General features: G+C 38.5%; 2 protein-coding genes across 2 annotated transcripts; both read right to left on the bottom strand.

The window, feature by feature from the left end:
* Positions 1-13879: 13879 nt before the first annotated feature.
* On the bottom strand, positions 13880-39731 carry COPB1 (COPI coat complex subunit beta 1). Its single transcript, XM_063289419.1, has 22 exons — positions 39581-39731; positions 35479-35628; positions 34244-34473; positions 32563-32732; positions 31400-31514; positions 30853-30945; positions 29454-29591; positions 28516-28635; positions 27365-27472; positions 27091-27237; positions 25587-25732; positions 24260-24356; positions 22286-22446; positions 19388-19508; positions 18580-18807; positions 18244-18423; positions 17574-17718; positions 17332-17451; positions 16922-17067; positions 15653-15742; positions 15057-15212; positions 13880-14201 (listed from the first exon to the last, which is right to left on the bottom strand). The coding sequence occupies exons 2-22, from the start codon at positions 35567-35569 to the stop codon at positions 14142-14144; spliced, it is 2862 nt and encodes a 953-aa protein (XP_063145489.1). The 5' UTR covers positions 35570-35628; positions 39581-39731; the 3' UTR covers positions 13880-14141.
* A 4062-nt stretch (positions 39732-43793) lies between these two features.
* PSMA1 (proteasome 20S subunit alpha 1) lies at positions 43794-53505 on the bottom strand. Its single transcript, XM_063289418.1, has 10 exons — positions 53317-53505; positions 51403-51447; positions 50034-50135; positions 48670-48773; positions 48029-48117; positions 47150-47220; positions 46424-46553; positions 46147-46226; positions 44933-45037; positions 43794-44143 (listed from the first exon to the last, which is right to left on the bottom strand). The coding sequence occupies exons 1-10, from the start codon at positions 53485-53487 to the stop codon at positions 44087-44089; spliced, it is 954 nt and encodes a 317-aa protein (XP_063145488.1). The 5' UTR covers positions 53488-53505; the 3' UTR covers positions 43794-44086.
* Between the last annotated feature and the right edge of the window lie 263 nt (positions 53506-53768).

Genomic DNA, 53768 nt, shown 5'->3' with positions numbered 1-53768 from the left:
TGAGGCTAAAAACTTGACCTACCAACAATTACTCAAAATTGAGCTGCAGTTTAATTTGAACTGACTGCCCAGATTTTTTGTGTTATCAAAGAGGCATGGCTCCCTATATTTACTCCCTGACTTATTCAAACTACAGCTGCACTTCTGTCGGGGCCCACTATAATGCCCTTCCTTCAGCACTGCTATCATAAACTCCCCATGGCTCACTGTCTTTGCCCCTCTGGCACCCAAGAGGTAGAAGTGATAACACATGTTATTTTATATTGCAGGTTTTATATGACATTACATCAAAATCTTTTTCCCCCCCTCTCTTCCAGCAGTAATCCCCAGGCAATCAGCCAGTTTCTATATTGATTTCCTGCTTGCTGGTAAGATTTTTATATAACCTATAATGTTGCAAAGTTTCATTATTTAGCATCAAGGCTTCAGCAGGGGATCCACAGTAGGAATTAAGATGAGTTGTTGTATATTCTTATTTGTGTTTCTTTTGATTCTTCCCCCAACCCTTTTTATCTCTGTTTTATTTGTTGGCTAAAGGCCATAAAAATGTTTTATTTATTATGGCTAAAGGCCATAATAAAATTGATGTAATGGTTAAGATTTCAGCAGGGAAAATACTGAGTGATTTTGATGGAAATTTTAAAAAATGTTTGGAAAATTGGTAAAAGAGACTAAGCAAAAAGCCTCCAGCAGTGAGTGAGTGATTGATTGATTGATTGATTGATTGATTATGTGCTATCAAGTTGCAGTTGAGTCTTTGTGATCACATAGATAGATTTTCTCCATGACAATCTGTCCCTAACCTGGTCTTTCAGGTCTTCTAATGGTGTATCAATGGCCATTGTAACTGAGTCTATCCACCTTGCTTCTGGTCATCCTCTTCTCTCTTTCCTTCCACTCCAGCAGTGAACAGAAAAAAAAAGTAATTAAATTTGGAATTAAATAGAAATGAGGCAATGCTGGAAAAAGTATTTTAGAGATTTGTATGGGAATAATAGTTATATGGCAAGAATAGAATTGGAATTAATGCTATAAATATTAATGCCCAATGAAAAGGAATGAAAAGTAAGCCATAAATGTTGTAAGAATGGCAAGCACGATAAGGCTGCAGATATAGGCAGTGTAACCTGAGAAATGTTAAAATATGAATGTGGTTTCTTACCAAACGGTTGTGTTAAATGTGTGTGTGAGAATAGGATTTGTGCTAGATGATGGAAAGAATGTTTTTATTGTTCCAGAGAAAAGGTAGCAAGAGTGAATGCAAAACTACATGGAGATTTATTTGTTAAGTGTGCCTGGAAAGGGGTTTGGCAGAACATTAACTGAAAGAGGTGACAGTGATCAAAATTTAGGAAGTGCAGCGCAGCTGAATATGGGGCCAGAAGTGTGCAGAACAGATGTTTGCTCATCAGCTGGTGGCTGAGAAACGTATGAATGTGAACATGTTTATTGTATATCTGCTGGTATAGCAAAAGCTTATCATAAAATGAATAGGCTTGAATTATGGGATGTTTCACATAATATTGTCAGGCTCCCTGGCTAGAACACAGCAGAAGCTTTCCAGATACTTGATGTGGCATGGCTAGATAAAAAAACCTTATTGCATAGTAGATTGGAGCTCCTTTAACCTGGTGATTGTCCTCTGTTGCCAGGAGGAAGAGAATCTTCTTACAGTATCAGCAGTTAATAACAGTGTCGCTTTTCTCCTCCTTTCCTATGGTTTAATAGATACATATTTGGTGCCTTCAAATCATTGTTGACTCCTTGTGGCTGCCTGGATTATCCCTGCAGTTTTCTTAGCAAGATTTCATAAGTGGCTTGCCATTGCCTTCTCCTTAGGGCTGAGAAGGTGTCAGGGTCTGTGTCACCCGGGGCAAACATGGATTCTGTGCCCATTTTGGTGCCCCCCCAGCGTTCATTTTGGCATCCCCCCAGCACAGTGCCCGGGGCACGTGCCCCGCTTGTCCCCCCACCACTTGCAGCCCTGGAGGGTGTGACTGGCCCAAGGTCACCCAGCTGGCTTCATGCCTAAGGTGGGACTAGAGCTCACAGTCTTCTGGTTTCTAGCCCAGTGCCTTAGCCACTACACCAAACTGGCTCTCAGTAGATGTTTAGCCATGCGATTTTCAGCCTTGAAACTAGGTATCTGATAGCTGTTGGCATAACTAGCATTTCCATATTGAGAAACTCTAGCTCCCATTATAATTCCTTCAAATATGAAGATTGGTTGCTAAATGGGAAAAGAGCAGTATATGATGGTAATAAAGCATGTACTGTACAGGTATCAGTGGAATGCTTAGTGAACAACTCATCATTGAGCAGAGAGTAAAACAAAGATGTGTATTGCACCCTTGATTTTGACCAGTGTATAAGTAATTCTTGTGATGATGTTAGACATACTGTATGTCAGTTGGGGATGTGAATGTACATGTACTTTTGTATGCAGACAATGTCATGTTTTGGCTGAAAACTTGAATAATTTGCTCTGAATGTTAGACAGACTGTATAATACAGCAAGGAATGTGGACCTGAAAAGTAATGTATCAAGCATAAGATAGATGGGTTTGATGGGGAAAATGGATGAATGATTATACATAAAGAGTGAAAGATGAGAGCAAGCTGACAAACTTACAGAATGTTTATTAAAGTAGGGAAAGTAGATGGAAGAAAGTTAAGATATGCAAATGCTGGTTTTAAAAAGGTGGTAGATAGTATGTGGTCCGTTGTGAAGCGTACATGTTTGTCAAAAGAAGTAAAAATGGCTGAGTATTAGTAAGCTCCTGCCCACTTAACTTATAGAATTGAGGATTGGTTGTATCACTATCCAGAGAAAGTTAAAAATAAGCTGACAGCAGTGGGAGAGGGGTACTTAAGTGCGTGTGATAAAACAAAAAGAGATAGGGTCAAGAATGAATGGGTGCTGAATAAATGCAAAAATGAGTGACCAGTACAAAATATGTATGTAGAAGTGGGCTGGTCACATACAGAGAATGACTGAAGACTGAATTGCAAAACAAATATATGCAGATGAGCAAATTGTGGATGGATGACGTTAGCAACATTCTGCAAAAGGGAGAAGTGGGAAGATTAAAAAGAAGCAAAAAACAATGTATGAATCAGTGTATGGATATGGTAGAAACAAATATGCTTCACAAGGATAGAGAGGTATGGAGAGATATAGTGAATGGTGATTGCTGAACTAAATTCAGCTCTATTTCCATTTCTTTTTTTCTTACTTCATATCTTCAAATTCATCAGTTATTGTTTCTCACTTCTTTTCCCCGCTTTGCATAACATTGCCTACCACAAAAGGAAAAGTGTGATGGGTCTTCTCAGAAACCTGTTCACATATGTGATGCACTGACAAGTGTAACACCAAAAAACAAACAAACAAACTTTAAACTGGCATCTGGTCTGCCTGCCTTGCATAATGTTGAATACTGTTATGCAGAAACCAGTGCACAGTAAAACTTTATGCCATTACAACTAGCTACTGGTTGTCAGTCAGTTAAAGGCAATTGAAAAAACATGAGATTCCAAGGTTTTAGGTACCAAAGCTGGTCTACATGCTTATTGGGAGGGGGGTGCATTGTGGAGTTTTGGCATGGCTGCTGGCTACTCCTGGGAGCCTTATCGCTTCTTATAATGAGATGCAGAGCTTTTAAACCCCAAGTGCATCTTCCAAGAAAAAGCTGATGCTATCCATTCATTCGTGGAGATTCATAACCTAAGTAACTCCAAATATAATATCCATTGTGGGTAATAGGTAATGTATTAAAATATATGCATGTAATTTTCTTTAAAAATAATCCCAGCATGGTTTACAAACACTGCAAAGGAGGAGGAGGAGGAGGAGGAGGAGGAGGAGGAGGAACAACTATCACTAGGAGTACCGCAATAAAGAAAGCCAAATGTCCCCACTTATATCTAACCATGGCCCTGGCAATATCTCTCCATGATGTTTTGTCTTCATCTCATCTCCAGTCCATGAGTGAGACAGGGTTAAACTGTCTTTAATTGTACTGGTCTTTAAGCAGTATTTTGCCCCTTATTCCAATCCTGTGCAAAGGCAGCCTCAGGGTATAAAATGGGTTAGGCTTTGTCACCCATTACTTGTGGGGGTGGGCGTTGGTTCAGGTGACCAGCCACGACTGGGAAGAGAAGTAGTAGAAGCAAGATCAGGATTGACATTAAGGACAGTAAAGTTGAAGCTGGCATAGTTTTCCTTTGACCCAAATATTGGTGGAAAGTACTCCAGTTCACAAGTAGAGAAAGTCCATGAAAGCACTATTTTATTCTTAATTTAATTTTCTTTATTTCTACACCACCACGCACCCTAAAGATTCATGGCAGTTATATAGGAAAGACAGTTTAAGCTGTTAAAAGGCCACTACTCAGCAAGAAATAAATGAATTAAAAAGCATAGCTGTGAAATATATTGTGCACTCTTTATTGTACTTGTGCCTCTTCATCCTTGTGTGCGAAGAGCAGAGAGCTTCTTACTGTATGAACGCTTGTGCTGAAGATAAACCAGCAGATCTGAGAGCTGTTATTTCGCTGAGTTTGCTTTTCTCTTTCCTATAATCATTTCACGAAGCAACGTATCAGTTTGTTCAGTGGAAATATTTTTATCCCAGCTGCAGTTTATATGTGTGTTGCCATGTCATGTTCTTTTATGTTTTATGCTCTTTTTAAAATATTGTTAGCTGCCCAGAGACATGAATTTGAGATGGGTGGCCAAATAAACAAACAATAAACTCTAGACAATACAAGAATATGTGGAGCCCTAGGGTACCACCCTGTGGGTGGAAACTCTGCTACAATTTTAAACTGTGTGTGTGTGTCTGTGTTCACAATCATTCTTATATGCTGAAGTCAGCAACATAAGAAATAAATTAGTTACCATTTGTAATGTTGCCATTAAAATGGAAAGTCTATTCTCAATTAGTGGTGAATTCCTTAGAGACTCTAGTGACAACAGGAGTTTGTGAAGTGGTAAATATTATCGCAGTGATTTATGGTTGCTTCAGAAAGCAAACAATTCTTTGCTCCCTCTCCCAGCTCACATTCCACATTCCCTCCTATCTAATACATTTTTTAAATTCCTGAGATAGTTGAACATCTTTGTGAAATTTTTGCAAGAAAAATGATTGAATCTTAAACAGTTATTGTAATGGTTAATCACTGTAGTTCCTATATGTACTGTAAACAGATGAATATGTTTGTTTCACATGTGCTGAGATTTCAGAGCTTTTCAGTCATGGAAGGGATGGGACAAGCAACATCTCACCAGCAGTCTTGCAAGCAGCAGAAACCTTTGTATTAGCTAGTCCCACTATATTCCCAGCCTTCGGCCTGCCTTCTTTTGGTCTCCAACTTCTGACACTGAGGACTCTTAGCTGGAGAAGACACTGTCCTTGAATAAATTTGGGTATGGCTGCTCCAATCAGGCCTAACCATTACTAAAACTGATGTAAAAGTTGACACCATTGAGAACCATTATACATAATAAGGTTTGCAGCTGACTCCAGTGGAATGTGGAATGCATCCAAAGTGTACACTGCTGGCATCATTTCAGAGTCTAACAGAAGCATGTGCAGAACAGACAAAAACCGAGGCTGGAAAAGGAGAGCATAACTTGCATAAATAAAAGGCCATGAAAGAGGAATAATCTCAGCTGGAACTGTACACTGAACCTAACGTTTGATAGTGAAAATGTGCATACATTTGGCTGAGATCATGAACTTTGTTCACACAGCATACTAAGTTCTAATTTGTTTTTAAATGGCTTATTGAATAAATTAGAGTTGGCATGGTTTGTATAACAAGCTAAGACACAATAAAGCAAAACACATGATGACACAGTGTAAAGGGTGCATCCAACCCTAGAGGGCTAATTACAGAATGGGAACTGAAGCAATGTGCACACATATATTAATTCTAAATCTTGCTTGAATGAGTCTTGGTATATGATGTAATGCTGCCCTGGTCATGGTGAAAAAAAAAGGTGAAAGGTCCCCTGTGCAAGCATCGAGTTATGTCTGACCCTTTGGGGGGATGCTGCTTTCGCGACGTTTTCTTGGCAGACTATAGCGGGGTGGTTTGCCATTGCCTTCCCCAGTCGTCACCTTCCCCAGCAAGCTGGGTACTCATTTTACCCACCTCAGGGGATGGAAGGCTGAGTTGACCTGAGCCGGCTACCTGAGAATCCAGCTGCTGCTGGGATCAAAGACAATCTCTGCTTCAGGGACACCAGAGAAGATGGGAGGGAACTAACAAGCAATCCTGGCAGCAGTTTGGCTACTAGTCATGATAACTGTGTGCAACCTTTGGGTATGGCTGGGAATGGCAGTAGGTGGGGCTTCCAGTGGGAATGGCGGACTGAATGGCTGTGCCTGCTGGTTCAGCAGGCAGAGCTGACAACACGGTAACTTTTTTCAGGTTTCGATATGACACAGTGTTATACAAGGGAATTGTATCAATAGTTTGTTCAATCTTCTCTCTGAGAATAATATTTGTCATTGTTGCTTTTCACCTATGACTTTTTATCTGCTTTTGCTACAAGGAACATACGCCTGAATGATGCCTTGAGTTATTTTTTAATTTTTTTTTAAACTATTTATTTACTATCCCACCTTTATTATTTTTACAAATCACTCAAGGTGGTGAACATACCTAATACTCCTTCCTCCTATTTTCCGCACAACAACAACACTGTGAGGTGAGAGAGAGTGACTGGCCCAAGGTCACCTAGCCAGCTTTCGTGCCTAAGGCGGGACTAGCACTCACAGCCTCCTGGTTTCTAGCCCGTTGCCTTAACCACTAGACCAAACTGGCTCTTTTTAATCCACCTGTGACAACAAAGGTTACTGCTTTCTGACTAGAATGAATTGCTCTGTACTTATTTTGAAAGAAAAACTCTATTGGCTTGCTAGTGGATTCATTTATTGAAAGTGCTGCAAAAACTTTGAAGATTTCATGATATCATCAAAGTTGCATAACATAAAATGCACACACCAATAGGCATGAGTGGCTTCTCAGCCCAATGAAATGTCATATTTAGATATTAATCATCTTTCTATGTACACTTTTCCTTTTTCCTTTTCATTTGCTTGTGAAAGATTACAATTCCACTTAGCACAGCACATATGGACTATACTGTGCTCAGTAATTCTACCTGAGACTTTTTCACTGTTGTCCATTTTCTGAGCTTCAGTACTGACTTTGCCACTTGTATTATCACTTGTATGCTTCAATTAACCCATCTTCAGCCACAGATCCATTTTCATGAACCAGCTGACTGGCAGTGAATGCTGGATGCCAAGAATTGAGGTGATAAGGGAGCTAACTGTTAGTGAACATGGGGAAGTTGCAGTGGACTCCAAAGATCACTAATGGTCCAGTGGCCACAATTTAACAGTCACTGATATAGTTAGATTTCCAATTCCCATAGAGTCAGAGTACAGACATAGTTTGCTAGTCAGAGATAATATTTTCAGTATGATTATTCTTTTCTCCCATTTCTAAATGTGTCCCACACAACTGGCAGAATGTCATTTGAATCATATTATTACAGAAATAGCACTAGGCATCTGTTAGTATAATTGGTGTAATTGATTATTTCTCTTCTTCTGAAAAGCATACTTGAGCTTTTGTCCCTGCAAAATTAGATCTTAATTGAATTCATATTCAAATGGCTAATAAGTGCTGAAGGAAAATATGTTGTCAAAGCCAGCCCTGCTGGGATGCAGGCTGAAAATTAAGGTACAGCTTAAGGCAGGGTTAAGCATCCTACCACCTTCATGTTTGCTTGTTCGTTTGTTTATAATCCTCAGAAGTTATGTGGGTGAATTTGGATGACAAACCATTGAAAAATGGTGGCATGATCTCCCATTTTCAGTTTAAAATAACCAAAAAAACAAGTTTATAAGCCTTCCTTAGGTTTAATAAAGTCCTTCCAAGTCCTTGCATTGCTCACTTTGATGACATCCCTGTCCTATGGACTGTGGCTCTTGGCCACTAAGAACCAATGCAGCTCAGGGTCACACAAATATTTCCTCCATTGATTTAAGGAGTAGCTTATTTTCAACTTCTGGAGAAAATCTATGTGGTTGCTAAGAGTCGACATAGACTTGATGGCACATAATCAATATTTTCAACAACTACTGAAATAATTGCTCTCTGACTAAATTGCCTGCCCACATCAGAGTCCTGTCTTCTCCAACAGCAGTTAAAGTTCTCTTCTCTGGTCAGTTATCACAGCTCAGGAATATAGGATTTTTTGTTCCATGGTGTCTCACATGACATTTGCTCACTTTAAAGTACATTTGCCACTTTAATGACAATTTCCCCACTTTGAAAATAGACTTTAGGAGCTTTTCTTATGTTTTTATCAATCCTAAATAATTAGGTGTTGGCCTTTTCAACTCAAATTCCAGATGATTTATGAATACTAGTCCCAAAACAATTATTTGGAAACCCCACAATTTTCATCCCACCTCTGAGAAAAACATCCATTTAGTCTTATTCTCTGCTTTTTCTTTAAAAGCATTAACTGATCCATAAGGAATCAGTTGATTCTTCTGTTCTTTGCCCCAGATTTACCCATTATTTTTGACATGTGGCCCATGGCATACCACTCAAATTGTGTCCCCTTGTTTACGCTCCTTCAAACATTGAAGACTTTTAATAAGGAAAAAAGCAACTACTCTTGAGGTTATGCTTTCAGCAGGTAGCAGTATCTAGCAATGCTGGCTGAAAAGAAAGAAGAGGAGAAAGACTGAGTAGTACTTGGATAGGAGACCACTAGGGAATTCCATAACTAGACTGGGAAGTCAAAAATCCTTTTGATTTTGTTTTGAGGTCAGTCAATTTTGGGAAATCTGAGTATCACACCTAGTGCTGCTTTTGTCTTTTCGAGCTCTATGGTTCTAAATTATTCCAGGAAGCTATTTTAGAATAATTATTTAGATGTTGGTTGAAACTTCTGTCAGCTATACTTTTATCATCTTGATTTTTTTCTATTGTTTATGAGATGTTGTCACTTGTAACTCACCCCCATGAGTCAGTATTTAAAGTCATTAAAGTTTAAAGTAAGAATTTCATGTAAGCAAATGCAGTGCTCTTTTTTTAAAAAAAAACAGTCTGGACTTCTGAGTCATGATCGGATGCAATTGCTAAGCATAACTTTTTTTAAAAAATCCATTCAATTGTGCCTTATTCTCAGAGACTTCCTGGACACGTTCCTGCAGTTTTCTTGGCAATTTTTTTCAGAAGTGGTTTGCCATTGCCTCCTTCCTAGGGCAGAGAGAAAGTGACTGGCCCAAGGTCACCCAGCTGCCTTTGTGCCTAAGGCGGGAGTAGAACTCACGGTCTCCTAGTTTCAAGCCTGGTGCCATCACCACTACACCAAACTAGCTCTCTAAACATTATAGCTAAAAAAGCTAATTTTCTTCTGGGCAAATTTGGAAGTTTAAAGCAACACTGGGAGTTATCTCCTGTTCCAGATTAATTGAAACCAATGGGATGCTCACAGGAATATTAGATTTTGAAGAAGATCGGAAATTAAAAAACAAGGAAAAAAAACTAAGCCTGTATCAAGGAGAAGGATGAGATGATATGGAAAGCAGATGTTGTTACCTGTCTTCCTACATTGTCTTGCAAGAAGAGATCAAATCATCCAGATGTCACAACGCGGAAGGAAGACCAGGTATGGAAGGGTGGGGCTTTGATCGTACTGCTGCAATCACCATCCTGACTTTTTTTTACTCTCCCTCCCCCTCCCATGGGTGATGCTGGCAGAGAACATGGTTTAGCTCAATTATCTCCAGCTAAAAGATAAAGACTTTAATCAAGCATGACTGTGGATGACTTCATGAAAATGTAGGCTGTGGTGGCGGTGGTGGTGGTTGGCAACAATATTGAAGCAGTTTCCATTGTCGTCTTCCAGGATGTTTTCTTCCCATTTTCCAGTCTATCCTACCGGAATTTCCTGGTGATCTTCCATCCAAATACTAACCAGTGTTAATTTTTTTGTTTGTTTGTTTGTTTTCAGGTAATAGGAAGCAATTGCAGGAAGTCTGAGGGAGATGCCACCTCTTCTTGCAATGCACTGAGCAAAAGGAAATGTGTACGTAGCCTGTAGAATCGAGCTAAGACAGTTGCAGAATGTTAAACAGTTGAACAAGGGAACTTGCAGACGTGGTAATTTCTTTAAAAGAAGGACTTGCAAAAACATACAGGGAAAAAGCCAAACAATAATTGTTCTTAGAATAAACCTTATTACAGTGTAATTTATTTCAGACATTTCCTCTCCTGTACTGTATCTTTTACACAATCATTCCTGCCTAATGGGACAAAATGTTTTTTGACCAATTCCTTTTTTTATTACAGAACATCGTGGGACAGGAAGCAATACCCTGAACTGTCCACTCAGGTGCAACTTTCTGTTTCTCATTTATGTATAAATGTACAGTTGAGGCTTCCTTTTTCATAAATAAGTGGCCCTTAATGACTTACAGATGAATATCTATTTGTTCCTTATATCAGCACGATGGCAGAACAGATTTACTTGGCATTCCAACATATCATAATTATCCTTTCCAAAAGTGACAATGTTCCCATGGCAACATAAGCATTTCATTATTGAAGAACTCATAAACATTTCTAAGTGAGAAAACACATTGTAATGGTAAAAAAAAGAAGAAAAGAAAGTTATCACTTACCAAGGAAGAGGCATAAAAAGCCAGATGCAGTGATCTAAAATGAGAGATGTACCAGCATGGAGAACACCCTCAATTAGTCCCCATTATTTCTTCACAGGTATATTATTTGCATGAGGCAGCTTTCAGATTATTTTCAATGTGCTAAACAGTGTAGGATAGACATTTTCTTCCAGCTGATGAATGCACTCATTTTTTATTTTACTTTTGGCTCCTGTGGCCATGTCCAGTGCTGCAGTGATATCACGTAGAAGGTAAGGTCGAAAATGTGTAATCTTTTGGGGCAGAGAGGACTTGGCTTTTCCCCTTCTGCTGCTGCAAGGCTTTTGCCACCTGATTTTTGGGCCTCTCCTATAATCTAAACCAGGGGATGATGTCTCTTCAAATACTACATCAGCCTGCTGGTACGGTAATGGACTTCATGCTTTCCATTATTCTGAGCTTCAGCGGCAGTGCAGAGAGATCTGCTGCCACTTCACTATGATCCTAGGATGAACGGGATACAGGCAAGAGCACTGGGAGCACCTGAGCTCACCCCATACAGGAAAAGGACTATGGCTGCCAGAAAACTTCCTGCACCCTTGAGGAGCCAAGAGGGTGCCCTGCCATTTCTCTGGACCAGTGTTTCTCAACCTTGGCAGCTTTCAGATGTGTGGACTTCAACTCCTGGAAGCCCCCAGCCATCCATCCCTCCAGCCAAACGCTGCTGTGGACCTTCTGCTGAATTAGGAATGTGGCAGAAAACATAGCTCTGATGCTGCCAATCTCTCCCTCACCCTGGCCTATCCCACAACACTTCAACCTTGGGGGCCCAAAGGAAATAGTAGCTGTGTCCAAACCTGGATGTTTTAAGACTGATTCTTGGCCATAGCATGACTCTTACCTGAGTCTTTTGATAGACACAAATCATGGCCAGCAGAGAGGGAGTAACAGAGGGGAAGGAAACAACCTAATTGTGAACATACACACACACAAATCAATAGGGACAAAATAGATCAGGGGTATTCTGTTTATTAAGCCAAAAGACAGAAATAAACAGAGGAAGATGGCAGAGGTCTTTTGTATGGAAACCTTTTAAATTCTGGAACAACAAATTGAGATTAGAATTACACGTGGGCCTAGAATTGGGGCTATGTATCCATATTGTATGTATTGATTACAGCTATGTATCCCTTGGGCAAATACCAATTAGTCTTGAACATCCCCGAGTATTGTCAGATTCAGGCATCACTGTTGGAGCGCAGCCCAATTTACAAGTCTGTATCAAAGTTGCATCACAAGGAACGGTCAAGTTTACACAGCATGTTAAGCCATAATATGGCTTGGTTGTTTTATGGGAACCTAGCAAATTTTGGGTTCTTCAATAAGCCACATTTTCATTCAGTATGTGAACCCAGCAGTGATTCATCCATACCTGAAAGTTTGACTTTCATTTTCATTTATTATAAAGGAATTGTTCATAGTGCAAACATACTATTGTTTGAATCACCTGAAGTTTTGTTTCATGATCTGAAAATTTTGCTAGGCATTTACACCTGAAGATCACAAGTCCAGAGAAAATAAATCCATCTTAAAGAGTTAAGAATTTACTTAAGTCCAAAGCCTAAGTAATTACAAAACTGTTGTGAGAATATGATTATTTCATCAACTAAAGCCTTATTTATCCCGCACTGTGTTTTACACAGGGGTAGTAATAGGGTTGTGAAAGGTCAGAGTGTGATTATGACGACTTTCTGCAGCTTCCAGCATTTGAACTTTGAACATTATTCCATATGCAGTAGTTATGATACCTAAAAGCCACTGGTACCACTATATGTCCATAAATTTGTCTTAGGCTGTTCATCAAAACAAAATTGGGATATTTAATTGAAAATAGGCTAAACACTGATAACAAACATATATGATTCTGAGGCTGTTACAACTGCATGCTACTAAATATGCTAAACAGCTGCTAAATATTTATGTCCATATGTATTCTAACCTTACCACTATTTAACTCCATTGAAAACCTAAAGTTTAATTTCATGATTTTCTCAAGGTGGAATCCTGGTAGAATTAACCTAGAGCTTACTTTTCAATATATAGGATTTGAAAAAAAATTGGCTGTCATTTCTTATAGTGGGGGTTCTCAATTTATCTGCCTCTCAGCACAAATAACATAAAAGATATTTGCACCCTAAATAAATGTTTCGTGCTGTGATTAGGATATTATTCACATCCAACAATCATACTGATCTGTGTTTCAATAATACCATTTCTCCCCCTGCCCCATGAATACTGATTTCACTTTTGCTGGGAGTTCCTCCTCCTCCCCACTCAGAAAGAAAGCAAGTGCCTCGTGTGCTGCAGAGTGGTAGGCAGCAGTATTGCAACTGAAACTCTCCCCACGACCCGAGTTCGATCCCAGCAGAAGCTGGATTCTCTCTCGGGTAGCCGGCTCAGGTCGACTCAGCCTTCCATCCTTCCAAGGTTGGTAAAATGAGTACCCAGCTTGCCGGGGAAGGTGATGACTAGGGAAGGCAGTGGCAAACCACCCCGCTCTATAGTCTGCCAAGAAAACGTTGCGAAAGCGGCATCCCCCCAAAGGGTCAGACATGACTCGGTCCTTGCACAGGGGGCCTTTCACCTTTTACAAGTGTTCTCACAGTATTATCTCAGATCTCAGTAGGGACTATTACAATGCTAAGCATGCTGATTTCAGTAGCACCTACCCCAACACTTACAGCTGCTGCTTGAATTATGTCATCCATTTTTGATCTACTGAAACAGGTTACAATAGGAAACCCCATCCTGAGTTTTGTCAATTTATGCAAAAAAAAAAAATCCATTTGCATATATAGCCTTATAGGTTTAATGACACAGAGGGGCTAGAACTACCATCAGGGACTAGAAGTCCCACACATAGTAGCCAGGCTACACTGCTGATCCATTGCTCACTGGAAAGCACACCGCATCAGGAAACAGCCTCCTTGCTGGTAAGGGCATCTAATTCCTATGAAGAATGCCTATGTGTGCATGACAAGAAATCCTAATTTTGCTCAGCCTCTCCTGAAGTTTACTATAAAACTTTTTTTAAGATCTCGGTAATGTAGATCTACTATAAAACTTTTCTTAAGATCTCAATAACGTAGATCTAATGTACAAGTAAAACAACACACTTACAGAGAATTCCATTTATTTTAGTTTGGAAAGAGTACATATAAGAGACTAGCCAAATTGACTCCTAAGGACATAGAGAAAAAATAGATTTGAAGTTTTATCAACGATGATCCTGGATGATAAGTAAAACCTACAAATTATTTGCTGGAATGCATTCAATACAAGCTTCTACAACCAAAAAACATAGAAGATACAAAATGTTCTGATCCAACAAGCAAAATTCCAAGCATTTAGCTGTAAATGATCAGAAGAACCTTAAATTTATAAATTAGTTTTCTTCTGAGAGAGATTGATCTTGTCACCAAGACTTAGAGCCATTCCCTGTAAAGAGAATAATCACAATTTAAGTAATATTTTCAATATGCAGTAATTCACATGTAAAGGAATTTTTTCCCCAAAGTCTGCATCTATATGACTCTTGAAAAGATTTCAAGGAAGTTGGGAGTGTTTTATAAGAGAATCCTGAAATAATTAAATCACAATTAACCTTTCAGTTCAGTACTGAACACATTTCTTCCTAGTTTCTCTTACCACTACTGCTAAGAAAAGCTTTGGGTTATATCTTTTTGTCATTTAACTTTTAGTTACAATCCCAGTTCATAGGTTCTAAAGATAACTGCAGAATCCTTCCTGAAGCTTGTCAAGTACAATGATGCATAAGTTTTATTTTGAGATTCTGAATTTGTGCACACGTTAATTGCCAAACCCAACTATAATTGGGAATGAAGGGAACCCAAGTCTTTCATGCATGTGTCAGAAAATCAACACATTTCTAATGATAGCTGGTTGCACTGAATTATAAATACTTTTTAAAAATTCTCAAATACACTCAGCAGCTTTTAAGGAGATACATTTATAGCAAGGTGTGAAGAACGGTCACAGAAGCCATCACATAAATGCAACAGCTCATGACACTTCAGAAAATTCCTGCTTCATTTTTGGACTGGGTCTATTTCGTCAGCACTTCTCCTAATGACAGATTTATGTGTTTATTCAACAAAGATTTACAGGGTATTCCCTGTAGTCTGAAGAGTTCATTCAGGATAATGTGCTACATAAGTCAATATACAGCAATCATATTATTCATTAGGTTAATGATAAACAGTAAATTAAAAGCAAACACTGATGTGAAAAGTTCACAAATTCAAGGCGACAGCTCCACAGAAATATAATCACCTGACTTTTTGCTCGAATTCTTATGTGTCCTGTGACTGGAGCATCAGGTCCAAGATGAATTGGCTTTTCAATGCTGACGTTTGCAAGTGCATCTTCTCCAAATATGGAGCGTGCATACAGGTTGGCAGCCATGAAGCCACAATAACCAGAAAGTGCCTAGAAAACAACATTTGATACAATGTTTGTAAAAGTATATTTTCCCCTTGAAGCTTAACAGCTGTGCAGGCCTGTGATTTAATGCTTGATCTTTTTCTCATTACATTACAGTTTAAACCATCCAAAAAGCAATAAACATACACATACCTTATCCAAGGACAGATTTACATGAACTGACAGTGAAGCCAAAATAAAGCCAATTTTAAACCCACTAAATCCTTAACATAATATTAGTAAACTCTTCAGTCAAAACGTTTAGCAAAAGCACTCCATTTGTCACTGGCATCCTTTGCCACCGACATATCCCATCCCATTCCCAGGATCTAAGGCCCAAGAAAAAAGTTTCAGCAGGTGCGTCCAGGGGGTGGGAAAAAGGATCAGGAAGACAGAAGTATCAAGCAAGCCCCATTCTAATCCCAGATCTGGATTAAAGATCTTACCTTTTCTGGGGTAAGGCATTTCATGTTAGTTGATTTTAATATATGTTGCAAGTATTCATTCAGATCCACTATATTGGTATTCACAGTAACCTTCAAAAATAAATACAAATTAACTTACCAAGCTATCTTTTAACTGATAAGAAATAGTTGAAAACATAGTTCTTAATCTCAGATTTCATAAAACATCACTTGGGTTTTTAAACGTTACCATCAACTGTATTCTACAAGAACCCTAGTTTTCAGTTCTTTCAACACAGCCTATATCACGTCAAGGACCTGAAGCCACCCAGAGTCTTCTGGAATGGACAGCTGTAATAAATTTAACAAAACGAACAAACAAACAAACTTTTTTCCAGTATTTTTGTGGGTGTTGGTTCCAATACCAAATTATTTAAATCAAAGATAAGCAGCCTGTGGCTCTCTGCTTATTTCAAAAATTCTGCAAGGAGTTCAGGTCTCTGACAAAAACTACCTGCCCTTCCTTGCCAGCCTGCTATATGAAGGGGGAGGGGCTAGAAAGAGACAGGTAGTGGTTCCACCTGCTACAGGCGCCAGTCACAGTTCCGATTGTATCTCATTATTTCAAAGGGGACATGGACAGGAAAGAAAGAATGCTTACTTAGCCTTGATATAAACCAGTACTTCTACCTTTTCCAAAAGTATGAGACCAAATATAGTGGGAGTACACAATATCACAAAAAGCAATTTCTAATATATTTGAAAAATTGTATATGACTTAAAAGACGGCAGACTATTTTAAACCAAAAATGCCCCAGCAAAACTCTGATTGCGATCTCTTTGAATAGTGCACCCTCTCCCACATTTTCCATTTTGTGCACACTTCTGGTGTAGAAGTATTCGTACAAACAACATCACTCACTCAGCTATAGAGTTCTTTTATATACAGCTTACAGTGTAAGTGCTCATTAGATCCCTGGTGTTGATCTAATTTATTATAGCATATAATTAGAGTTAGTGACTTATACTATGTTAACCAGGTATTCTTAATTTAAAGCTTAATAGTGATTTTTAGTTTTTTCCTGCAGTGATATAACACATTTAACAACTATAAATTACTAATGCTATGTTGAAAAAATGTTATCTCCATGACATTTCAGATCCCATGTTTACTTATTCATACCTTATTAACTGTACTTTACACTTTTATTCTTTTATATATCTTTTATCCTTCATGGTTTATATGGGTTCTTTTTTAAAAATGTTTAATAATAAAAAAGTGTAAACATTGAAACAATTTATAGAGCTCACTTTGTTTTCCCATTCAAATTCTGCCCACATCTGACGGAACTCGGCATCAGTACAAGTAGCAGGCTGGATGTAATCCATGATGTCAATGTGTATGTCACTGAGAACAACACAGTTTCTATCACTGGCTGCCCCAGAAACATCATATACTACAAATAAAGAAAAAAAAGTCAGCAGAAATGAACAACGTATGTCATGACAGCTTTAAAGCTGAATGAAACACATAATAATCATCTCTGAGAAGAGGCACCTTTCTGAAAATAGTATTCCCCAATTTTTTAAGTGCTGTTGATTAACTCCTACATTACAATATACTATATATAATTCATCCCTCCATTCACTCATTTTCTCTCCACAGGGACTTGAAGCATCAAACTTTCAATATCCATTATGTATAAAACAGAAACACTTACCAATATTGCCAAAAATAATTCCATTCTCAGTGGAAGCTACTTTCACATTTGCTTTTATATTGGCAAAATCATGTGGTGCAAGGGTCAGAGGAGATGGTTTTTCCACAAGCTTCAAGTCACCTATTTAAAATGGTTTGAAGGGAACACACAAAGACGATATTAATGAAAAACATGGAAAAATTATTTGGGAAAAAAGAAAAATAAGTAAGTGTACGCAAGGGTCAAAAGGGATGGTTAATTACCCAAGGTAGCCAATTCTAGCGTGCAATTCTGCAAAGTATCGCTCGTCTGGTTTACCACAAGCACATCCAACACAATATCATACTGGTTGACGTGGACATATGCTTCTGCATAGACTGGATCTGAAAAACCTGTCAACTGAGTCACCTGTTAAGGATAAGGAGACACTTGGTAGCAACTGACAGCCCTCTGTTAGAATAACCTCACTGAAGATAATGCAGCTGCCTTAGTATCCAGGCACAGCAATTGGGTGCTGCTGTCTTGTTGAAAAGCAGGTAAGAATTTTGGAAAATAATTGCAGATCATTTGTTTTACTACCAATAATATTTAATTCCATTTAGCTCAACGAGCCACTCTTAAACTCGCCAATATCCCAAAGCTATTAAAACGATTCATTCCAAAGTACAATTACTCTCTTTCTCACCAGCATGGTGACCCATGCATGGAAAGATTAAATCACCCAGTTAAATAAACTATATATTTACAGGTCTAGTAGCACTTCCTTGTTTTGCCTAGGAAGCCACACCATCAGTTTCCCTTCACATACAGCTAAGCCCGATTTGCAGTGTTTCCTCGAAGGCTTTCATTACATTTCACTATTAAAAATGAGATAAGGCACTTCCCTGGTTTTAGATTGAAGGACTGCCTGGGAAGAATCCAAGTTTACATTACCTTGTTGAGCTTGGATGCCAGTGGATCAGCCGCTTCTTTTCTTTGAGTGTTTCCCATAGCTGCTAAAAGACTGAGCTGAAACTGATCCTCCTTAGAACTCATTTCATTTTTAGCAGTAAGCTGCATAAAAGAAATAGGATCGTCTGGCTGAATGGTCACGTTCCTCTTCTCAGACTCTTTCTGGTGTATGAAAAAATAAGAAATGGTTAAGAGGAGTGTAAACAAAAAGGAAAAGGCTGAAGCCTACACACTTCTCTTAAGAACTGGTCCTTGGCACTGGCACTGAAGTGAGGCTTTCCAATGATCTTAAATACAGATGCAGGGGTGAGTTCTCACCTTCTGAGACAGCTTCTCCTCTTCCATCTTAGCAGACAACATATGAGAAAGGGATTGCCGACACTCCTTGTTGAAAATATCATTCATCAGAGGGGAACATTCTGAGAGCACTTTCAGGCACAGAGAAATCCGATCCACATCATCATCTGTGATTGGCTTCTTGGGGAGGGATGACTTGCCCAGATGGAGAATAGAGGCCATAAGCAGCATTGCCTCAGCTACAAAAGACTAAATTGGAAGAGAGAGAGATGATAATAATACAATTTGCATTTCTTTTAATTCGATGCATTCCATTATTCTGTTCTTCAAAATGGCATATAAGACCGAATTAAGACCCAAAAGAGTAGCAGCCACAAGACACAGGCTGCATCACGTTAATTATGTCCAGATAGCCCCAAAAGAAAAGTCATAATAGAGCCTTCCCTCTTCCTATAGACTGGAAAATGGCATGCAATTTCCAATCATCACAATTTAAAAAGTCATCCAGGATCTAAGTTGTGGTTTGTGGTAACACCTCTTTCTCTTTCTAAATTAATTACATAGATGAGACAGTTTTACAACCTATGGCCTCCCTTGATTTGTTTCAAATATGCTAAGGCACAGTTCACTGGGTTATATGAACCAGGCTGCTGCCTTTGGAACACCAAGCACACGCATTATCCTGACACCAAGCAGTTTGCTCAGTTGTACCTCCACGTGAATGAGCCTGCAAAGAACCATAAGTGAGATGGGCATACAGCTATTGCCTAAATGTTGAAATTTAATGATACAAAAGCCCTGATGAATATGTCAGAGAAGAATCACTTACATTTTGTTTCTTCTTTTCTTGAACCAGAGTCACATAACGTAAAGCAATCTTGGTCAGAGTTGTCGCAAGGGAAGCCGCAACAAAGAAATCCCCATCCAACAAGAACCCTCTCAGTGGAGGTCTGTAAAGAAAGGTAAACTTAACATTTAGAAAAAGAGCAGCTAGCAATCCCATGCATTCTATTTCAGTTTAGCTGTATGAAGGAATTCTTATACATTTAATCGTATTCTACTGGATTTTTAAAATTATGTATTGCAACTATACTAAAATTATTTTCACATTGCGACAAAACTTTCCCCAGACAGGATCAAGATGTAAGATGAATACAGGAACTTGAGTTTCAAATTCTTCTGGGAACTCTAACCTCTCTTATCCTGGATCTAAGGTTCTTTCATCAAAGTGTTAACTGCTGGAGAGTTCATTAGTTTATATACTAAAGGAAAATTTACTTAGGTACTTCAATAGCTCTAGATATCCACAGAAACTGGCTGATAAGAGCCAGTTTGGTCTATTGGTTAAGGTGCTGGGCTAGAAACCAGGAGGCTGAGAGTTCTAGTCCCACCTTAGCATGAAAGCCGGCTAGGTGACCTTGAGCCAGTCACTCTTTCTCAGCCCAACTCACCTCGCAGGGTTGTTGTTGTGGGGAAAATAGGAGGAAGAATGAGTATTAGGTATGTTCACCGCCTTGAGTTACTTATAAAAATAATAAAGGCAGGATAAAAATTAAATAAATAAATATAGTAATATAACTTTATTGATTAAAGTTGACCATATCAAAAAGTTGGACATCAGCCACAATAAAATATAGTATCATAAAACAGATAAAATGCAGTAAGATAAAATACACTAAGGTGAGATAAAATACGATAAAATACAGTAGAGTAAAAAAGAGATGAAAGGGTAAGATAAAACTGTAAAATATAACAAAATGAGTAACAAAATACAAAAACAATGTATGTTTAGATGAATTCATCACCTTTACATGCCACCCCAATATGTTCTATAAATTGTGTTCTCAATTGGACAGCCCTAACTATAAACTTAACAGTTCTATTGACCACATATGTATTTGTGCCCTGAAGGAAGTAACATAGTCATTTGTTACAGCCCCAATATGTGGTTCTGTCAAGTAGTGTCTCGAGGTACTGAGCCCTTGCTGGGGCATACAGTTGGCAGTTAAGTAAGACATGTGCAATGTCTTCTATTTCAGATGCTCCACAAACACATGTTCTCTCATGTGATGGTCAAAGGTCCATCACATGGAAAACCTAGAAGTGAGGACAGAATGGGGGTGGGGGAGTCATAAAAAAGTGGGGAAAGGGAGCCTATGCAACTGAGAGGTCCCCCTATGCAAGCTGCCTTATCTCGGTTTTCCATGACACCTTCACCAACTGCAGCCTCCTGTGTGTCACATGCTTGGTCTTTCTGGTGAGACACTTTTGATCTTCTATAGAGACTTTTTAGGGAGCAGAATGGAGTGGAGAAAATGAGGGATTCTGCCCACTTGAGTGCCTTTCTGCCACTGCTGCAGTTGATGTAACACAGTGTGGAGGAAGCTGAAAGCTGTAATACTTCTAACATGCAGAAAGGACTGTAATCGTGCATGTGTTTGCTTTTTCAAAAGAACCACCTGAAACAAACTACAAATGATATTAGGTTAATATTATATTTATTCCAGTTGTAAAATTTGATTACAATAGTATCCGTGAAGCTACCACGTATAAGAAACAATCTGGTTCTCCCATTATCAGAAGCTGGTCAAGACATTTCACCATAAACCACTTGATTGCGACAAGCACTGTAGGAAGGTTTCTTCAAGCTGCAAACAACTAGTTCCTTTACAAAAATATTGCACACATGCCTTATGCCGCTGTAAGAAAGATTCTCTTTGTGCATGATTCTGCCAACTTGCAGGTGCTGTATGCTCACTATGATTTTTAATCCATGGCCACTTGCTAAAAAAGTATCACCTTTCCAAGGAATTCTGTAGTAAGATTTTGTTTATAAAAATTGGAGTGAAATCTTATTAATTGTTCCACAGGAGGAATGCTTTTATCAAGAGAACTCACAGGAAAAAAAAAATTCCCATCCCTCCCTTGCTACTCTCCTTTTTCACTTCTCACCCTCTAACTACACTTTAAGGGTTGGGGAAGAGAGGGCTATAAAATAGATGAGTACAGTGAACTACACGGCGGAATAGAAAAGTCTGCTCCCAAGACAAAGAATTTCATGCTTTGCACAATACTTACTAAATAATCTGTTCTGTCCAAAAATGTATAAGAAAACTGTTGCAGTCTTTTCAAATAACTGCCATTATAATAATTATTACATTCTAAATTCCAGAGCAGAAATAAAAACTTCAAGTACAGTACACATATTATGAAGATAAAATAAGAAATCACATTAAGAGACTTGTGGGGGGGAAAAAAGGACACATTACAGGTAGTCCTCACTTAACAACCATTCATTGAGTGATGGTTCAGACTTATGACGATGCTGGAAAAAACCAACTTATGACCGGTCCTCACACTTACAACTGTTGCAGCATCCCAGTGGTCATGTGATCATGATTTGGGCACTTGGCAACTGGTTCACATTTATGACCGCCACAGTATCCTGTGGTCACGTGATTGCCATTTTTGACCTTCCCGGCCGGCTTCTGGCAAGCAAAATCAATGGGGAACTGTATGATTCGTTTAACAACCACATGGTTCGCTTAATGATTAAGGTGATTTACTTAACGACTGCAGCAAAAGCAGGTCATAAAATTTGCTTAATGATCACTTTGCTTAGCAACCAAAATTCTGGTTCCAATTCTGGTCGTTAAGTGAGGACTACCTGTTTATGTGTATGTTTATATAAATCATCCTAAAATGAAAACAGCAAAAACTTAATCACCTTTCTTCTTCCTTTTTGGTGGGTCTGGAGCTACTAAGGGCACTCTGTGTAGCATAAGTTCCCATTTCAGTTACCAGCTTTTGGACAGGACCCACAGTGATTTCCTCCTCAGGTTTCAGCTCACCAGCTTCTTTCTTGATTTCAGATTCTACTATTGGGATCTGAACGTGAAAAAGCAGCAGCAGTAGAGTTGTTAAAAAGGCAAGCTTGGTCTCTCTACTCTCATTCCTCCTCTTTTCAAGCTTAATAATCCTGAAGCTGTTTAATCTCAATTTACCAGAGTTTTTCTTGTGGTACCAAGCTGTATGAAGAACACTGCTTTATGCTTAGAGATGGGCTTGGTCCCAGTGGATGCTAGAGCTTGCTACTCTCTGTTTAACCTCTGGCAAAAGTTAATTTTTTCCTCGTGGGTTTGGCCCAACAGGCTCTTGGAGACCACTTTAAAGTTAACTTGGCTAAAAAAAGCTACTGGCAAGCTTCACTCTCTAGGACTCTCTTTGGGGAACCTCTGCCCACTAGCCTTTGAACATGTGAAAAGTGCACATTCCTGTGGGGATGGCTCAGTGAGCCCCTGACCCTTATGCTTCTTTACTGTTCTCTCCATAGGGAATCCCAGGTTTCTTATATCCATCCCATCCTTAAGAAATTCCCTGGTAGAGGGAGAACTTCGGCTGGTTGTTTCTTTCGTTTGAGTAGGATCCAGATACACCCTCCCAGGCTGCTCAATTCTGTGCTTTCATATGTACCAGCCATTTTTTTCTGTTTTGTTTATATTTGACTTCTGGCTGTAATAAAGATTATTTTCCAGCCCTAGGATAAATGCATTACAATCAAGGAATGGGAAAATAAGAGGATTTTATAGGTTTAGGAGATTTGATTACTAATAACAATCTTATTACTGCTGTACACACTATGTATTTTGCAGTGTTGTAAATTCCAACTTGGCTTCAAGTGAGCAAGTTCATGGAAGTCATGGGGATCAATGGCTATTAGTCTTAAGGGCAGTGAAGGCCATCTGCTGGGAGACTAGTGGGCTTCCTTGTGCAGTTGGCTCGCCACTGTGAGAACAGACTGCTGGACTAGATGGGCCTGGGGTCCAATCCAGCAGGGTATTGCTTCTGTTCTTATTAAAATGTATAAGATCTAACAATCACAGTCATGAATAATATTTGAAGAATTGTGTAGATTTACTTCATTTAAGGTAAAGGATATCTCTTCAATATTACATAAAACTCTTTTGTCAAAAGGTTTTGGGAGCAGAAAGACCATTTCCAGGGTGATGGCCGGGTGACTTTGGGCCAGTCACTCTCTCTCAGCCCAACTCACCTCACAGGGCTGTTGTTGTGGGGAAAATAGGAGGAGAAAGGAGTATTAGGTATGTTCCCCACCTTGAGTTATTTATACAAACAATAAAGGTGGGATTTAAAAAATCTTTTTAAAAAATTGGAATTTGATCTTGGATCTCATTACAATTTTCTGTAGCACAGAATTTCTTTTAAATCTACAAACCCAACATTATCTGAAATGCCTTGCAAATGTGCAGTCAGAAGTGTCATAATTGTTTTTGCCCTACCCTTCCCCAGTTCTGCTTCCAAGGATTCCCAATTAAAATGAGGGCAGAAAAGGACTGCTTCCACTGGGAGCTAAATGTTGGCAGATACAATCCATTATCTCAGATGCCTCCCAGTTAATCAATCCCTTTTGTAAGCAGGCCCATATTAATTAGATTTCTATCATAAGATTACCATTAGTTTCATCGCCCATTGAGATGATCAATGAAACTCTGTTCAGTTACTCTACCAGAACTTATTGATACTAGCATACTGCTTTTGATTTAAAGACTTCCTAAATGCATCCCCAAGAAATGAAGAACCAGTTTCAAGATTCTATACAATTTTTCAAAGACTATGTTTTTCCTCTGAAACGTATCAACTTGGAAAAATATTTCCAATTAACGAAAGTGTAGACACATACCTCTCCCAATGATCTACGGACCTCTGTCATTACACTCTGTATATCTTCCTTTGTGCTGCAGTATTCTCCAAGGATCCAAAGTGCTCCCCGATAAATTCTGTAAAGCAAAGCAGAACCAACTATTCAGCCAGGTTATTTATGATGATGGATTTGATTTTGCAAGGGATTATGTGGAAACGCCACTCATCCCAGATCAAAGAAAATAAATCATAACTTAGAGATGGTATATTTTCCTTCCAAGAAATGCACTCTTCTACTCCACTGATTACCAAGAGTGAGTGTCAATTATGTACAAAAAAGCAGATACACAGCACAACAAGCTCCCCTTCTCGATTACTCCCTGTCACCAGTGAAAAATTCTTTCCAGCAACAGGATTAGTTGTTTGAATAACACAGATGCAAGCCCGGGTCTAGGGAAGGAAAGAAAGCATTTGCAAAGGAAGGGCTGCCAGTACAGTGACAATGCGACAGGTAGGAGAGGAAATGATGGAGGAACAAACTGTCTGCAACTAACTGAAAAATTAATTGATGGCAAAGTCTATCTAAGACTTAAGTCTACCTACCTAAACAGTTCTGACAAATTCACTGAGAACTACATTTAGGAAGTCTTTAACTACTCTCACTGCCTGCATATACAACTGCACCCTTGCAGGACCTTTAATACAAATTGTAGCTTATTAACTTATTAGCTTCATATTCCTCCTGATACAGAATATATAAATAAATATTATTTGAGAAACAGGATTACTGGATTTCACTAATATAAGTTTAGATTTTTTAAAAAATGCCCTTTTGGACACTGCCTTTTAAAAATTGTATGGACCAAAAATGGGCCAGGTTACATAAAAGAATGAATATTAAACATCTCTGAATTGCAATTTGTACATATTTTACTTAGAAGCCATCACTTGTGCATCAGATTTAAGAAAATAATATTTAATGAATTTTCAATCGCTTCATATTCTAACCTTATTTTAATGCAATTCTATGATAAATTCAAAAACGACGTAACATAGGCTGCAATCCTGGGAATACAGCCAACTAAACACAATGAGATATTTCTCAGTAGGCATTAGAGAACTGCAATGCAGTTCTTTTAAAGATGAGATTTAGATCTGGCAAGTTTTATGCAACACATCAAAATGGAATTTTAAATGCATTCAGAGACAAATAAGTCTCCAACAGGAAAATAAATTCCTACTGTAAGAAATTTATCCAAAGTCATTTGTATCTAGATTACTTCAGACAGCATTACAAACACAAAGTCTTAAAAGTAATACACACCGAAATTCAAGCAGTGAACTTTCGAGGCATATCTTAAACTTACTTGACAGACTTAATAGCATGGAAAACTTCCAACATTTTCTCTACAATTAGTAGCCTGAGATTATCAAAACGCTGAATGGCTTCACGGACAAACTCCAATACATCTGCAGCTGCTGCTTCATTGTAATCACTTAAGAACTCCATCAACTAGAAGAAGAGTAAGTATACATTAGAGCATCACAACATTTCGAAGAAACCACTGCACAACTGGTTAATACAAGATACGGTAAGATGGTACCTGACTGTGTATGCCAGCACACACACACACACACACCCCAAAATTAAACTAAACACTACTGAAATCTCATGCAGTTTGGTAAATTTTGGAGATTTCAGGTGAATCAATCATACCTTTGCCTGGACTATTGTGGGAAATCATGGAATGACACAAAAGGTTAACTGCTTAATTTCTGGCTAATACTTGATAAGAATGGGAATAATTGCCCTTTTAAAAGCATTTATGTTCAACTGTTTTTGAGGTGATAATTTGTATTGACAAAAGGCATTTAGGTGCAACTTATTAGCCCCATAGTATATTCCACTAATAAATTAGAGATATCTTTAAAATGTAGGACAGGGGTGTAGAATATGGAGCCCCTGGATGGCCTTCAGCCAAACAAAAGATGGGCATCCCTGATGTAAATGATAATCGCTCTGGTACAGTTCACTTTTTATTCAATATAGCATATGCAAAATAGATTTGGATGGAATGTAGGTCATGACTCAGTAAAGTTAAATTATGGACACGTAAATGAAAGTCACATATCTCTGTAGTCAGAAAACTCTTCATGACACAATTCTATAAAAAGAAATATATATAATTACCTAATGGCTGGGTTCACACAGCTTGCTATACCCAAGCACATAAACCACATTATGGCTGAATGGGACATCCTGCCTCACCAACATGCTGAACTACAAACTATTCAATCCCATTTTAGTCTACTCTAGGCTGTAGCTGAACCCAGTCAAACTGACTGTTAACAGCATTGTAAGACTGAATAAGTTCTTTAAAATCCAGCTCAGAAAATGAACACAGAATTATCCTAACTATGTTGAAAGTAACTGAGAAAGGAGTAAGAGGTTAAGACTGGGTTGGAAGTAACTCTGGACCCAAAACCTGGCTTGCTTACTTTGGGATCAGCTCCTTCACTGCATCAGTCTAAAGTTAAACAGTCATTGTTCTCCACTGTTTTCAATGAAAAGGAAAGGTATGTGAAAAAAGATCTACAAATTAAACCAACCAATTAAATCAATCCTGAGGCTGGATGCAGCAAATCACCAGGCACTTGGTAGTGACTGATCATAACTTCTCAAATAAATAAAGAAAAACTATCTAGGCTAGAAGTATCTCAAAGATAAAACAGTTATTAAGGAGCACTATATAGGAAATCTGAATTAGGGATGAATAACGTTTTTGTCTAAAGTACAGTAAGCTGAAAACAACATCAAGTTAACAGTAACAAGCATTGCAGAGCAATGAAAACAAAAGTTGAATTACATACCACAGGGATGACGTTTGCAGCCATGTCTGGGAACCGAACACTACAAGAATGTAAAGTCCGAACAAGCAATTGTCTGTATTTATCAGTGTCTTCATGCTCAGTCACGTTATTAGTTTTAATTACTTCTTTCTTCAAAACAATCACCAACTGGTGACAAAACAATAATTACTGTTAATTATGAATTAATTAATTCTGTACAATATTAATTTTACAACATTAAAATAAGATTATATACATTTCCAAGTAAACAGGCATAAAGTAACATATATTTTACCTCTTCTACATTTCTGGAAGATACGAGATCAAGAGCCAACTGTAATGTTTTTTTGCGAACTTCCAAATCAGGAGTACTCAAAACTCTTAATATGTCCATAACCAAATCCTGAAATAAAACACATTTCATTTATAGGCATTTATTAATCAACCTGAGAAAATGCAGTTAAATTTGTACACAATTATAAGAATTTCCAAACAGCATCAAAAGGTATCACTAATAAAGACATGGATATCCCACCTAGTGGCATATAACAGACATTAGAGCAAACTGTTGTTGTTATGGAAAAGTAGACTCTGAGAGAGTAATTTTAAATCAGGAAAGTATGTTGAAAGATTGTAAAATTCATCTTGGCCTGTTTAATAATCAAGTTGCTTCTATTTCAGCAACTTTTCTCTTTGTTTTCGCATGAGCAGACTGGCATTTGGAAGCCCTAAAGAGTGAAAAGTAAGTTGCCTTGAGTGGTGTCTGCAGTGAGCCACCACGGCACAAAAATGACAAATGCACAGTGACATCATGACACAAACCTCTCCCTCACCTACTTCACTGCAAATACGTTAAGTCATGATAACCCAAAGTCATGATGTGCATTTTGTCACTTGCCCTCCTTTGAAGATGTCCACGGTGGTATGGAATTTTGAGAAGAAAAAACAATAGGCTATACGAGCAAAGAATATAATCTATTACACTTTGACCCCTAGAGAGCTAAAAGTGCACCCCTTTGAATCAGGAAAACAACTTAAACCATTTAGAATTATCATATTATACATGATGCAAAGATCTAGCATCTTCCTCCCTGCGACATTAAAAACTGCATCACTAGATGAGCGGGGTAAGCACAGAATCAGCTGTAGAAGCTCTTCATCATCAAAGCCTAACTTTGAAAACCAATCATGAGTGCTATTTCCAATTCTAGCTTTTTTTATTCAAAGCCAAAAACAAAAGACCACTTGAGACTCCCCTATATTGAGTATCCAATCAAGGTAGTTTTGATGTTATAGGCATTGTATTATAGCAATTGTAGGTACAGCTGTACAATAAAAAAAATTAACTCCACCCTCCCTTCAAAATTTCTTTACAATGTACTGTTAACATTTTATTTAACTGCTTTAAATTTGGGGAAACAAGTGTAGTACTACAATTGTACCTACTTGTAGTACTCTTTCATGGGCAGGGTGATCCTTGAGTTCAATCAAGCGATCCAGAACAATCAGCTTCACATTGTTGTCACTTTCTTTAATAATCAGGTCAATATAGCACTGAGCTGCTGCCTTAAGTTACAAGATAGAATTAAGGTATTTAAAACATTATCCTTTTATGATACAGAGAAAAAAATTAAAAGTTAAAAAAATCAATAAAGTGAAATTGTTTAAGCCAATAATACAACTTGCAAAAGTGAAAAAATCAGGAAGCCTATATAACATTTGTGAACACTTAAACCTACTTTCATATGAAGGGTAGTTACCTGAAAGGTCTGAAATTAAATGTAAAATATCACTTCCCCTTAAGTAAGTCTTACATCAGTGGGCCAAAAAAGAAAAACCTTTAATGTCTGACCATCTCTTGTGACATGTTTCCCTTTACTGCTGACTGAATACAAACTGAAGACAAGTTGCAGATTCAAACACAAATTGCACTGCATCCACATCTGGTTACGTGCATTATTCCATCGAGCATCAGTTTTGGTGGATATACAGGACCATGGACCTCAAACTTTTTGATCAACAATTAACAGGTCTGCACACTTACCAAAACAACTCCAACTGAGAAAGGACTAAATGAACCACACGGCTTGAAAATCAACAGCTGATACTCTAAATTTGTTGAGTTCTCCTTAGTATTTGTGATTTTTTTTCTGAAAAGATGACCTTAATGGCTTGATTTTGGTTCAGGGAGAATTCCTCACACAACTTTTCAGTTTTAATGCACAAGCCCAACAGATTCACAAGGCAACCAGATTTCCCATTCTCTTGGCCCATAACACTTTTCAAACCTGACTTGGCAAGCATCATTAATCTGCATAAAGATTGCCTAGTCCCTGACTATATGGTATTCTCAAACTTTATTAAGTCACAATGCACTGCAGTACCTTGATTGCAGTTGGGGCACTGGAAAGTGTAACTAATGTTCCTGCTGCTTCATATTTTACTGCAGGGCTTGATGACTGCAGTAGGTTGTAGATACAGCGAATAAATCGAGCTCTTTCTGACGGATTCGCATGACAAACCTAAATTTGGAAGTGAGACACAGAAGTGTTATTTACATACCAGGTAAGGATTTTTTCTAAAAAAAATCAGTTGCTTAGTTTCTTTATAACTACATCAGAATCACAGCCTTGTGTGGCGCAGGGTGGTAGGCGGCAGTATTGCAATTGAAACTCTCCCCATGACCCAAGTTCGATCCCAGCAGAAGCTGGATTCTCGGGTAGCCAGCTCAGGTTGACTCAGCCTTCCATCCTTCCGAGGTTGGTAAAATGAGTACCCAACTTACTGGGGAAGGTGACCGGGGAAGGCAATGGCAAACCACCCCACTATAGTCCGCAAAGAAAACGTTGCAAAAGCGGCATCCCCCCAAAGGGTCAGACATGACTCAGTGCTTGCACATGGGACCTGTGAATTAGTGGAAGGCCATCATCAATGGTCAAAGTACACTGCAGTAAAAAAATACATACAATGACAAATCTTGCAAACTGCACTTTACTTCATGGCTTCCTATCCTTTTTGCAACCCAACTCCCCAACCGTCAATCAGAAGAACCAAAAGAACCTCAAGCACAGTGTGTGGGCACAATAAAATATACATAGGATGAGACAGCCATCAGCAGTTACAGACGGTACAAAAAGAAGTGTCTTCTGCTGTGTGGATCTAACTCTCTTTCCATCAAAAAGTGTATAATCTGGCCCAAGAAAGCTTCTGTCACAATTCCTTCTCCCTTTTCAAGCTTCTCAAGTTACTAACTGAGCTCATGACTGACTCTTATTTCAACAGCCTATCTTGTTCAGAGGTAATTGCTTTCATTGTTAAGGATTAATTTTTTATAAGAATTTTATTTTATCTCAAAGTATAGTTAAAAATACAAAAACAGAGAGTACAGTAAAGATAGAAGAGAGAATTAAAAGAAAAAGAAAACTATAAAAGTGAAAATAGATAGACAATAGAAACAGAAGGTGGCTTCCGACTACTTCCAATACAGATATAAGTACAATTAAAAAGGATATTCTCTTACCATTAATTAATCCATATTAACATTATTTCTATCAAAACAAACCATCTAATCATCAAAACTCACAACCAAAACTTCATTTTTTTCTGACACAAGAATGTAATCCAAAAGAGCTTGCCATAAAGAGACAAATCTAGAAACAGCATTATCTTTTATTAAAGCTGTTGACTTTGCCATTTGAGCCAAGTCCATTAATTTAATAATCCATTTTTCCGCTCTAGGTATTTGTGGATCTTGTTAAATAATAATTTCTTGATTGACTGCACCTTATAGATTAGCTCCACGATAACCAGTTGGAGAATATCACCAAATGTCTGGACTTGGTCAATGCAGGTACTCAAGTAATCTAAAGCTCGGTCCTTTAGAAATAAAAAAACAAATATGAGTTTTGCTGTACTCATTTGAAATTTAGCTCCACAATATACATTATTCATATTTATATTCAACATTTCATCTATGAGGGACTTTATAATTACTTTGTTTATTGTATTATTATTTATATAGTGCCTTCCACATCCAAGAAAACTAAAACAGTGATGGAGACTTAATTTGGGGGAAGGGAGATGGGTGGAGAATTAGCAAACATGCATCAGACACATAAACAGAGCTGGAATTTTCTGGAGTTTCTTTTCAGGTTTTGGAGAGATTAGAGTTCAGGGGTTCAGATAGCTGCAGATGATGGACCTGCACAGTGAAACTCAGGCAAGGATGTCTTGGCATATACTACTGAAGAAATAAAGTTGAAGTGTCAGCACCAAATTAAATGAAAATGAAAATCAGAATTAGGAAGATTAGGAAAACCAGAATTTTTACCTGATCAGCATGAATTAGCATCATGAAGGCATTTCTTTTGCAACTTGCATCTTTCTCATTCACCAGAAAATCATGGATCAGCTCAGGGGCATCAGGTATAAGATGCTCAAAGTTTCTTTTGAAAAAATACAGATAATACTTACAAACAGAAAGTTTGATAATGCAAGATACAGAAACTGCACCTTTGAGGGGAAGGAATTAAAGAACATTTTTTCATGCAAGATCTGTACCTGCATTTCAACAAGACTTCTCAAACTAGCTTAGCTGTATTTCCATAAAAGAAAAGATTCACTAATAGTGTGAATTTGCAAAGCTGCAATTATATCCAGGTTATAACTGAAGCAGCCATGTAACAAACAACTAAAGATTAATAGGAGCCAAAGGTTTCTGATTGTCTGCCTTCCAGTTATTTTTCTTATGCACTGTTTAACAAGCCACTAGTGAGTGTGTTTATAAGCCCTTTCTAAGACAATCTGACTGCCAGCTGGCAAGGAAAAGCATTTCACAAAGGTATTCTCTGGGTTATGGCCTAAGCTTACTTAGCATGCTATAAACACTTGTTAACAACATATTAATTTTTTCTAATTCATTTTTCTCAAACTTACACTACTTCATTTGCATCAACAATAAAATAAACATGTTTTTCAAAATGGTTCAATATTTCAAATCTGAGACAAAGGCTCAGTATCAGTTTCCAGGCCAGTAGGCATACATTTCTGATACATAATCACCTATAATGTATGACTTATCCAGTTGTGTAGAGTAATACAAACACATATATAAAGAAACCATTATAAATTAAAAAACAGATAACATCAAACACATTACTTAAAAGAACAACTATTATAAATCCTTAAATGTTAGTAAATTTTCATCATGGATCTGAATTTCAACAGAAATGGTAAGCTTTTATTTATATTCTTGAAATTGATACTATTGGCGGGTGAAGTCTAATTACAGGGCCATTATCTGTTTTGATTCTGGTCTAAAGAGATTAAACCCCAGGGTTCTGCAGATCTTTAGTCATTTGGGTATACACACACACATATATGTATAACATTAGCAAGCAAATGTTACAGATATTATAAAGATGAATTACAGATATGATAAAGACCATTTTTCACATGCAGACTTTGCAAAATTAGTCAACTGACAGACTTTACCTGTAAATAGTATAAATGGCAAGGACTGCGTTTCTGCGTACATAACTATGACGATGTTCCAGGCATGCCCGGATGGCTGGCATCAATGGCTCTAACAGTTCTGGTTCTTTAAGTTTGCAAAGAAAACGTAGAGTGGAGCCTCTGATAAATTCATTTGGATGTTGAAGATCCTGAGACAACAAATTAACAAAAAAACGTTACAAGGTTTATATCTAATGGTGTCAGCTGTCAGATTACTTCTCTCCTATACAGACCTTTTGAACCTGCTTAGTTGAGGGACCTACTTATTACTTAGTAGGTCCCTAGTTGAGGGACCTACTTATGCAGAAAGGGGGAGAAGAAGAGAGCAAGGCAGGCAACTCTTTGGGTTCCTTCTTACAAAAGAGAGAACAAAGGAAATCAACCTTTGGCTGATCAAATTATCTACCAAATTCATACAGTTGGAACATGATCATATAGAAATCTGATCCTTATTATATATACAACAGGGCTGAAATCTTGAGCACAGTTCCAAAATGTTTGCCACAGGATCACCATAGCTTTCAGTATATAAGGCTTGCATGGTATGGCTCAAACTCTGAATTTGCAAGATACCTATGCCCAATCAGATTAAAGACAAATCTCTAGAACTGTACTCGCCTAAGTATTTAAGTTAAGACAAGTAAGTGGCCAGTATCAGCTACAGATCAAGCATTCTTCTGAATTCAAGAGACATGGGACATTAAACTTATGCAATAATGGTAAAAATATAATCATACACCTAGAATCTGTAGATGAGTATTTATCCAGAGATGCATAATTAAATCATACTTGAATAAAAACAAGATTAATTCAACTGAGCACATTACAGCTTCTTCAAAGAGATCTAAGCAACTATTATAACTCTCACTCAGAATACTCAAAACAGCCATTTTCATATTCTTACTTTGGATGCATTTATCTCTACAGATATGTATTAAACCTGCATCCTTCCTTCAAGAATTACTCTACCAAAGACTTTTTGAGTTATTACCTTTACATCTAAGCCAGCAAACTATCGTTACTATGACCTGAACACACTTAAACGAATGTCAAAACACAATTTGAGATCTTAGTTTATTCTAAACCAGATAACAATGGTTTCCTTGTTCAATATTAATAGGAAGCAATACTTAATTAATCTACAAAGTCATCCAGCAGAGTTCCCTGCTGAGGAGAAAAGAAAGAGCAGGCTCAGCTTCATCAGCTGATATATGTACATTTGAGTTGAGCCTTGTGGATCTACACATGCCACTATTCACATTATTTTGCTTTATAAATTTTTACACGCATTACTGCATAAAGCAATATGTTATATATTTACCTAGAACATTTATTTCTTAATTCACAGTGTTTCAGTAAAAAAGAAACATCTATTTTAGAGCTAACTAAACAACTGGCATAAACTGACACCTGGCTGTTTTTAGCAAGATGACATCGTAAATGCATTTTGAAACACAGATCATAAGTCCTGCATTGTAATGGCACACAATTCTATGATTCAAAATGTTTAAACTTATAGGGCAACTGGTCTTATGCCCAGTAAACATCCTTACAGTTGCTCACTGGAAAAGAGAAAATGAGTACTATAAACTAATCTGTAACAAGAATATTTGATTTTTCACTTATTCGTATTAGACATAAATCCAATTAAAAGATTAACCTTTCTGTAGGCATCACAAACAAGGATCATTTCTTGCAGCAATCTACCATCTGGGGTAGTCTTGGGAACAATCTCCCAAAATACTAAAAGCAGTTTCTTTATGGTGTGGTCTTGAAGTGGCAGCACAAACCGAATAATAGTCATCAGAAGTCCTGGTAACTTTTCACCATTTAAGATCATTATTATCACTTTTTTCAAGGCCTCTGTCTTTAATTTCACATCTCCTTTTTCTGTTAAATGAAAAAGTTTAAATTAAGCACAATGTATGTTAGCATAAACTTTTTGTACTACAAACCACTGCTTTGTTTGATTATTTTTACACAGCTTTTTTTGGATATAAGTTTCTCATCAAAAGCCCTTATACTCTGATGAAGGTATAATTCAGGTTTTTTCAAACTTGGCAACCTTAAGGTATGTGGACTTCAGTGCTCAGAATTTCCCAGCCAGCATGCTTAAAGTTGCCAAGTTTGAAAAACATTGGTGTGGTTTTATGTACTACAACAACAACAAAAAGTATACAGGCCAATGAAGCAAAAATGGAAGCACTGCTGAGTAATTGCTATTAAGTTCATACATTCCTCATGCCAGTCACTGAAGGAAATTCTATTTAAAATACAAACACAGCAATCATAGAACAAAGAGTGTGATAAGTGTCCAAGTGTCCATGATAAACTTCTGCAAAGGACAAGAGCTGCACATGGCAGAACAGTGACACTTAAGGGTGTGAAAAATGTTTTACTTCAAATTGTTTTGAGTGTGAAACTTCATGAAAAATCCAGTTTCAGATGCAAAGCTCCTACTTTGAATGCAAAATGGATTGCCTTTGAGCCGTTTTCAGCATGCCTAGAGCTCTGAACAGCTGTTTCTAGCTCAAGACATTTCCAAAATGTCAAAACAACCTGTTTCATAATTTATTTTTATATAAACTTAACTTCTGAGGGATGCTGAGTAACCTGTCTTTAGCTCTCTCATTCTTATTATTAAAGCACCTGGTGTGTTTTTTTAAAAGAACTTTTCCTTTCATTGCTCTGTAGTTCGTTAAGCACTTCAGCCATCACTACATATTTTAGACTGCTTATCTTCAGTATCTTTGCAACTTCGTAATATTTTAAAAAATGTATATTGTGATCACTTTTACTTTCTGTATAACACTTTGACTGCAAAATGTGGTATTTAAAATTCTGAAATAAATATACCCAAAGCTATAAAACAGCAGCCTAGGAAATATTACATACCTAAATCGTTCTTTAAGCTTATTTCAGAGGGTGGTTCTGAGTCCATTGGCACTATAATTAATGTATAGCACACGTTCTCTGCAGCCGTCATTGTGGTTTCCTGTCAAAGGCTTTCCCGATGTAAGTACTTCCAAAGAGGTCTCAGAAATTCTAGAAAATAAATTAACAGAACTAATTATTCACCATGAGTCTACATGCAATTCAGAAGAAGATAACAAAAAAAAACCCTCCAATAAAAGTTTGACGCCTATGGTTTACCAAAGCACACAAGACAGAACTACTTAACTGTTTAACAATTTTTGTTATGTTTTTCATAAACAGGAGAACATTAGGAAAAAATACAATAGGAATAATTAATCTCAAGGATATTCTACATTTTAAATAGTCACTATCCCTTCTCTGATTAAAACCACACACAATATAAAAATAAAGTTGACCATGTTTCACCAAAACAACCAGGCATGACCTCAGGTTACATACCTAAGTAGATAAAGATAAATTGTTTCCATGTTTTCCAAACCCTTATTTCAAACCTAGAATCACACACATAAGACTGCACAAAACCACTTCCATAGCTCCCTGCCTGCAGTATTTAAGCAGTAGTTCTTAAGCTGTTTGACCCAATTACCCCTTTTCCTGGTCTCAAATAATGTCATTACCCCCACAAAGAAATCCAAGAATCTTGTTTTTTACAGGCATCTTGGCAGCAGCTGTCCCAAACTGGATCCTTGACTCACAAACAAGCAATTACAAATGGGTCCATTACTCCCAGATTATGCCCAAATTGCCCCTAGTTTAAGAACTACTGCTCTATGTCCTCTCAACAGTTTAGCGAAACCACTTCAATGCCTCCCAAAATTATCCTATGAGTATGCAAACATAAATGCAACTTCCATCAGGATTTCTGCCAAACTTACAGTGGCAAGACAACATGGGAAGCTCTCTGAAATGGCTCCTCCTTCAAAAAATACAATGCTTGGAGCCACAGCTTCAGAGAAGCACTTCACAAATGGCTCCTCTTAATGGTTTTACACAGTACCACAAAGACATGTCTCATCTACAGTGGGTTCAAATACACATGGAAATAATGCATGCACCAAATCTTTGTTGGTTTATCAGGTGACCAGTCTTAAGCATAAAATTCTAAAAATCGTTAAATCCAGAAACAACATACCTATACAGTATAAATAAAACCATAATGGAAGTTTAGGCATACTAAATGTAATCATTATTTTGATGCCTTTCAACTAAGACAATTAAGAGATATAATAAATAATATTTAATAGATACAAATTGAAGTTAATACTGGATTCCCTATTGGTTGGATGATGCCATTTCTCCTGATATTAAAAAATTAATATGTAGTTATCTCAAATCCACACTTAAAACTTATTTGGAAAATGTGGAGACAAATTTTGCCTTATCTATTTCTAATCTTCTATCATGCTCTTTTAAAGTATGATGCTAAATTTGTTTTATAAACAGGATTTTGTAGAATCAGAGACTTAATTATTAATGTAAAACCTGTTATTGTAAAAGGATTAGTCACAAATTCTAACTTGCTTTCAGACCAGTCAAGCTTAACCATTCCTTTCTAAATATCTGGGATTCAATCACTAAAAATATTGACACTGAAGAACAGTATGTATCTACTTTGAAGCTTGTCAGCATTATGTAACATTCTTACATCAAGTTTGACAGTTTTGAAAATCTTTAAAAAACCACTGGCGGCTGACTTGAGATTTTAAATCAGTCAATCTTGCTGAAGTTAATACAGCAAAAAGCTTTGAAAAATCCTATAATAAAGGATAAATTTATTCAAATATGGTCATATTTATTAGCTATATTAACAATGTTTCCTAATAGATAATCTTTGTACAAATATAACTGGATAGAAAAAATATAAATGTTTAAACTTACTGTATTTCTCTGTAAGACCCCATATATATTCACATTTTTACTTTCTTTCCTCTCATTTTTTTTTCTGGTCCTGTAGTTTTATTTCTTCAGTAAATGATTTAATAAACAAATGTAGGTAGGTAGGTAGGTAGGTAGGAAGGAAGGAAGGAAGGAAAAGAGAAGAGAAGAGAAGAGAAGAGAAGAGAAGAGAAGAGAAGAGAAGAGAAAGCTCTCCAAGTGGAGAGATGCAGTATGGGAATACCAGATATCATTATTGGGACCAGTACTATTAATCAAGGATAAACAGCTGAATGGATGAAAGTTCAGATAGGGAGGATTTCCAAAAAGAATTCTACAAATTATTGTGAATGTTCAAGAAAAAAAAAATTATATGTAAACACATCTAAAATAGTTTACAATCTTCTGTAAAACGTGATGCCCCCTAAATTTTGGAAAGTAAACCAAAATCTTGTTATTGATTAAAACTTCCAGAGTGGTAGGTTTAAAGGAAATAATGTATATCAATTGGCTTACAAATAATCTTTTCTGGAGAAGCCATGCTGACAGATAGATAGATAAATGTTTCACACGTGCATAGAGTTGAGAGAAAGAGAGTTTAAATATATAACAAATGAATGATATGCTGGGTTGTTCTGAATGGCTCAATAAAAATCTGACTCCTGTAAATTAGAATTCCATGAAACATGCAAGAAAGAGTTGATGCTGAGGATTACTGGCAGAGTTTCATAATAAAGTGGCCAATATAATTCTGTAACGTGGCTGCAACTTGGTTTTGACCAGCCCATCTCAAAATGGCATAATACAAACCCCTTGACTTAAGTACTTGCATCCAACATCAAGACTCAAATATGAAAAGCTGGGTTTGTGCCATGACACACATTTTGCCATTTTTCATCATCGTGGTTTGTACCAGACACTTATGAGTATGACCCTTCTTTATATAGCCTAAGCTTTTGTATATAAACAGTAGTCTTTTTCAAATCAAGCTCTATTCTCAAAGACTAAATGGCCATATCCACATAGCTTCCTTTGTCAGCAATGTGGGGAGTCATTTGCTATTGCCTTCTTCCAGGGTGGTTTTTTTCCCCAACATCCCAATATAGCCTAGAGCTCTGAGCTTTCCTGAAGATTTCCCACCCAAGTACTAACCAAATCTGAGCCTGCCTAAATTTGGAGATCAGCCAAAGCAGGCTGGATGCTGCTGGCTAGCTGGAAAAGGCAGAACCGCTATTACGACCTTAAGAGACAGTTAAAGTAAAAAACATATGACTGGTTAGAGTAGTTTGGAAGATTTCCTTTTAGTAATTTAGCAAATACTCTCATTGGTGGTGTTCAAGGGCAGGCTTGTCAGATATCAACCTGGGATGCTCTAATTTGAACTCCTATAGTGAACAGTTTGATGTAGTGGTTAAGGCACCAAGCTAGAAACCGGGAGACTGTGAGTTCTAGTCCTGCCTTAGGCAAGAAGCCAGTGGGTGACTTTGGGCCAGTCACTCTCTCTCAGCCCTAGGAAGGAGGCAAGGGCAAGCTACTTCTGAAAAACCTCGCCAAGAAAACTACAGGGACTAGTCCAGGCAGTTGCCAGGAGTCAAGACTGACTCAAAGGCACAGGAAAAAGAATTGTGAGCAGAGGGTTGGACTGGATGGCTCAAACGGTTCTTTCATGTGCTATGTTTGATGGATTCTCCTTGGCCTAGGTGCTCAGAGATCAACGGCATCCTTGCTTTTGGAACCCCAAACGAGTCCCTCAAAAGCAGAGAGGCTGCACCCCAGCAGGACATTCATCTCGCTCTGCCTTCCTTCATTCCGAGGAAAATCCCTGCACGCGCCGTTCTGTATGCCTAACAGAGTAAAACCCCGACGCCCTGCAATGGAAGGACCACAAAGCCCTCCCCGCCCCGACAGGGCCGGCGAGTTGGTCGCTCCTAGGCCCCGCGGAAAGACCTGAAATGTGGCGTCTTCGGGAAGGGAAAGCCGGGTGCAGCCCCGGGAGGAGGAGGAGGGGGTCGCGGCGAGAGGGACCCTCTCCTTTACCACTTCCGCGACTCAAAGCCCTGCGGCCGCAAAGCCCGCCGCCTCGGCCCGTTGCCTGCCTTCCTTCACATATTCCGTGTTACCCAGGCGCTTCCTGGGCCCGCCTGCCCTCCCAGCCTTTTGCAAAACGGGCGGCCGCCGCAGCTACCTCAGCCGAAGGATCCCGCGGCAGAATCGGACGTGGTTGCTGAACCCGCGCGGCAGCGGCGGCCGCCTCCTCCTCGATCAGCCGCTCCTGCTGCTGGCACTGCAGCCTGCTCCAGCTGACGTGGAAGCCCTCGGCACACAGGCCACCTCGCTGCTACGGCGGCCCTATCAGGACATGCCTCCTCCGTTAGCAGAAACGCGCGCTAGCTGAGGAGAAGTCCGTCCTCTTCTGGCGAGCTTCAAGCACTGTGCGGTGGCGCTGCGAGAGGCTCCGGCGGAACCACGGAGGAAAGCTGAAGAAAGTGAGCGTAGGCACACGTCGTACATGTCTGTGGGAACATACTCGGGTAGTTCTGAGGATACTTTTTCAAAATCTCAAATTTGCCCACAGGAACCGCCAACTAGTCTTGTAACCAACGTAAGGCAGAGTTACATTCCCTAGTCTAGTTACTTCTGCATTTCACTGGAATCTGTTTAGCTCACGATTTTAACTGTTTACATTCCTGCTTAGATGGACCATTAATATAAACCTGGCTTATCAAAGAACCAGATTTTCTTTAACGTGACAGCTGCTAACATAAAAATGTTTTTTCCTATAACAAATCTTGTGCAATATAACAGCCCCCTTTTTACTTTTTTTTAATGCCCCCTAGAACAAAATTTATGCATAATACCTTGTTACTAGGTATGGAGAGCCAGTCTGGTGTAGTGGTGAAGGCATCAGGCTAGAACCTGGGAGACTGGGAGTCCTAGTCCCACCTTAGGCCTGAAGCCAGCTGGGTGACCTTGGGCCAGTCCCTCTCTCTCAGCCCTGGGAAGGAGGCAATGGCAAACCACTTTTGAAATCTTGCGAAGAAAACTGCAGGGACTAGTCCAGGCAGTTGTCAGGAATCAAAACTAAAGGTGTGGACGTGGGTGTGAGGAGTTCATTGGAAAGACTACAGTATAAATTGTCTGGAGTCCTAAAATGAACTCAGCTGTCTTACCTATTGTCATGTCCCCCGTTGCGATGTATACATACATCACAATGGGGAACATGCCTTCCTGGGGAAGGAGAGGAAGGAGGAAGGAATCAGGGATAATCTCACAAACACTTAAAGACAAATACAAATAAAGGACAAAGGAGCCATACCTTTGTCCCGACCTGAAAAGCCATCACCCTATCTCCCTGACATCTCTGCATTACCACGGGGGACACACCTGCTCCGGACACAGGAAGAAGACAGAGGCAATCAGCGCTAATCCCCCTGATCGCCCATCGAGACTCCGGAATCGCACCCTGATCGCCCATCGAGACTCCGGAATCGCACCCTGATCGCCCATCAGGACTCCGGATCAGGACTTTGGGACAATAGGGGGTGGGGAAGGATCAGGTCCGCACCGCAGGTATTTACCGGATACCTCGCACGCCATGTGCTCATTCCCGTCTTATTCCGTGTATGCATTCTATTCCTAATAAACCAGAAATCCTTAGCCCTAAGTGAGTCTGCGTCTCTTTGGGAATAAGGCAACCATCACATAAAGAAGGGAATCCAAAAAAAATTTTCCGCTAGCACCATTCCAGATTTCGTCTGTGAGGGATCAAAGCTGGTGATGGAAAGACTCAACCCACGAAGAGGTGGCTACCAGAGGACCGGCGACGGGACTCCTGACTCCACAGCATGAGCGATCGGCAAGAACCCTATTCCCAGACGGTACGAAGTCCAGGAGGGTTCGGGATCAAGCTCGGAGGAGGAGGAGGCCGGAAGAAGCAGGACACTTGAAGCCACCAGAGAGTCGCAGGGTGAGTGGGTCACCTTGGACGAAACACTGAGATCCCAGCCAGGGACGCTCGGGGCGTCTAGGAAGCCGTGGGACTTGCTGTCGTCGTCTATCGCAGGAACCGAGGGAAGGCGCCAGATCGGACGATCTGAGGAAAGCCCCCAGACAGCTGAGAGGCTGAGGATAATGGAGGCGAGGCTGGAGTCGATTGAACAGCTGTTCCTGAGATGGTCGGTGGCGTGGGAATCCCGAGGAAGGGGTGAGCTGGAACCAGGCACCAGAAGGTCATCACCCCCCCTCCCATCCCTGAGATGCGACAGCCGGGGCGAGGAAGGAGATGGCAGGAGGCTGAAGCAGCGCCGGGCAGAATTCACCTCGCAGAATCCACCAGGAGGTCATCTTCCCCCCCTTCCACCCTGGGGATGCGACCGCTCGGAAGAGGCTGGAGTCGGCACGAAACAGAGGCAACGCCGCCCGGAGTCCGGGTTGAGGAATCCCCACACCGAGACCGGAGAACCCCAGCAGCCCAAGGTACGCCCAGACGACCAGAAGGGGTTTGGAGCCCACCGGGAGCGGGGGTGAAAGACTTCGGGGTCAAGTTCGACGGGGACCCAGCAACATTATCTTTCTTCCTGACAAACACAAGGAACTACATGGAAGAATTTGGGCCATATTTCCGCTCCGAAAAGGGCAAAATTAATGCCATTGCAAACAAACTTAAAAGAAGGGCGGCTGACTGGTATGTGCAGCTATGCCAGGCAGATGCCCCAGAGCTCGATAACTTCGATGTCTCAGCGCAATGGCTTGTCAAACGCTTCCATGCAGCGTATCCTTCCAAACTGGCGCCTTGAAGTTTTTTTGGGGGAGGCAGTATGTCATGTCCCCCGTTGCGATGTATACATAAATCACAATGGGGAACATGCCTTCCTGGGGAAGGAGATGAAGGAGGAAGGAATCAGGGATAATCTCACAAACACTTAAAGACAAATACAAATAAAGGACAAAGGAGCCATACCTTTGTCCTGACCTGAAAAGCCATCACCTTATCTCCCTGACATCTCTGCATTACCACGGGGGACACACCTGCTCCGGACACAGGAAGAAGACAGAGGCAATCAGCGCTAATCCCCGATCGCCCATCGAGACTCCGGAATCGCACCCTGATCGCCCATCGAGACTCCGGATCAGGACTTTGGGACAATAGGGGGTGGGGAAGGATCAGGTCCGCACCGCGGGTACTTACTGGATACCTTGCACGCCATGTGCTCATTCCCGTCTTATTCCGTGTATGCATTCTATTCCTAATAAACCAGAAATCCTTAGCCCTGACTAAGTGAGTCTGCGTCTCTTTGGGAATAAGGCAACCATCACACCTATTTTCTGTAATCACCTGAATTGCCTGAGAAGTGTATCTGGAGGATCAGGTTGCCTTTCTGAATAATACTAGAAATAATTTTATAGCAGCCAAAGGATCTGTGAATTTCAAATAGCATGTACATTCTTAAAAGCTTAATTTCCAATCCTACAGAATTTACAAACTTTAATCCACTTGTTTTTCTAGCAAGTTTTGAGATTGCTCTACCCCCATACTTCATGTTTGAAGCTCTCCAGCACTTTGATGTAACTCAGTAGCTCCAAGATCAGCCACATTTTTTGTCTTTTTTTTTCTTTACCTGAAATAGAGCTCTTGAAACTCAGAATGTTGCAATAAACACATACACACACACACAGTGTTTTCCTAGTAAAAATGCTGCTTTCTGGATTTTGGAGTTTTTTTCCCTGACAGCCAACAAAGTCACTACTGCCTTTTATGGTTCACCTAATAATGTGGATGCTGCATAGTAAAGGAGGCAACTGCCCCAAATTGAGTGGAGTCCTGGAAAAGGCATCTTCTCTCAGTACTAACCCCCAGCTGTGCCATTGAAGCAAATTTCACCACACTTCAGAAACTAAGGATGTGCAAAATTTGTCAAAACAGGATTGGACCATTCTGGTGAACTCCAAAATGGTCTATTTCCCTCTGGATGATGCCATTCTTTGTCAATGGTTTCTAAAAGGAAATCCTCCAAACTGGAAGCAATTCTAGGTGTTCCAGATGGAACTTTCAAGATCCAGAACATCTTCAATGTTTGGAAGTTCCTGAACTGTCTTCAGAACAGCATGGTCCAGAGGAAATGGAACATTCTGAAATTCTCTGAAAGAGTCCATCCCACAATCAGTTCTGCACATCCCTGGTAGAAATCTTTCTCTGTGGATTTCTTTAAATTAATTGGATCCCACTCTATATTTTCAACTGATTTGATAATTACAAATAATTATATATTCCAATTTAATTTGATATGAAACTCATATAAACAAGATAGTTAGAAATACTGACACAGGTACATGATCCCATAAGATTGGGATCAAATGATATTGCCTACAGTTTTATTGATTTAAGGAGTAAAAAAAAGTTTTTCACAAAAGAAACAATTTTATTTCTGAGATGTTTTTACAACATAAAAGCAACATGCTTTTTCATATAAAACAGTATTTCATACTTTTCTAGAAAATGACATCTTTTCTTCTCAACAGAAGTGGTCAGTTATTTTTTTTTCTGCCAACGTAAGTTTTTTTGGTAATTCATTTTAAAGACTGATGCTTTATCACTACATTATGCATTGAACCTCAAAGTTAAGTTACCAAAATACAAATAATGCTCCTAGCATTATTTCCTCTGAAGTAACCTATACTTTATGCAGTGTAATTAGTGCTCCATTGGTTCCTCAGGCTTTTCTGCTGTATCTTCAGCAGGCTGGGCAGGCTTGAAAGAGAAAAAGAAATAAAGGTAACTGTCACTGGGAAAATAGCTCACATAATTTTCTACAAATACACAGTCCCCCAATATTCAGTGTAGTGATAAGTAAGTACCAACAGGCAGATTTTCAATACTCCACTATTCTGCTTTAATAATGCAACAGAAATCAAAGGCAAAAGTTGGTTTGACATATTTTTAAATCTTTTGTTACTTTCATATATTTAAGACTTAGCGCAATCCCCAGAAAAACTGAATATTCTAAAAAAAATAAATCATTAGGACTGTTAAGTAAAAATGTCCAATTAACTTAATATTCCAATGGAATCGATATATGGAAACTGATTATCCCCCTTTTTCTAAAAGTCTGCTTTGGGCATAGGAAAAGAAAGGATAGGAAATGCGTTTGCATCACACTGGGATGAACCATTAAAAGAGCAAGATAGGAAAAGATCCACATTTCTGCAGAAATTAAAATCCAAAGCATACTGGTCAGGTTAAAAAGGCTTAGATAAAGAAAAGTTTTTTGCTTAGTGTCAAAAGAGTAGAGTAAATATGACAAAAGGACAGCATTAAACAGACAGAATATCATACTCCAAAGGCACTCTCTTAGGTCACCAGTCATCTAATTTCTGAGGACTGGGCAAACTAGAAAAAGTCCTCAGAACGGAAAGTCTCATCATGTGATCCAGTTACTTACAAATCAAGATTACAAAAAATATTGAGATAAGCAGAAATAGCAAAGAAAAAAATGGCCTATTGAAGCTTTTACAAAATGTGACTTTATTATTTGCATACCTTTCTCTGTGGTCTTTCTTCCAGACCTTCCAGGAATGGTGCTACATCATCATCATCATAAATAGTAAACTCCATTTCTTTACCAACAATCCCAACAGAAACATTCTGTTAAATGACAATTGTAAAAAAAAAAAAAATGAGAAAATTCACTACAATTCCCAAGAAAGTAATACAGAATATACATTATGTTGCCATTCAAAAAGATAGAGTGGATTTCACTGATCTTGCTGAGGCCATAACTGGACTGAATCATACAATATATGTATTTTAATACATCACTAGAGGTGTTCCATGTATGAGTATTACATTTTAAAATATACACCATTTCCTTGCCAAAAAAGGACACCTAAGCCCACACAGACTCATATAAAAGCAATGCTTAAAGCACACATTTAAAAGGTAGAAGATTACAAAAAAGTGTATCAGTGATACACTGATTTTGTAAAGTTCTGAAATATATGTCTTAGAATCCTTCAACATGATTAGTCAGGGTTGCTGAGAGTCAACGTTCAGGAAACTCTGAAAGGCAACGTACCCTACCACTAGTCTATACAAGTAAAAGCAAAAAAGTCATCATCATGAATCAGGGAACATTTTTTGATCAAGCTATCTTTTAATGCTGACCACAAGGTAGTCAACATAAAGCCAAGTGAAAACATCTCATGTATAAGCACCACCACAAAGATGTGGCATTCTATCTATACATTCTCATGTCTGCCATGGAACAGTTATAGGATAGAACTAGGGAAGGGTGTATGAGATATGTCCTATGTAGTGTTTAAATGGTCATAATTAATACTAGACTAGCATGGATAATACAGTTTATTGTATGGAAGTGATGAACTGGCATGTCACATAAACCTCATTTTATTTTGTAAGACACTGGAAGTGACAGGAATAAAACAATGTGCAGACCTCTACTCTTGACTTCCATTTCCTGAAAAGCTGACTCAGAGGTAACTGTGTATAAGACTTTAAGCTTCCTCAGAATCCTCTTCAGTTTAACATTTCCTTAAGATTACATAGGGTTGGTGACTTGAATTGTTTTAATGTTCAAAACTCATCTCCACTGCTCTTGTATGTGAATATTTAATTATAAATTTTCACTCCCTTATACAAAAATAGGTATGTCACCCTTCCACAATGTTCATAACTATTGTTAGCCATGTTTCAGTCACAGGTCCAATTGCAAGAAAGAAAAATCTCAGCCTTGCCTTAATAGTTAGATCTTGTTCAGCAGGAAGTGTCTCTCTCAGAGCACGCAATCCATGTTTCACTAGTTCATTCAGGTTACCTGCAAAATAACTACATTTATGACTAGTTCAGGAATGCTGTATCTTCTGCATTGAATGGGTTATTTCAATACACTTTCAACTTCGTCACATAATTGATAACCAAATAACTGTTCAGCAATGAACCACCAAAAATATAAATGAGAAATCTGTAAAAAAAAATATATTACAAGCAAAATAGAAGGCATGCTACACTTACAGTCAGCAAACTCGGTCATATGTCGTTCCAAGTAAGTTCGAGCTGATTGGGATCTTGCACCAATGGACATTGCTTTGCAATCAAAATAATTTGCAGAAGGGCAAGTCTGGAAGATATGGGGACCCATATCCTGACAAATTGAAATGACATTTTTTTTAAAAAAAGGAGGAATCGATCAGACACTTTGCATGTAGTATTTCACAGTCACCACCCAGACAAAAATATGTTGTTTTCCCAGTAGTTTTACAGTGTAACTCACAATTCCTGGCTATTAAGGGCATTTCACACATTTCATTTTGAACTGTTTCAAGTGCAACCTTTCCAAAACTTCCCACTTCAAATGCAAAATTATTTCAAGCACTTTTAAAAGTTCCTTTCACGTTTGAAACAGCAATCTCACTCTCAAAAACAAGTTCTACAGAGCGTGATGCTCAGAAATAGTTCAAAATATTTTACCCTTACCTACCATTGTAAATATTGGGTGGAGCCGATGAGAAACTAAATCCCAAACATCTGGAGAATAATATACTAAAATTGAAATGTATCTTATATGAAGTTCCAAGACCAAGTTTCCTATTCAATGTTCATAATTACTTATAAATTATTTTATAACACAGAATAAGATTCTGAACCCTCTTTGCTGCAATTCTACCATGTTTACTCTAGGAAGGAAAACTCTCCAGAAAAAATATACAATAACATGTTTTCCCCAGATGATGCACTTACATCATAGCCTGCAATGAGAAGTCCTACACCATATGGTCTTCTGCCATAACGTTGCGTTGGTATCTGTGTTTCTTAAACAAGCTGAGGAATACATCTCAAAAAACCGATTCACACATTCATGCTTTTCTTATGAAAATTTTCATTCACATTTTTCAAGATTTAAAAAGCAACCCCTACCTCCACCCCCAGTCAGATTATAAAGATAGAGGACACAAATGGAAGGTAGCAGTAACAGTGGTCATTCAGCAGTTTTGCCCTCTTCTCAGAAAGCTGCAGTTCCATCAGTGGAAGATTGGTACTGGATTTTATTCTTAGAATTTAAAATAAATTCTTAGAATTTAAAATAATCACCAGGAGAAAATGAAAAGAACCCCACCCCCACTCTCACCTCCAATAAGCACTAAAAATAAAACGGGGGATTCAGGTTAAACAAAATCCAAAATACTCAACAAGAATGTTCAATACATATTAACTGTATTATGGAAACCTTTGAAATGATAAAAGGCAATATTAAAATAGTACTGTATTTAACTAGTGATTAAATTTAACACATGCAAATTATTATGTAACGTTGAAGTAAAATTTGTGGATGGATCTACTTATACAGCAGATGAATTTTGTTTCTCTTAAATTCAGAAAATTGTTTCACTGTTCAACTTTCATTATTCTGTTATGTGGCTGAGATTTTCAATCAATCAGTAGATTTTTAGCATTAAAGCCAACAGCCCCTAATGCCCTGTATTGCCTCATTTTCCATAAATGCAATACATTATACAACATTACTGGCTGAGTCCTTAGCAGTAAGAGATTATCCAACTGTTATATATATACTGGCAACTATGGGAAACCCACAACAATTATCTCATAGAAAAAGGATACTGCTTCCAATCAGAGACACTAATCGAGATACTGGAAGAGGCCTGTCAAATACAAATCTGGAATCCAAACACTCCTGACGCATGAAATTGCTGCAGGAGTAAAAGAGAGTTTTTCCCATTTGTAGCTTCAGAATTTCTTAGGTTTATTCTTCAGAAACCGTAACTGTACAGATATTATAATACTGTTCGATTGTAAAAGAGCTAGGGTGGCAAGAGTGTGAACTCATGTTGGCATGAAATTATTGGATGCTCTTCAGCAAGTATATTCCACTTCTTTCCACCTATTCCTCCACTGGCAATTTCAATCAGGTTACACCCTCAGCCCTTCCATGTGTTCAGTGACTGCATGGATGGAGCAGTGAGGTTAGCCTTGCTCACTACTATTCTTATACAATGCTGTCACACTCTCCACAAATGACTAAGAACAAGTTTTGCACATATACTTAAATTCAGCAGAATGTTATGGTATGCAGCAACTGCAGTAGATAAGGTTAAGGATGGAGAAACATGGATACAGTCTATGTATCACCTCAGGAACCAAGAGCATGAACTGGGAATCAGATTCAGACCCGCACCATATATATTTATAAACTGACAACAATTCCACATTCAATCAATCAAATAATCAAATTCCAAATTTACCACAAGAGTCTTGCATCAGCAGTAAGTCCAGCAATGGAAATACCAATATGGTTGTCAACATACAAGATTTTTTTCTGATGAGCTGCCAATTCAGATTGTGCCCTCTAAACAAAAAGAGATACCCAAAAGCAACAGTTATAAATCATACACTCATAATGCCAAATATCAGTGAAACCTCAATTTTATGGGGGGAGAAAGTGTGCATTATTTCTCACCGTCTATTAAACCAGAAAGTATATCATCTGTAGAAATAGCAAATGACACAAATTATATCATTTGCACATCATTGCAGAAATTGACACTTTGTATATAATGTTGTTATGCAAAACGATGTAAAATGACATAAATACATGGGAATTTTGTTCACTGCATCTCAAGTTCATTGGATTGAGGTTTCACTTTATTATCAATAATACTTTAAACAGCTATAGTAAAGACTGATGAACTGTTGTTACTCCTTATGCAAACATAAGAAGCTGCCTTATGCAATCAGTCTATGACCATCCAAGTTGCTTCTTGTTCAGAGGATTTACTTCCAAAACCTGCAAACCATCTCTGTATAGTATAGTTTGGGAGGAGATTTGACATGGTCTAGAGGGCAATGGAACATTCTAGAAAACTCTGGAATCTTCTGTTCCCAAATGGATGAATTTAGCACATCCCTACTAATATTGCAAGTGAAAGAATCGAAAGTCTTGTGTCTGTCTTTGCTTGGTAAGCTAACTTTTGTAACTTCATCCCTATCCCCAATATTCCTACATGTCAGGCCTAGTGAGGATGTGCCTATTCAGAACCTGAAAACAGCCTGTGTAGTGATATCCCACTGTTGTTTTCTCCAAGAAAAACTATGTAGTCTTTACTGCTGGAAACTGCACCATTATCATCTAATATTCATAGCACATACAGCTATAAAAATTTGCAACACTCTCTGACAGCACTTACAATCAAATAATATACCTGATGTTTTTATCACATGATCTATCACTGGCTCCACAAAATTGCTTGGCTCTCTCCTGTCATTTTATTCTAAAAATGTGGTGTATGTAACATTCCATGCCCACAAACTTTATTTATACAATTTACACCCCACTTTTCTGCCCATCGGGTACTAAGCAAACAATAAAGAGTACAATAATTAAAATATTGTTGTATTTTAGACTTGCTGAAGCTAAATACAGTATTTATTTAGAACAGACTTTCTCAGCTCTTGCCCTACAAACAAAAAGCGATTACAACACTATTTACTTGGCCAGCACGTACATTCTCTAGGTTGGGGAAAACTACTTTAAGGCTTTGAATATTAGAATGCTTCATATATTACATATGCTTTTAAACAAACAAACTGGCTTCCCTCTTGAGTTTACCTTTAAGGCAACTAAAACAGCGTGGGTTTTTGATTTTAGTCCAACAGTTGCAGACCCTTGTTTGACAGCCTCCATTGCATATTCTATTTGGTGAATTCGACCCTAAAAACAAAAGATATCCTTATGAATATGCTGATGGTGCAAATGAGATGACATACTGCAATAATAAGAAAGGGAACAAATAATGAATGCTTTTCATTCAGGAACTCACAGCATGTACTGTATGTGTGCATGTGTGTGTGTGGCTTCCTTATCCTATTTTCATCCACAGCAACCACCTGAGGTAGGCTGAGCTGAGAGAGAAATGCTGACTGTAAATTATCCAATGAACTGAAATTAAATGCTTTGTTATTCTTTCTCCTTTCACTGAAATGGTTTGCTTCCTTCAAATGTTACTTAACATTGTCTTTAGTGAATTAAAAAAATATTCCATGACAGTTTTTGAAACTTAACATTATCTTTATCACAATTGCCATAAATCAATAAACTTGAGCACAAATTAATAACACTTTCTGATGTACCTGTCTGAGCACAGTGTGCAACCTCAGGACATAATAAGCCCCAGGAATAAGACTGTGTTGGAAAAGAGATAACCCAAATAAACACTAAGTTGCAGTAATGAGTTATAATCTTTCAAAAACGTTAATATAAATATACTAAAATCCATAGTATGGCAAATATCTTTAAAAAATGACACAGTACTGGGAGAGCTTTTGAGTTTTCTCGAACTATTGAACAGATGAAAGCAGGGAAAAAGGAATAGAGTTAATGTTTTGGTTTATACATCATGCTTAGTCATAATGTGGTTTGGATTTGAATCTTATGTGAACCTAGCCAAGTATGGTTTAGTCAACAAACCATGATTTGCATAAAACTGGCTCAGTATGACATAATTTTATATGTCATAACTTTAAAAGAGAATGTGAGTGTGGCATTCTATCTTAATTAGATTCTCTCTCAGGCCACACCAATTCTAGGTTGCCAAATTCTTCTTAATCTCTACAGATGTCCCTTATTGTTCCTGAATTTAGCAAACAGCAGAATATAATAATTAACTTACTATTCAAAGACTCAGTGGCCTCATACCTCTGGGCCTAACACCACACAAGCAACCTTAAGTAGGTTAAGCTGCATTTCCCATGGCAATTAGCATATAAAGCCTGATAGGAGAACTTTCCCAACCGGAAGGTAGTTTAAGTATAAATGACTAATACAGATTGTTACTATAAAGAAGACGTTTCACATTTATACATATTTGCAAATCTCTTATTCCTTTTGCTTTCAAAGTGAGATTTAAATACTTTGATTTATTATTCAACTGATGAGAAAAGGAAACAGATGAAGAGAAATAGAAAGACAAAAATAATACCTGGGGACTCCAAACGGTGACATCATTATCATATTGATTGCGAAACTGAAGTGAACAAAAGGAATCCATTAATATGACTGCCAATTAAAGTAGGAAAAATAAAAACAAAAACTCACCTGTACTATGGATTTTCATTTCTGTAACTGAAAAAAGTTTCTGGAAATACTAGGACTTCTATGATTATCCAGAATAATTTTAATAGCTAATTTTCTTTTCAAGATAAGGATAAATAAAATTGTAGAGGTGTGCTGTATGCAGTTCTAAAGCAGGAAAGGGTCTTCAGATCCAGTGTGGAAACTCTTATTGCATTGGCAAGCATCTTGCAATACCACGAAAAAGGATGGCTTCTTTAAAATGCCACCAACAGGTACAGCAAGTATGCTCCAAGTCAGACTCAAGCAACCTTCCCACTTTGGGGATATTTGTACATCCTTACCAAGTAGTATCTTTGGTTTGTTCAGTACTTGCAAGTATTTTATTTGATAAATAAACAAACAAACTTGCAACTATACTATTCATAATTATTAAGCTTTATTAAGAAGTGCAGGGGGCAACGCTTGACAAAGAGAAAATAAAAGATGGGGAAAAAGAAGCTTGATGAAGGAAACAGCAAACAAACATTTACAGCATGGACATGTAACCCAAGTCACAGTATCATGAATCAAGGTAAACATGGAAATGTTTGATAAATTAATATCCAGCAATTCATTCCCAAAACATGACTACAGTAAGTCCACATTTCCAATTTGCATGTCAAGGTCTATATGCTAAAACTGCAGTCTAACTAGATAAAAAACAGTTTTGTTTTCACTTTCAGTAAGAACAGTATTGTGTACCTATTGACTGATCAAACAACAGGGATCACAGAATAGCAAAAGAAAAATGTTTCATTAGCTACTACATCAATACCCATTCCTGTCCAGGTTTAGCCAAATGAAATTTACTTCTGATTATTTGTAGGACTGCAATGTGAGATATTAAAATGTACTTTAAGTTATATATCCCTTTAAAATCGACAAGATTCCATTAAACAATTGTTTTAATTTAATGCAACAAATTTTACTAAGATACATCTTTGTACTATTTATATCATATACAATACGTGACTGTACTGTTCTTATTATATTCGTTGATACACGTACACCTGCTGTACTAGCTTGACTTAATAGACTTTATTTTGTGACACCAAAGGGCTCTACAAGACATCGGATGCATCTCTAGATATGTAAAACTCTAAATTTGGTGGTCTCCTTCGCTCCTCTCTGCAACCAAATACAGCAAAAAGCTGGAGATAGGAAGTAGACCAAAACGCTGAATCATACACATGCGTTTACATATTCGAAGTGGGAAAGTCATGTGTGTACTGACACTCGACAGTGGTACAGCGAGAAAACGGGTGTGGAGCCGCTTTCTTTGGTGGGGTCCTTAGATTAAAGAAATGTGTACAAAGATAAAGGATACGATATTTTGTATTGGTTTGAAAATATAAACCAAAGCACAACTTCGGATCCTACCTAGAAAATCTTTTCTGATTACTCAAGGGTCTCAATTTATAAAAGATACATTAGCAAAATAAAAAAAATAAGGAAATTAATGCCTGTTTCAGCGGGAAAGTCCACTGGGCTGTCTATGAGAAGGGCTAATGACCATGCAAAAAAAGAGGGGGAGGGAAAGGGACTGGGCCACCCGGAGAGAGAACTCCAGGAACAGAAGACATGCAGGCCACTGCTAGCGGATTTAGGGATTCGAAAGTCGGCGATAAAGACAAGGCAATCTGGGCCGCAAACCCGCCATCGCCGGTAGGTGCTGAGTCACACCTACCGCCCCGGACCACGAAAGCGCGACTTCTCTCTCCCCTGCCTCCACGCTCGCCCCGAAGCCCCCTCCCCTCAATCCCGATGCTTCGCTTCTCACCATGTCGGCAGCTTTCGGACAGGAACGCCGGCGCTTGGCCAGAAAGGAAGGTGGAAAGCGACGTCGAGCTCGGCAAGCGATAGGCTTGGACCCGGGCACTTCCTTCCTTTTCCGCCAAGGCTGGGCAGCCGATTGCCGAGCTTCCGATCCCAATACGCTTGGCCGAACCATCTCCTCCCCTTCAGGAATCGTAGCGGATGGGCGTGGCCATGCTTGCGTGCACATGCGCATTGGATCCTCGATGAGGCGGGGTGAGCTGGGCTGGGATCGGGGGAGGAATGGAACGGGGAGAGCAGAAACGAGGGTGGAAGTCGGTTTACTTGCTCATTCGGTTTATGAAGAACGTTGTGTAGTATCACCGTAGTCGTTTCGCCGTGTAGGGCATGGTGAAAGAGCCACCACGGCTTCTCAATCTGTAAGCCGCGCTGAGAATTGATTGGTTTGAAGGAACG

Source organism: Candoia aspera, chromosome 1 (genome assembly GCF_035149785.1).
Source record: "Candoia aspera isolate rCanAsp1 chromosome 1, rCanAsp1.hap2, whole genome shotgun sequence".
NCBI classification, from domain to species: Eukaryota; Metazoa; Chordata; class Lepidosauria; order Squamata; family Boidae; genus Candoia; species Candoia aspera.
This window is presented reverse-complemented; position numbering and strand designations above follow the sequence as displayed.

Excerpts from the sequence above, each read along its gene's own strand:
- COPB1 (XM_063289419.1), bottom strand. The coding sequence starts at position 35,569 with ATGACGGCTGCAGAGAACGTGTGCTATACATTAATTATAGTGCCAATG. Across the intron at positions 32,733-34,243 it reads TTTGTGATGCCTACAGAAAG|GATCTTCAACATCCAAATGA; the intron begins GTTAATCTTTTA and ends TTGTTGTCTCAG. Across the intron at positions 17,452-17,573 it reads GCTAGAATTGGCTACCTTGG|GTGACTTGAAGCTTGTGGAA; the intron begins GTAATTAACCAT and ends CATTTTAAATAG.
- PSMA1 (XM_063289418.1), bottom strand. The coding sequence starts at position 53,487 with ATGGTTCGGCCAAGCGTATTGGGATCGGAAGCTCGGCAATCGGCTGCC. Across the intron at positions 50,136-51,402 it reads TCACCGTTTGGAGTCCCCAG|GGTCGAATTCACCAAATAGA; the intron begins GTATTATTTTTG and ends TTTTGTTTTTAG. Across the intron at positions 48,118-48,669 it reads GCTGATGCAAGACTCTTGTG|CAATTTCATGCGTCAGGAGT; the intron begins GTAAATTTGGAA and ends TTACTCCTGCAG.